Consider the following 72,089-nt stretch of genomic DNA (forward strand, 5'->3'; position numbering starts at 1 on the left):
TTAAAATTTGTACATTTTTCATCATTGTATTGTTATTTTTATTGTTTTTTTTCTCCTGAATGTTTTCAATTTGAGGTTGGCTTAATCTGCAGGTGCAGAATCTGTGGATATAGAGGGCCCACTGTACGTACTCTTTTTGAGGAGCAAGGATGGTATCCAGTGAAAACTGGAAACCCTGTTAGATAAATTCTAAAAGAACTGTCACACTCAACTCTATATTCTACAACGGCAGTAACTAAACAGTATGGCACTGCCTCAGAACAGACAGACACATCTACGGAACAACATAAAGAATCCAGAAATAAACTGAAACACATCTGGGAATGTAATACATTATATAGATGCCATCCCAAATGCGTAAAGAGAAAGTGGATTATTTGATCAGTGGTGTTGGATCAACACAGAAAAAGCCATCTTGAAAAAACAAAGTTGGATCCATGCCTCACACCTTACACCTGGATAAATTCCAAATGTAAGAAATCAAAACCCCAAAGCAGTAGAAGAAAGCATGAGAGGATATGTAATAAGTTGAGATGGGAACAACTTATCCAACATAAGATTCAGATGTTATAAAAGAAAAGGTTAATAAAATTATATCATGAAAACATACAATGAAAATTCTCTATGGAATAAACATTACAAGCAAAGTAAAAAAGACAAATGACAAATCAGGAAAAAATCTACTTCCTCCATCACAGACAAAGACCTAATTTCCCCACCATGCATGTTATCATGCAAATTAGTTTTTTAAGATGGTCAATCCATTTAAAAATGAGTAAAGGATATAAACAGCTCACAGAAAAGTAAATATAATAAAGCTCTTTAAAACATGAAAAATGTTCACAGCACTCATAAAAAAATACAAGTTAAAACTACCCTGAAATACTATTTTTTGCTGCTAAAATTGGCAAAGATCCAAAACTCCAATAGCATACTCAGTTGGTGAGGCTTAGAGTAAAGGGAATTCATTTATCACTGGAGGGGAAATAAATTGGATGGCCACAAAGGTCAATATGGCAATATCTATTAAAATTACAAATGTGCCTGCCCTTTGACCCGGTAATTCATTTCACAGCTGTTATCCTACAGTTGTACCCACACATATGCAAAATGATGTATGTACAAGATTATTTGTTGCAACAACGTAAGAGGGAAAAATTGGAAACTACCTAAATGTCCATTAAAAAGGGACCTGGACAAGGAAATATTATTAAGGTGTAAAAAAGAACAAAAGATCTCCAATATATGCTGCTAGCTGAAAAAACAAACAAAAAACAAGATATGAAACAATGAGTGAAAAGGAGAGAAAAGAATATGTATCTTTTTCAAGTGCATAAAAATCTCTGGATGGATACTCAAAAAACTGGGTCCTAAGAGCAAGCCATATTCAGGGGGAGAGAAATTAGACTCTATCTTTGATGGGAAGAGTGTCAAAGAATTTGCAGACATATGTAAAACCAGTTTTTATACTCCTAAAATTCTGAACCTCATGAATATACCACCTGTTCAATATTTAATCCATCAATTTTTTAAATACAAGGGAATGAGTACCACTGGGTTTCCAAGTTGTGGCAGTTTACTTCTATTCAAAGAAAAGAAAACACTCAACTTTCATCAGAATTTTTTGCAAGTTAGACTTGATTTCAGCATTCCAGGAGGTCCCAGGAGAGATTCCTCCTGGTTTCTTGTGGGGATTCAAACCACAAAGAGAGGGATAGAGGCAGAGAGGGAGGAAAGAAGAGAGAGAGAGATATGTTATATGTTACACCAGTGGTAGTTAGCAATGTGGTAATTGTTATAACCCCCTTTATATTTTTGTGTGATTTCTAACATGTTTTCATTGAGCAAAATTATTTTTGTAACCAAAAAAACTGTTATTTAAAAATTTATATGTTATTTAAACTTCACTTATTCTTAACATTCACATGTTATTTCAGATTCACCTTGCCTTCCAACGAAGACGCATCCCTAGAGAAATGTTGCTTCTGCTAATGGAGTGCTAAGCTGAAGGATGCTGGTGGAAAAATTCAAAAGAAAACTGTATTTTTAAAAAGAAAAACTAGGGTGGACGAAGAGAAATGCAAGAGAAGGGAAAGGCTGGACAGCACTGCTGATGAGGTTGCAGGGTACAGGTCACTGGAGCATAAAGGAGCCGTGCAGAGACCATCAGATGAATGCTGGGGACCTTAGACAGTAAACACTAGATAAATTCCATTAATTAGATATCTTCAAAGGGGGTTTTATGCTTGGCCATATTGTGTGTGTGTACAATTCTTCCTCATTTCTTTATGAAAGCATCAGTAACTTTGTATATATGTACATAGTTTTCCAAAACACCCTCCCTCCAAAGAAATTTAGCTGAACAGGAACCTGTGAAAACTTCCACCTGGAGAAGGATATCCCCAGCAGAGTCTTGGGACAGGAAATAGGATGGTCTGCACTGGAAGTGTGAGAAGGTCCGTTGCCTGGAGCCATAAAGCATCAGGCAGGGAGGGACAGGAGATGGGACCTGATGGACAATCAGCAGGAGACAGGTCTTGGAGGTCCCTATGTCTTGTAGGACTTGTGGACTTTATCTCATAGATTACTTGGAACTACCGAAGAACCTTAAATGGGAGGGTCTTTGATTTGTAACTTAAACTGAGCATGTGGCTGCAGCTGGAAGACAGATTGGAGTGGTCAAGATTGGAGACAGGGAGACAAATTAGGGTTTTATTTTGCAACAAACCTCATCCAGGTGATGGATGAGGATGGTGGAATAAGAATCGTGGGGTAGTGGGGAGAAAGAAATACACAGGTATGATAACTCTCCAAAGGACAGAATGGGCAAAATGGAGTGATTGATTGGACTGAGGTTAGGTGAGGGAAGGCGTTCTGTAATGTTTCTTAGGTTTCTTGGAACGGATACTGTTGACAAAAAAAAAACAACACTAAACATATGTAGAGAAGACCCATTGTGTCAGCCTTTTTAAATTGCTGCTTTCTATTTCTTTTGTTGTCCATAAGGAAGCTATGAGTTCAGTTTCAAACATGCTGCATTTACATTATTTCTGGGACAACCAAGTAGAGATGTTCCACTGGTGGCTGGATACTTGAGTCTAAGGTTTGGGAAGCATTCTGGACTAGAGGCATAGAAATCATTAGGATATAGGCAAATAAATGATACAGAGGGATGGGTTCACCCCAGAATATCCGCACAGTAAGAAGGGTCATGCATCAAGCACAGAGCTTTGGAAAGTGATGTCTAGAGTTAGAGATAGGACTCTAGGGTTTAGGACTCCAGTGACTGAGTAGATGTTGACCTGATTATTTCAGGCAGGCACCTTTAGTTGCAGGAACTAGGACTCACTCAATTTATCTCAAGAGAAGAGAGGATTTGTGGAAGGGTCTGGACCAGACCTGGAGACCTCAGCAAATGAGGCAGGTCTAGGGGTGTCCACCTCTCTCCAACCCTATTTATTTCTGTATATCCTCTTCATTTTCACAGTATTGGCTTTATTATCTCTTCTCTAGGGCCAATTTCTCCAAAATTTGGAAGGTCTATAAACATCTTAAAACTTTAAGCAAATTATTCATTTATGCATTTCTCTGCAAGGGGAGTCTGTAGCTTTTGTAGGATTCTCAGGGTAATCTAAGACATAAAAGAAGCCTAAAACCTCCTTGTCCCTCTCTCTCTCCAGAAATAAGGAATCCTTGGCTTGCCTCAGCCCCACCTCAACCCCACAATATCCATTCACTTCCTGATCAATTGCAAATTACAAAATTCTTTTTATTTTCCTAGTTCAGATTTTAAAATTAGAGGATATGATTGATCCAGTTTTTTTTACATTAGGCCAAAGGTAATAGGATTATTGCTGCGGAGTCAGGATGAGCTAGCAAGGGAGCATGATGACAGAATGTAAAGCCAGGCTGCCTGAGAAGGAGATTAGGTAAAGAAGCTTCCCTTGGAAGGGATGTGGTGCAGACAGGATGGAAGGTAAAGGCTTGGCCTCCACAGCATGCCCATTACCATTAAAGAGGAGTAGATTGTACATCCCACATACTGCGTTAGATGATCAATAGCTGGTTGGCTGCAATTACCCAAAGAGACTGGATTATAAGATTGATATTAAACTGGAAGATATCTAATGGACTGCTACAGATTTTGTAGAAGATCCCAACCTTATCTTTTCAACATTTATGTCAATTGAAGTTTATCAAACATGAATATCAAATTTGAGTTATTAGAAAGCTGGGGGTGACATAATATATTGGAAGACAGACCTGAGTCTCAAAAAGATCTTGGCAAGTTGGAACAAGAGGCCAAAACAAACAAGATTAAATTGAGCGGGACTGAATATAAAATATTGTATTTAGAATTATTAAACTCAAACACACAACTAGCACATCAGGAAGAAGTGGCCAATTATATGCTCATATATAGCTTTAAATAATCTCTAACCACTTTGAGCCCTAAGGATAAGGCAATTGCTGAAGAAGAAGAAGAAACAAAAGAAAGAAGACAGAGAGAAGAAGCAGAAGCAGGAGGAAAAGGAGCAGGAAGAGGAAAAAAGGAAGAGGAAGAAGAAGGAATGAGGAGGAGGAAGAAGGAGGAGGAGGAGAAGGAGGGGGAGGGGGAGGGGAGGGGGAGGGGAGGGGGAGGGGAAGGGGGTATGTCCTGCATTAATAAATGTTTAAACACCCAGATCCAAGTGTGGCGCTCCATTCTTCATTGCTCAGAGGGCATCTGCATCCAGTGTCTACCTGCTGGGGCCCTATCTGGAAAGACCCAGTAAACACAATGTACTCTGCTCCTTAAGAGAGCCTGCCTGGCCTGGGCACGGTGGCTCATGCCTGTAATCCCAGCACTTTGGGAGGCCGAAGTGGGTACATCACCTGAGGTCAGCAGTTCAAGACCAGCCTGACCAACAGGGAGAAACCCCATCTCTACTAAAAATACAAAATTAGCCAGGCATGGTGGCGATGCCTATAATCCCAACTACTGGGAAGGCTGAGGCAGGAGAATCGCTTGCACCTGGGAGGTGAAGGTTGCGTTGAACCAAGATCATGCCGTTGCACTCCAGCCTGGGCAACCAGAGCAAAACTCCGTTTCACAAAGGAAAGAAAGAAAGAAAAGGAAGGAAGGAAGGAAGGAAGGAAGGAAGGAAGGAAGGAAGGAAGGAAGGAAGGAAGGAAGGAAGGAAGGAAGGAAGGAAGGAAGGAAGGAAGGAAAAAGAAAGAGAAAGAAAGAAAAAGATAGCCTGCCTGGCTTCGACTTGGATTTCCTCCTAGGTTATTTTCTCTCAAATTACTTGCTCATGTTCTATTCATTCCAGTCCACAGGCACATGACGCCCTTCTGTGCCTCCTAAAGTCCTAGCATCTCACCTCCAGGGATGTCAGTGAGCTCAGACACCCCTGGACTCAAACTCTCATCATCAGGATCTTGCAATTATTTCCACTCCACGCCTTGAAACAGACTCCTAGAATCGCCAGTGAGCAAACGTGAGGATGAGTTGTTCAGTCTTCATGGTGGCAACAACAGAAGAAACTGAGGTACAGAGTCATATCTCAAAATAAGTGACCAGCACAGTTAGGATTCAGACTCCACATATTTGACCCCAAAGGCACATCCACCCCTCATCCACTTTTTTCAGTTCCCCTTTGAGCTATGGCAACACAAAATCCAAGAAATCGATTTTTGAATAGTCTGTTTTGACTCTTTGGAATTCTCCCTTCTCCTTTCTTATCCCTCAGGCTGTCAGTCCCCATCTGCTCTGCCTCCAAGACCCTAGCATCTCCCCCTACTTCCCCCCTTCCCTCATACAGAGTCAACATTGTGACTGACATTTTTGTTTGCATGAACCCTCACTTGAGTCGATAACCTCTGCTCAAAGAACACCTCGAGATGCAGATAAGTTTTGGTCACAGTTTGGAAAGAGCAGGGGGTTGTGCCCCCAGTGGTTTGACTTACCAAGCAAACTTGCTACATAAATCTGAGTAACCCACACATCATCAGTGATATCAACATGCTCCCAAACCTAGCTATGGAGGTGCAAAGATCGGCACATTTCTTTCCACTTGGGATGAAATTGAGCCATGTCGGAAATCAGGTTAACTGCATGCATGAGAGCTGTGCAACAAATCAGATACAATCCTCAGGGTCCCAGGCTTGTGAAGAAGGGACTCAGACAGAAGAAGAAACCACAGCTGTGTCCATGTTCAATGTCCTGGTGTTGACTGTGTAGGGCTAGTAAGAATCAGAAGGGAGGTCAAGGTCATGGGCAATGGGGCAGTCAGGTGGAGCTGGCACAGCCATGGGGGGAGCATGAACTGAATAGACCAAGTGTACCATCCAACAGAACATAATGCTCATGCTGGGCAAATAAGATACCACCAGGGAGGATCAGCCCTTCCCCTGACAGCAAAACAATGGGGCAGGAACACCTGGTCCCAAGCAGAGATTCGGCCAGGCCTGGGATCTACGGGACCCATGGGCCAGGAGGCTGGCCTTGTTGGGCAGAGCGTGCAAACCCTGCATAGTCCTGTTTCCTTTCCTGCAACCTACCAGCCAGGCCAAGTGTACATTTTCAGGCTAATGATCTATGAGGTTGCCAAACTAAACTTCATTTTCTGTTTGAAAGATTTTTCTAGTTTGGGGCCAAGCACAAAGCTTGGCAATTTTACCCAGAGTTCTTCTTACACGTGCAGTAATAACAATTAACCAAAAGCAACCGTGTGCCTTAGGGTATCCAAGCCCCTAGAACGTGCAAACGAGTCCCAAGGCAGACGGGGAGTCAGGCGGGAGCACATCTGCTCATTTTCCTTTCCAAAATCATTGCAGTGCTAAGATCCCTCCCACGCTTGCCAGGAAAGCGCTGCCCAGTAACTGGTTGCTGCCAGCAGTGGCCGCACATGGCTCCCTAAGTAGCAATTCAGGGTGATGTCCCATTTGCCAAAGAACAGTTACATACATTGACTAGTAGTACAGTTCAGACTTCTGTGGTTTGTGTGTACTTAAATAAAAATTACAGCCCACTCTCGGAAAGCATAATGAAAACTTGGTCTTTTTTAAGGGTTCTAAGCTATTTAATTGGTCCAAATAACATCTGTCCCTGAACCTTATACCATTACCCACCGAGTCACGGAGGAGATGCAGGTAATGCGGTTACTGCCTCCACCAGAGGGTGACATCACTCACGCCTTGCTAAGTGGGTCCTTCTGTTCTTCTCCAGTGTCAATCCCTAGTTGCTTCCTTTCACAAAGCTTCTTATCCAACATACTATCGTTGTCATTAGTCAACTAATTAAAATGCCTATTAACATGGAGAATCGTAAAAAAGATTAATACGTACAACCAACATTTGACTTTAACCTAAAAACAAATGTACATTAATTTGCCAGGTTTTCCTTGTGCCAACAATCCCCAATCCTTCTCTGACCAAAGTCAACTAGAAAAGAAAGAGAAACTTAAAACACTTCCCCAAACCTAAGTTCCTTGACTGATCATAAAATAATCCTGGGCTTAAAAGTCACCTGAGAGATTAGCTCATTCCACTCCTTTAACAGAACTGAAAATAATGTAAAATTGTTATCATTTTACAGAAGAAAAAAATGAAGTCAGACCAAATATGTTAGCAAACCTGAGAGCTGTGAGTGCTTGCAACAGAGGGGTTTCCAATGCTAAATAAGCTCATCTGCTCTCTGGAACCCCAGACAGATTCAGGAATTAGAGGCCCCGCTGGAGAGTCATAGAAGGTGGGAGGCAGGGATTGAATCAATCGGGAAGATTGATTAGATGTCATAAAAGAGGCTGTCAGACTTCCCAACTTGTCCAGCGGGGTAAGTGGTCCCCATGCCCACTCCCACCAGGATATGCAGGGGTCTTATTTGGCGGATGACATGGACAAGAATGGCTCCAGGCTCGAGGCTACCAGGGAGGTCAGAGGGCAGGGGCTGGTGCCCCGCTGACATCAAGGCAAGGAGTAAAAAGCCCAGATGCTGGACCCAAAGACCCCACCACCACGCTTGGGCAGAGCTCAGGCAGGAGACTGGAGCGAGACCGGAGGTATAATGTGTGCAAAGCCGCAGAGGCTGAGACCGACCAAACTGCAAACAATCAGGCAGGGAGAGCATGAGCCCTGAGCAGGGAGGTGGGCAGAGTCCCAGTGGCGGTGGGAGACCAGAAGGCTCCAAAAAAGTTAAATGGCATGGCCATACCAGCACTTGGAACAGGGTCGCTCTGGCAGCAGAGGAGCTCTCAATAATGAAGGAGGTAACACTGGGAATGAATGGTTGGGTCCAGGTGAGGACCACAGCTCCTGAAGAAAGGCATATGGGGGAGGGAGAATAGGTTTGAGATGGAGAGGATACACAGGAAAAGTTAAAACGAACAGAGTCAGGCCGTCTCTCACTGACCTCTTGGTTCAAAAGGTAGGAGCCCAAGTTCCCAATGTTACCCCTTTAACCTTGCCAGTTAATAGACCCAGAAAGACCTGGCTAAGTGAATGGAAAGAAATATTGCAAGCTGAGCCATGTGGTTGCTGTGAGATTTTAAACCAGTTGCCCATTTCTTGCCAGGAAATGTAATCTCATTTTGGGTTAGATGGATCTGCCAGGAAATACTCCAGTGTGCAGTGAAGCTGTGGAGTAGAGGTCAATTTTACATTTATGAAATAGCTAGCTTTTCCAGAAACACCAGCAGTCACCCGTCTACATCCTCAAAGGGCAGCTATGAATATCACACCTGTGCAGCCCGTCGCTGGGGGACACACTGGGGATGATAATTCACGAATGTTGGGAATGTGGGGGTACGTTGGGTGCACAGCCAAGTGTGTGCTGTGAACTGGACAAGATGGGAGACGAGGTTGAGGCTCCTCTACAAACCTCATCAGCTAGGGCTGGGCATCAAAATTACACTTGTGCCTCTACCACAGCCCTCATTGAATCTTCTCATGGCCTGGGCAGTTCTTGGACCATCATGGTCTACAAAATTGGCACTCTCCCCAAGAGAACTAAGCCTCCTTTACTTCTTCTACTTGGCACTGATGATGACTTTAGCTGTGACAGAGCAAATGCCAAAATATGAATGCCATCTGGGCTTTAACAGTTACTAACTAGAGCAATAGTTCAACAACGCCTTTTGACTAGGGGGAAATAATGGAGCTAGTGTCTTTAGCCAGTCTCAAATCAGTCCTACCCCTGACTCAGGCAAGGCTTAAAGGGGGCTGGGACTAGGAAGAGGCAATTCACCGGGGATGCAAACCATCAGGGGATCCCAGAAAACTCAGTGATCAAGATATAGAATATTTCCAATATTTCTAAATATTTAGAATATTTTCAATATTGCAAAAATTAAAATGAACATAGAAAAATCCATGATGAATAAAATATCAAAATTTTATACAAAACGGTGCCCTGCCAAGCCGTACTGGAGCCTGAAGCAAAAGAAAAAAATCAGTAATGCTGGTTGTTTACTTATTTAAAATTTGCAGATTTTGCTCATCATTGCATTCATTTGGATTTTTAAAAGATATAACATTAAAACATTTTAATCTTGAGTACTGACTCTTTGGACACCTTCTTAAATCTCGTGCCAGAGACAAACAACCCACTCTTGGCCCAGCTTCGTGGGAAGGAATTTGAATAGTTTTACACGTGTTCACTTACAGCTTCGGACACCCCACCTCACGCCAACACACACACACATACGTGCGCACACACACATGTATGGACATATACACGAAAGGGCTCGGAGAAATTAAAAGCCAGTCTTTGGAAATTTAAGCAGACATCCCGTCCATGGAAACAACTTTTCTCATTTTTTTTCAAGAGTGTTGCCGTTCACCTTTAAATACACACCTGAGATCAGCATTCGTAACAGAGCTATGCACTCGGGTTGTGCTCACACACAGAAAGGAGGAAAATCAATTTCAATCCCCGAAGGACAGAATTACTGGTGCAGAAGGTCACTAAATGCTAGCACTTGCTCAGTGGGCTTGGAACAAGATCCTTGTTCTCATTGCTTCGCTGCACTTCTAGCAGAGTGTGGGAGGGAGGCCTGGAGACTGGCTCTCACCAGGGAAGAGAGCGATGTCGCTTGTACAAGCCACAGGATAAACACTTAAAACAGCAAAGGGGACACGGCAAACACATGCACGAGCAATGTGGAGTCCCAGACTGACGTTCGCACCTAACACTCTGGAGAAATTGGCCAAGATTGGCCCAACCAACTGAAAATATTATTGCTGTAATTCTTTCAAGGTCACTTGTCAGACTGGGTTGTCTACTCCCGAAGGGCTTGCTGCACAAATCGGCCTTCCCACAGAGACAGAACTCAGGGCTGTGTCTCGGGGGAACCTCTCAGGCCCGGTTGCCATTTTGCTCATGCTCTTCCCTGCCAAGAGCATCTGATTCAGGCCATGTGAGGTCTGCAGTGGACATGGGCCGAGCCTGGATCCTGTGCCAGTGGTCACGTAGCCTGAGTCCTTCCAGATGTCGGCACACTGGTGCCATCTCTGCCACCTCAGAGATGACTGCAAATATTTGGTTGGAAAGCACAACAACGGTAACATGATCAGAGGCACGGAGGGGCAGTAGTCAGGAGAAGGTGGCCAGAACATGTGGCCTTCTGCACACATGCTCCCAGGAGCACGCGCATTCTTCACCCAGTACGAGGAGGAGGGTTCAGCGGTAAAAGCCAGAGCATGGAAATCAAATAGATCTGCAGATGTGAGTCTGGATCCTGGCTCCACACATTAGCCATGGGCCTTGGGACATTATCTGACCTCTCTGAGGTTCAGTTACCTAATCCATAAAGTGGGGAAAAGCTAATGGATGCAAAGTGCCTGGTGCGAAGCCCACGCTCCCCACGTGTGTACTGCGCCCTTTCCCCAGCCAAGACCTGCCACATAGGACCTCTTCTCCCCTTCTCTGCACCAATCCCTTTTCTGTGCCCAGAACCGCCAGGCTGCTCTTCCTGTTCATTATGGTTGAGGCTCAACCTAGCCTTCTCTTTACTAAGCGTCTGGCATTGGCGACAACGGGATTTTTTATGAGAATAAAGGAGCCAGGTAAGAGCATCCCATTCCCAGCTTGCATGATTTAGGCAAGGAGGCAGGGAGAAGAAGAGGAAACTAAGGCACATCTCTTCCTCTCCGCTCTCCTCTCTCCTCTGCTCCTACCCAGTCCTGAGGACCAGAGCAACCATGAGAGCGGGCCTACCGGGCTGCATCCCAGTCGACCTGCTGCTGTTCTGAACTAGCTCTGGGGAGGGCCATGAAGGACACGCAGAGACTGAAGCTGAAGGAAGTGGCTGGACACTTTCTCCCACATCCTTGTGGGGAAGGGAGGTTATAGGAGCCCGAGGCAATGAAAACACTGCCCCAAGTGACAGGCTCATCAGGAACCCTAGTGCACATGAGCAGAACATCGGCTGACCTTGTTATCTGAACAAAAAGATTCATGCAGTGGGAAAGGAAATTTGAAATTACAGATGCCCCCCGCCACCCCAAATCTAAGCTATATGGCCACCAACCTCCACAGGCTTCCTAGGGAAGATGACCGGGAGACTGAACCCGAGGGGTCAGGCCCATCCCGGGATTAAGAGTCACAAAGACGACAGAGAAAGGCTGTACAACCTGCGAAGTCCCATATGGGCAGGGCATCTTCCTGTAGTGACAACAGTTGTGTCTGGCCCCTGCTGTGGTTTTTGGCTAACGTTGGGGGCAAGATGTTTTTGAATAGGGCACTGGGGTGGTGGAAAATGCCCCAATTCCAAGAACTGAAAGCAACAACAAGAAGTTATTATGTAGGGAGGTTTTATTGGCAAGAGAGGCCTTTACGACTCCCAGGGGCCCAGCGGCTGCAGCCTTGGGAGCAGCAAGTCAGCTTCTTGAGGCCTGAGCAGGAGGGATGGGGGAAGCAGTTGCTTAGCCAGTCCACCAGATGGCAGCACAGAGAGCAGCAGTGGCCGGACCAAGAAGACAACATTGACGGCGGCCAAGGGCCAAGGAGAGCCTCGGAGGTCCATAGGAACGGGGCCCGTGCGCGGGATACCAGCCCTACTTGGTGGGGAAATGCAGCGTCAAGGATAATTTTATTTTTAACAGCATTGTTACTCATTCCTTGGTCATGAAGAGCCTGGAGAAATAAAATTATACTCTAAACTTGTTAGGATTTGTTTTAAAAAATGAAAACATAATGAGTTATTTGGCAAAGATCATTTCTGTCTGGGTAAATTCGCGTTAAAAAATATAATGGGGGTTCAGAGGACACTTTTTTTTTGAGACAGGGGTCTCACTCTGCCACCCAGGCTGGAGTGCAGTGGTATGATCATAGTTCATTATGACTGTTACTTATAGCTCACTGCAGCCCCAACCTCCCAGGCTCAACGATCCTCCTGCCTCAGCCTCTCAAGTAGCTGGGACAACAGGCACACGCCACCATGCCTGGCTAATTTATTATTATTATTATTATTTGTAGAGACAGGATTTTGCCATGTTGCCCAGACTGGTCTTGAACTCCCAGTCCCAAGTGATCCTCCCACCTCAACCTCCCAAAGTGCTGGGATTACAGGCATGAGCCACCGTGCCCAGCCCAGAAATCACTTTCAAAGAAAGTAAGGTTGCTGATTTCACCTCCTTTGGGTTCAGCTGAGGCTGATGTTTGGCCTTGTCTGAGAGGAGTGACTTCTTGCTTTCTTTATATTGCTTTGCTCTCAGCCTGTGAAGAGGATCCATCCACAGCTCGAGCTGCCTCCCTGTTGCTCCCCATTTCTGGTTCCCCAGGAGATGAACCCTACCTTGGAGAGAAGAGGCAAAGAAGGAAGAAGCCCCACTGCATACGGTTGGCCCACTGTGGCCAGGCGGCTGCGGCTGCTGCCAGGAGCTCTCGGGGGTGACCCTAGACAAGGAGAATCTTCCCAGGGAAATCCTGGGAGGGGCTAACTAAAGCCATGTAGAGTAGGAAGCAATTTCTCTCCAAGCCACAGTCCAATGGCAGGCTCAATTATGCAGCCTCCTTCAATGGAGCCATCTCCCCCAGCCTCGCCTTCTGCCCCCACTCCAGCTTGCCGGGCCTATATCATCGCTTCCATGCTCCAAAAGAAGAAAACTACTTATTGAGCAGAAGTAAATGCTACTGATAATTTAACACATACCGCACACCACACCTCTACACAAATATCAATGCGTTTAGTTCTCACAACAAATCTATGAGAATATCATACCCATTTACCAGATGAGTAAATTGAGTCACCTGGATTCTAATTCACATTGACTGACTCCAAACACTACTTTTTTCACACCAGTGTGTAAGCCATCATCTTTCTATCGTTTTATGTGTTACCCCCTCTGGGGACCGTTTGCATTTTTTTTTTAAAGGAGCCTGAAAGGGGTAAGACTAAAGAGGAATACCACATATAATCTCCTGCCACGAATGTCTGCAACCTCACCCATGCCAGATGAATGGTATTTCCAGACTTTGGGTCTTAATGTCTATAGATTTTTTTTCCTTTTGCTACACTTGATCTAGCACCATTGGCTTCTGGGTGCATTCTTTGATTTTCTGATTTATTGTAGGGATCAAGAAATGGAATGTGTTAAATACATTTGCACAAGTGCAATTCAACATGTTAAGACAGGACTGACCTGCCAAAACATCTAAGTGTCTGAGAACCATCAACACCTGCAATGCCAGAGTACCGCTGTGATGTCCCTGTCACCGCCATTGCACTCTGACCTCATCTCCAGCTGGAGCACACCACAGCCACAGCCCAATCCCTCCAGGAAATCTTCCTTCAGTTATCAAGATGGTAGGATGTGTTTTTAAATGAATGATCATTTTAACAATCCTGCATTTGAAAGCTTTCCAATATTCAGACCATTATATTAGTTTCTAGGGCTGCCATGACAAAGTACCTGAAACTGGATGGCTTAGAACAACAGGAATATATTCTCCCTTAGTGCTAAGGCCAGAAGTCTGAAATCAAGGAGTCAGCAAAGGCCATGCTCCCTCTGAATCTGTTCCAGGCCCCTCTCTTAGCTTCTAGTGGTTGCCAGCAGTCCTCGACATTTCTTGGCTTGCAGATGTATCATTCCAATCTCTGCCTCTGTCTTCACAAGGCCTCCTCTTCTCTGTGTGTCTGTCTCCACATTTCACTCTTGTTATAAAGACACCCATCCCAATCCAGAATGATCTCATCCTAACTTGACTACATTTGCAAAGACGCTGTTTCCAAATAAGGTCACATTCACAGGTACCAGGGATTAGGACTTCCTCACATCTTTTCTTGAGACACAATTTAATCTACAACAACTACCTTTTCCAGACATCAATAATCAATCATGGCCTATTCTGGTGGGCACACTAGACACAGCGATCCTCCAGGCAGCCGGCCTGGCTCTACCTACCAGCAATCAGAGCTGACGCCTGCGGTGAAGCCGATTTGCCATCACAATTCTCACTAAAGGAATGAGTCTGAAACGACAGGAATCTAACATGTGACGAGCCTGTTGGGGAGATCGTGCCAGCATCCTTCAAGCCTGGGTGCGGGTGGCCAGTCCCCTGTATGCATAAGGTGGGTCCTGCTGGGGAGGGAGTCATCACAGCGTCTCTTTGGTCTGGCAGGGGCTATGTACGCCTGACCACAGCCCTGGGTTCACAAGGGAGACCTTCCCGCTGCCTTTTCTGAGTTCGCAATCCACATGCATTGTAGTATGGCCTGGTTCCAACTTCACTCCATGCATACATTTCTCCTTCCTATACCCCCTGCAAATTGGAAATAGTGATACACAGCCATCTCACAGGGCTGTTGGGCAATTTAATTAATGTTTATAAAGCACTCTGAGGTCTTCAGATAAAAACTGCTGTGTAAGTGCAAAATTGTTATTAGTTCTCAGCCTCCTGTCCCTTGACTTCTGACATGGGCTTTTGTTGTTCCTGAATGGAAGCTGTTTATGGGCTGTCCAGCTGGCTCTTTTGGGTACATAGGCAAGTACATACACATTTGCAGATTTTTTCCCCCTTTGAAAAAAGCATTCCAACTCTGTGGGACGTCTCAAAGCTTTTCAATGTCTGAATTTCTCTCTACTTGTCTCTACTAAGTACCGTAATCTACAAGAGTAGATTGTAAACAGGCTACTTTTGCAAAGAGTGGGGGGGGGGAATGGTCAATTTGAAGAAATAGCTCCTCTTATAATGAAGAATAAAACAATATCTCCTTCTCATGCAGAATCTAAATGAACCACTAAGTGGGGTCTCTCTCTCTCGCCCAGAGGGATACTGTACGTGTTTATGCATTGAAAAGAAGAAAAGAATCGAAGATGTGCTTCCAGTGCCCACGTTTTGCCTCCTTCCTTCACCCTAACTTCTCAGGAACCATGGAAACAAATATACCCCACCTAGATGATGTTTTCCTGATAGTCCTTTGTTACCTCACTGTGCGCTGCCTGGGATCCCATGGGGAGAATGAAATAAAAAAGTGGAAAAGAAGAAAGATATGCCTGCAAGTGAAATGTCTTGTCTCTAAAGGACAGAGTGGGGCTCGTGTGTGATTTATCAAGCTCCAGGGGCAATAAACAATGTTATATTCCTTTTCCTTTTCCCTAAGACACATTCATACCCAAACCACGTCACTCAGGCACAAACCGTCACGTTCCCTTGAAGGTATCTTTTGGTTGATCATTATGCTGTTAGCAGTGTTTGTCAGCCAATTGCTGGAAGATTTTATTTTATTTTACTTTATTTTATTTATTTATTTATTTGAGATGGAGTCTTGCACTGTTGCCCAGGCTGGAGCGCAGTGGCGATCTCACTGCAAGCTCTGCCTCCCGGGTTCACGCCATTCTGCTGCCTCAGCCTCCCAAGTAGCTGGGACTACAGGCACCCGCCACCACGCCCGGCTAATTTTTTTGTATTTTTAGTAGAGACGGGGTTTCACCAGTTAGCCAGGATGGTCTCGATCTCCTGACCTCGTGATCCGCCCGCCTCGGCCTCCCAAAGTGCTGGGATTACAGTCATGAGCCACCGCGCCCGGCTGCATTCTGTTATTTTTTAAAAGGAAAAGATGGCTGAGTTTTAAAAAATAATAACAAAAACATATAAGCAGCAGCTAGGATCATAAGAAAACCCAAGGCTGGCAATTGAAAAGACAGATGCAGGAGTCAGCTGGGGCCCAGCCCTCCTCTTCTCTTCCACTGATGCGGTGCTCCTTCAGGCTTCCCCTCAGTCTCCTATGTGGTCCTCCCACCTCCCATCTCTTCCAGCTCTTTCATCCTTTACTTTGTTTTCCTGGTTATTATCCTAAAATTGGATCTGACAATATGGCTCCCAAACTCAGAATCCTTTGACACTACCAGTGTACAAACTCTACAATATCCATCTTCCATTACTGCCTTCTCCCTCCTCCACCTGAGCGGAAGCCACTCCATGCCCACCTAAACTCCCATATGACCCTCTGTTCAGCCTGCTCTCTCCTTTCTTGCCTTAGAGACTATGCCCTCACCTTTCTCACTGCTCTTTCCATTGCTACCATTCAAAATGAAGTCCAAGCTCACACGGAATCAGCTCTGCAGGGCCTCCTAAGATGCTCCCAAAAGAATCCGGACATTGCCACAGTTCTTCTTCTGTGTTCCCAGTAATCTTCATATTTCATATATCACTCTCATATTTAGTAAAACAAGTAACCGTGCATATGGCTCTGAGCTCACTTCTCCTTCCAGTTGATTGTAAGCTCCTTGAAAGAACGTGTCTCACTAGGTTAAGTATTGCATGGTGTCTACAACAGTATTGTATCAGCCAACATAACTTATGTTTAATTTCACCCATTCAACACACACACACCACAGAATGGCAGGTCGTAGAATCTTAATTTCGTAAGTACTTTAAATGTACTTTAAAGGTGAACATTAAAAACTGCACACATCTAGTCTTGAGAAGACAATAAATAACAATAGTAGACCACGACCAAATAACTGACAGCATTTAACCAACCAATTGATCCCATCTGCCTCTGCAGACAATCAGTTACAAAATTATGGGGGACAAGAGCTGGTGAATTTAGCACATAGCTCGTATCCTAAGATTTTTAGGCCTTCGGCTATTTTTACATAGGAAAGATGAGGTATTAAACAATGATCCAGGTAATGCCACCAAATAAAGTTGCCAGTGAGGAAAGAGCTGGGAACCAGATAGAATTATTCCAGACTTTCGACTGTCACTGTGCTGGGAGGTTGAATATATGGCCCTTGCTTTGCTGTCTCTACGTCCAGAAGTCGCTGTTATATCTCTTCCCTTGCAACCCCAGCAAATAATCGGGCTCTGCTGCATTCCATGAGTGTGGCTCAGTATTTTCTACGAGGAAATCTCCTAAGTATTATTATAAATATGAAAAAAACACAGGCTTTCTTTTGGAAGAATGTGGAGCTGATAGTCACATCTGTATTTGTGTCCTGGGACATCCCAAGGCAAAATCACTGTAACTGTAGAACTCATTTCATAGACAAGGGACAACCTTGAATACAAAGCTTCCCCTGGCAGTGGAGATGAAGAATAAATAGGGTCCATGATTATCTGCCTTCCTCCAAAACATCTTCATAGGCCTCCATCGAGGCAGTTGAGACCAGTTCACTCTCCTTAACAAATTCTGCCCTCCATTCTCTTCTATACCCCCTTCTTTCTCCATGTCTCTCTCTCTCTCTCACACACACACACACACACATTTTTTTTTTGAGATGAAGTCTCTGTTACCCAGGCTGGAGTGCAGTGGCACAATCTCGGCTCGCTGCCACCTCCACCTCCCAAGTTCAAGCGATTCTTCTGCCTCAGTCTCCTGAATAGCTGGGACTACAGGCACGCACCACGACGCCCGGCCAATTTTTGTATTTTTAGTAGAGACAGGTTTCATTATACTGGCCACGCCAGCTTCGAACTCCTGACCTCATGATCCACCTGCCTTGGCCTCCCAAAGTGCTGGGATTACAGATGTGAGCCACCGCACCCGGCCACACACAAACTTTTTCTTATACCAAAGACTAGGTCTGAAACGTTGAGACTACCTGCTCTCAAATTTCCATCATGTTTCCAGCTTAATTCAGTCCAAATTGACAAAGGGCAACCCTCCTTCCCGGTGTGTCCTGTACTGTAATTCTAATGGCCATGAAGAATTTAGTACACTGAGTATTAATCCTCTGAAAGCAACATGACTCCTTCACCAAGCCAATTCATTCCTTTTAACAAAACCACTTTGTCAAAGATTTACAGTTACTGATACTTTCTCTGCTACCCTTTTCTCCTTTCTTGTTCTAATATCAATCAAAGGCTTACCTTTTGCTAGATACTAGGCTTAGTGCTTCTATATATTATCTTATTTAATCCTCACAATAAACCTATTAGGCAGATACTATTCTTATTTTAAAGATCGGCCAGCTAAGGCTTAGAGGGCTAAGTCCTCTGCCCAAGGAAATATACCTTCCAAATCTTGAAGCTGGGCTACAAACTCAGGTGACTAGGAGCTCTGTGAACTCTCAATTACCATGCCCTGGCACTTTGGGTAAAGCATTTGAGAACAGACTTGATTCCATTGAAAGTGAATCCACAGCTTTTAGAGACATTTTATGTGTATTCATCTTTGTAAAGAGCCATCCACCTATGATGCTTTTCTAACTATTACAACTACATTGTAATAGTTACATTACATTAACTACATTAGACCACATTGTTCTTAACATTTTGAGGGGAAGGGACCTATCTGAGAATCTCGAGTGAAACCCATGAATCCCAGGCACAAAGCCCCCGATGTTACACATCTTTCTGAAGCAGAAACCCTCCCACCATCCCTCCCACCTATGACCATGCATGTTAGTATGAGCTGCTCATGTACTGGGTAGCAACGTGGCCCCAGGATGGAAGCAGAAGCATCTCTGGGAAGGAGGGTGCTGCTTACAAAGCTCTGTGTGCCAGCACGCCCTCCCTCCGAGAGAGACTCAGCCAATCTTTCAGCTCTCATTTTGGATTCTGAATCTCAGATTGGTTTACAGACATCCTAGCACTCATCCCAAAGTCGGGATTTTTTTATTTGTATTTGTATTCTTTTTTTATTTTTAACTTTTATTTTAAGTTGATGGGAACAAGTGCAGGTTTGCTACATAGGTAAACTTATGGGGGTTCGTTGCACAGATTATGTCATCACCCAGGTATTAAGCCTAGTGGCCATTACTCATTTTTCCTATCCCAGAGTCTTATGAGTTGAATATAAAACAGAGAAACACCCTTTCTTCACATGCGTACGTTTAATAACATGAAAGCCACGACAGAGGCAAAAACACTAAATCAACTTGGTATCCATTTTACTCCCTAATATTAGGGGGACAGTGAACATATAACCCAAGCAATAAAATGCCTTCGGAAACCAAGAAGGGAAGGGCCCAAGTTTGATAAGAGAAACCCAACAATGGTTAAAACATCCATGCAACATTTCGTGGAGTCCCTTCTGCCAGTGGCTCCCGTGTGTCCGTATCTTGGAGTGTGTTAGGCTTCTGTTTCAAGAACAGACCATGGACCTGGCTTCCTCACTTCCCCAAAAGAATTCCTACAGAAGGCTACAGGAAAGGCTTCTTGGTAACCTTCTTTGTTTCACACAATGGAAAACATGAGAAATGGACAGCACCCTCTCATCCCCAAAACACCACCATCATAGCAAGGATAATGGCTCAGTGGAGTTTCGAATTTGTATAGTGCTTTATACGTTTTCAAAGAATTTTCACGTATATGATCTTCATCAGCCCATGCAACAGCCTTGTGGTTTACCACGGAGAAAGCAGACACCAGAAGGAACTTGTTCAAGATCACGCAGCCAGATAGTGGAACCATGGGGCGAGCACCCAGACTGCACCGTCAGCCCAGCATTTCCAGCCGGCCACTAAATAGCTCTCTATCCTGTCACCCTCTCCGACTTCTTCTCCCTCTCTATGTCCAGGCTGCCTGTCAGTTCACAATGCTATCTCACTACACATACAGATTTCAAAAGCAGAAAAGCACAAACCCTTCTCTGACAAGTACATATAGATATAAAAATAAATGTGGCACTCTTCTTTATTGCTTCTTTATGGATGTCTTTCCCAGATGAAAAGACCCTGCTGGGGAATAGTTCATCGACCTGTTATTTCTTTGTACACAGATTACTCCTTAGTAATAGCAGGACCTTCACACCAGGAAATTATTTGCTAAATATTTCCCACTGTCTCACAGCTGGATCTGTCCATTTCTCCCAGACGTAAAACATCTGGGCGGGTACAGCAAAACACAGCAAGTTCAAAGAGACGTCCCCAAGATGCAGAAGTGGAGAGCTGTCCTCAGCAGTCTGTCACGGACCAGCTGGGGGCATTTGTATTTCCCAAGACCCTTTTCCGGCTGCATCTCACCATAGCTTTTATATGACTGAAAAAGTGTCCAGGAGGTTGACCAGATAGCTGCATACATCGCTGAAAAGGTGGCCATGGAGAAGCAGCAGTGGCCCCATGCTATGTGGTCATGTGATGGTTTTCGAGGTCTGCTCACAGCAAATGGGGTGGGATCCACTTCCGGATGTTCTCAGTGAGGTGAAGGACTTCACAGGAGGATGCCATCTTCAGCGTAGGCTCATTCTTCTTTCCTCCAGTGTGACAGACAGGCACACCCCTGAGCCTCAGCTTCGGGAAGAAGAACCCGCAGAAATCCTGCTCATACCAGTTCTGTCTTGTGAAGAGTCACTGGCCCCAAATGCTTATTTGGGGAGGTGACTGGGAGAAAAGCTCGTTCCATGCCAGCTTTAGAGAAATCCGGGAAGATACTCTGGAGTCGTGCAAACTTCTAAAAAGAAATGAAATAAAAGTGAAGTGAATAATTGGAAAAATTCAGCAGTTGCCACCTCCTTTTAAACTCTGTTCACTAAGAGCTGGCTAGACAACCCATTCTGGAAGCTCCCATACTCACTGCCTCACTCGCTCCACAAGGGATCTGTACCAACCATGTCACTGGCGTCTCCAAACTTGGACCAGGAGATTCACTAATTGTGGTCATTTCAACCTCCTACTGTTAGGTCTCTGTATGGAAAGTCAATGCCCACAGAAGAAGGCATTTGCAAACAAGAAGCTAAAGTCATTCATGTTTAAAATATACTGCCTGGTAACTCTAATTATCTTCTTATATGCAAATAACCCTAACATCCTAACTGTAAGCTCCTTGAGGGCAGGAACAATGTCTTACACCTTTTTATGCCCTGTACAGTGCCTAGCATAATGCCTTGAGCATAGTAGGTGCTCACTGGAGTCTTTGATTGACTGGTATCTCAAACAGAAAGCAGAGAGATGAGTGCACAGCCAGAGAGGCAAGTTAGTGAATACAGAGACACAGTGAGCGGCAAGAACCTGTCCTGGGGTAGCCCCTGGGTGAGGTCTGTCCTGGCCCCTAAGTAGCCAGCCCTGCCTGGTAGATGGAGACAAAGGGGGCAGATCACTTTCTAGAGGGGTCAGACACACATGTGGCCCTACTCTCCCACAACCGTGGTCAACGCAGGTGAGCAGCCACGCAGAAAGAATCTCTGAGGGCTTTTAGCTGGAGCCTGCAACCAACAGCTCATGGGCATGTCTAGGTGCCCAAGTACCAGCCAGCCATCCTCCACCCCGGAAGCCTCCTGCTATGCCCCACTGCTCTGGCTTCTTGGGCTTAATTCTTAAGGCATGGGCAGAAATACCAAAAATAAAAGGGGAGAACCCCCATGAGAAAATAGCTTGAAGGCAGCCAAAGGAGGCTGATCTATCCCCTGGCATCCCTGGGGCAGTGGGGCCCCCTCCCTCACCCACAGGAAGAGCGGGGCCTCTGCTCTGGGATGGGGGGCCCTCAGCGCTGCAACTTCTAGCACTGTGCCTACAGGGCCTCTGCTCTTTCATAGAACCCCTTGTCATTTCCCAAATGTCCTTCCTATATCTTACTTTGTTTTTTTCTTTTTTCCACAACGCTCTACATGTAGCCACTAGACAAACGCTGGAAATATTTCAGGTAGCTTCCTGTAATGATTCTCCCAGTCTAGGGGCCTCAAAAAGTCCAGGGTTCAAAGAATAATCTCTCTCACCATTATTAAATGATTCACACTGTCTGCAAAAGATATTTGGATTGGTGCCCTGGGTAATCTTTTAATAACAGAAGATGTTTTAAAAAGATACTTACGCAAGTGAAAATGATGAGTGTTAAGTAGAAAATAACCAGAGCCAGCAGCAGGACAATCTCCGCTCTGTATTTCTTAAAAGTTTCTTCTTTACGCTGTGCAGGGCATCCTTTAAAAAAGTAAGTGACATGTGAAGCCATTTTAACAGGATTTTTCTACCATGAAAAAAAGCTAAGAATGCTTTGTTCCTCAGTCCTGGAGTCCTGCTTGTCTCCTCTTCCCACCACCAGGATGAACGACAGTAACAGTGGCAGGGATGGTGATAGCAGCAGCAGCAGCAGCAGCAGCCAGTGTGCACTGTTGCTCTGTGTCCGGCTGCATGCACCAGGACTTGCACACAGCATCTCCCCGAATCTTCAGAGCAGGCCTGGGTGTCCCATTTTACAGATGAAAGAGCTGAGGCTCAGAGAGGGTCAAGGACCAAGGACCAAGGACCAAGGCGGCTGAGCCAGGCATCTGGTCCAGGCTTATCCTGCGGCCTGTCTGCCTCCACTTTGGATGTCAAGCCTTTCCTGGCTTACTTTGTCCTCGTACCAGATGAACCACCACTTGTTAATCCATAAATTATCTTAACCTCATTAGCGTTGGGTAGACTGTGGTGTGTCCTCACCTCATGAGGATTCAGGGACTATGAAAGGAAGAAGGTGAGCTGCCCTGCTATTGCCAAAAACGTCAACAGATTTTTGTAGAATCGTTCAAGCTCTTTCGGGGAGGCTACCAGCATGGGTGGTTGGAAGAATAGCTCCCTCAGGGTTGTTAAAGGGTGTGGTGCGGCACCAAGGGAGGGTAAGAGCAGCGAGGCCTTTAGCCCAGGAACAGATATGAAGGGAGGCGCCTCTCCCCACTCAGGTGCAACACCCAGTGTGCTGTTTGGGGAAGCAAGTTGAGCTCTGGCTATAGTGTGCTTGCAAGCAGAATCTGCTCGATGCCCCAGGCAGGAATAGGTGGAGTGCAAGTGAGTGGAGGGGGTTCTGCCATTGGAGCCTATGGCTGGATCTCCAGAGAGCTGTCGACCCCTGAAAATGGATTCAACATTTTGTGCAGTCTAAGGATGGATTCTCACAGCCGTGGGTAATGAGAGCCATTGTCCTCATGGTCCCTAACACGTATTGATCATGCAGTTTATCCCGGGCACCACATTCAGCATTTTAATGCAACTTCTCATTTAACCTTCACAACAAGCCTATGTTATAGATATTGCTTCCATTTTAGAGATTAGAGAACTGAGGCTTAGAGTCAACCAGCGATTTGCTCAAGGTCACACGCTAACAAAAGGCAAAGTTAATATTTGAGCCAGATCTAAGTGACTGCAGACTCTGACCCCTTAAGTTGTAGGCAATATTGCCTTGGAAGAGGAAAAGGAGAGAAAATCAGCTATTCTCTTCATTTTCTATCCACTCCCCACAAAACATGCCTCCCCTCTCCACTCTCCTCTGTAAGGTTCCTCTCATTCATGTGAATATTCATTGAGGGCCTACTATGTGCCCAGATACATCAGAGAAGAAAATAAAGAGGTTCTTGTTCTCTTGCGGAGACAGACAGTAAATCAATCCATAACATGCCAGTTGTACTAAGTATGAGGAAACAAAGAAACCAGGATGAAGGGCTGGAGATCCAGGAGGGCCTAAGAGAGGTGTGTGCATACAACACTAAGCAAAAAGCACACACTGCCCCCTTAAACAGGAATTGTACTCTTGCAGGGTAGTAATATTACCCTAAGTCCGATTTCTTTCAGATCCTGGACAGAAGGAGAAATCAACTGTTGTACGGAATCAGGGGCTCTGTGACCACATTTTTATCACTTCCAGCCTCAGCCCCTAACAAGTGTTGGGCAAAAGTCAAACAAAAGGCATCATTTAAGCCACAGAAAGAGAAAATGGAGACATGCTTGCAGCGGATTTTCACTTTCAGCCACAGATGTGATCCAAAGCTCTAGAGCTACGCTCCGAAAGAGAGGATCGATTTTAGGACCTAAAGGAAGTACACATGCATTGTGCAAGAAGAAAACAAGTGCAGCAGGTCACCTCACCTGTCACTCTCAAGATCACCTTGCCGCTTAGGTTTCTCTGCCCATCCGGGTCCTGCAGAGTGCACCTGTATGCCCCCGAGTTGCAGCTGGTAGTGTTTCGGATCTTCAGGGAATAGGGCCTTTCACTGGGGGCGTCCAAAGAACCATTTTGCCCCTTCTGATGATAGTGCTGACCCCTGAGGTGGTCTTCCTGGGGTGTCTCCATCCTCTCCTCACCGCCCTCCAGTAGCTGTGAAGAAGGAATCATAGCGCATCACGGTCCACTGCAAGAACTCCAACTCGACACCAGTGTTTCCATTTTGTTTTCAGAAGATCCAGCCTCAACTTATGTTTGTAAAACAAGACACGATGCTCTTGTGTGTGTGTGACCTCTGGGGGAGGAGAGATCTATGAAAATTCCTAAGGCTACATCTTCGGAATATATCAGTATTGCATCTCATGATTCTATCATAAGTATTCCAATTTCTACCCTATGTAAGAGAGAGGGAGTCACTGTTGATGATAGTGATATGCTGTGTGTGAATCTTGCTGGATTATATTTTGTGTCTATGTATACATGTATAGATAGGATTGTTCTGTATTAAATGTTCTCTTGTTTTCTTCAGATACCAACTCAGCCACTGAATGATTCCTATTTCTGTATCCCAGCCTTTTATTTGGAAAAATTCCTGAATCTGTTATGATCCTTGCCAGACAATTCAACTAAAATCAGATAGGCAGACAGACAGATGAGCAACACCTCCTGCAAAGAGTCACCTTGTTCCTCAAGGGCTGTGTCTCTGTGTGGTCACGCTTGACGTTGCCAAATGTGCCACACCTTTTCTCTGTACTAGGGCAGCGAGACAGCTGAGAAGCATGCTTTATAGTGAGCGTATGTGTCAGATCATTTGTTGGTCATATCAAACTCCACGTCGAAGGGCAGTAACAGCTGACTTCACTGTACTCAGGACAGACCAGCCAGACTTGGGTAGATGCCCAATTTAGCCAGACGTTTCATCTGGCTGGTTTTCTGTCTTTTTTTTCTTTTTTGAGACAGGGTCTCGCTCTATCAACCAGGCTGGAGTGCAGTGGCTTGATCAGGGCTCACTGAACCCTTGGCCTCCTGAGTCAACCTTCTGGTACTCCCACCTCAGCCTCTCCAGTAGCTAGGACTATAGGCATGTGCCACCATACCTGGCTAGTTTTTATTTTTTTTGGTTTTTTTTTAGAGGCAGTGTCTTGCTCTGTTGCCCAAGCTGGTCTTGAACTCCCAGACTCAAGCGATCTGCCCACCTCGGCCTCCCAAAGTTCTGGGATTACAGGCGTGAGCCGCTGCGCCCAGCTTGCTTTCTGTGAATTCTCTGTGATCAAACTGGTGGAGTGTCTTCAGCATCTCCCACTGCAGAGATTAGGTTCATACCACATTCACCATGGATTCTCTCTTTCCTAGACATATTTTCAATCTGCCTAATTAACTTGCTAAGTTGCTCCTCCATTGAAATACTTTAAAGCCTCTAAAATGAATTTACACAGGCAGCAAAGCAAATCCTTGTTTTCAGCCTGCCTGGGCAGCCCTTCAACATTGACATCCCCTAGCAGTACCTGAGTTTCCCTTTGCTGGTTGGCTGGGGACCAGCAGGGAGCCCAGGATTAAGTGACATTCCTTACCTGTCCCTGGCGTGATAACTGCACCCAAGAGCCACTTTAGGGAAGGAGACAGAGATTATCGGGCCCCACTGCCACTGTCTTTGCTTGCACCTATTAGTGCTGAATCTACTGTTCTGGGAGTACCCTACAACTCTTCCCTGACTTTTAGGAAGGGACTCAGTGCAGGGAAAGAGATAGCCAAGGAGTTAGGGAAATACTCTGAGAAGCAACTCAGGAAAGACAATACATACACATGGGCACGTGTGCACTCGTACACACACACACACACACCACACACACACACACACAGTCATTTCTGCGTCTTTTATTAATTCAGGGCATATACCACAAGGGCACCAGAAAGCTCGGGCTCCAGCCCTGGTGTCTGTTATAACGCATTCCTGTAGAGTGGGCTACAGAGACACCTGGTGGCAGATCGATCGCTCCTGCAAGAAAACCTGCTCAGCTCCCTCCTAGCCCTGAGCTGAGACGAATGGCTCTTTTCAGGCCGAGTCTGTGGACATAAATCCCATTTCTCGGTGGTCCTTTTTGTGTGGAAAGATTCCTTTCTAAATAATCAAGAATCTATGGGAGGAAGTTAAAAGACTGGGGCCCTTGGGTACGCAAAAAGAAAGCACAAAAAGGAGGTGGGGCCAAGGAAATTAACGGTGTCCAACTGATTCCTGAACACATCTAATTTAGCACCATTTTTCCCTTTTCAAGCCTAAGTAAACCTTATATAAACTGCAGCCTCATTATGGGCTCACACCACTCCCCTCTCCCTTTCGCTGCCCTGGCAGAACTGCTTCTTCCTACCAGGCAGGGCTTTCACAGACCAGAGGCCGAGGCCCATCCAGGGCCAATCTGTGCCTAGCATGGCCTGAAAGGTCAGTTTGAAATTATTAGTTCAGCCCAGTCCCTGCAGTCCCCATTCCAATGTCCAATCTTGCTTTTCTTTTTTTAAATTAACCTCCAAATGTGAGCATAGCTGCAACAACCATTCTGAGATTATTCACCCATGGTTTTCTCCTGGGGAGCTCCTCTCCCATCCAGCAACCCCTCCCTCAGCTCAGAGAGGCCCATCTGGAAGTCAAGACCAAAACTGTGAACCCCTCTGGACCTGGGAGAAATAGAAACTATTGTGTCTATTTACATAAAGATGGCCCCATTATTGTGTTAGCTGCTGGGAACTGTTGAAGCAAAAAGGTGCTGGTGATCAAAACCGGCTGGCAGTGACTTCTGCCTATTTGCAGAGAATTCATTTTAAACATCAGCAGCAACACCAATAAAATGTAGTTTATTTGATGGTTAGATTTCCACGGGCCTCTGGCAAAACCGTCAGTGGGCTGCTAGTTATTTTTCAATGACAAAACAAAGGCAGGGTGAGCCATAAGAACAGAAAGAAGAACCAAGGCACAAGGCAAGACAAAGAACCCCCAAAGCAACCTGCAGAATTCTGAAGAGCTGAAACATCACTGCCATCAGTGGGATCGTGGCAAAATATCTCAACTCTCACAGGGTCATCTTCCAAACACCCCGTTTCCTAAATGACCCAGAGAACTATCAGCAAAACCTCGGAACTCTTGCCAAACTAATGAACAGGACCGTTTGCCTAATAACCAACTACAGCAAAAAGAATTCCCTGTAAATTCACACACTGCAGCTGGAAATCTTTCAGAACCCTCCCTCTAACCTCCTTTTTTAGGGATATACATTTTCAGCTAAACTTTCTCTTGTGACCCCCAGCTGTAGAATGTGGCGTTTGTGCACAGCTGCAAAAGTCGTAGTAGTTTTCTTGTTAATGTTGCATACTCAGAATGGGGGTGGAGCCCTAGCAGGACCAAGGGACCATATGCAGAAGCTCAAATCATTATCATCAGATACATGGCCAGGCAGCTATCACCCTGCTTTATCGGATGAGCTAACTGTGGCAGAGGCATCACCAAAAACTGAAGGAGAAATTTCAGTGGGAGGAAAATGGAGTAACAGCAAATGGGCCATCCTCACTTTGCTTTGTTTTATGAGTTCTCATAAACATTGGAGCTGGCTCAGAATCAACCACTGGCAAGAACAGCTCTTTAAACATTCCAAATCTAAAAGTGTTCCATCGCTTCTCTGCAAAAGCATTTTAGGAAATAGTAATTTATAACAAAAGGAACCCTCAGATTCATTCACAGCCAACCATAATTGACAGGAACTATTTAATGCACCCTTCACAACGCTAATATTGTAGTACAGTGCGCTAAAGCACAACACAATTTCAGCAAATTAATTACTCAAAACACTCATCCCAATCATGTTTTAAAAATCCACATGTTGTGCATTAACTTTTATGCTGACAACTCTATCATTTTTGGTTGAGCTGGAAAAGTGCAAACGTGAGACATCTCATTTTCAGAAAGCCTGGGGACTGTGACTTGTCTCAAGGCCTCCAATTTGACTAAATCATTTAAATACCATATTCTTTCTCTCAAATGGAGATTTGACCTTAAGGAAACCACAAGCCCTAAATTAAAATAAACTCTCTTTCATCTGCAGAATGCTAAATCAAGCAAACACAAGTACTAATTTTATGGGCACGTGAATGGAGTCATTTTTGTTTTTTTTTTTTTTAATGATGAACGAATTTGAACTAAAACAAAAGACATAAAATAAATCATCAATTATGGCTGAAACTTAACCAATATTAAAACATCCAATTGTGGAAAGCGTTTTTTTTTTAAAGTTTACATAATTTTATCCAAATATATGCCAACCTCCCACATTACCATATTTGAATCTAAGAGGGTGATAGTTTCATTTTATAGCAAAAAAAGAGTTTTGATCACAAAATTGAAATCTAAATTTATCATACATCAGATTTGTTAAGAACGCAGGGCCAGGCACGGTGGCTCACGCCTATAATCCCAGCACTTTGGGAGGCCAAGGCAGGTGGATCATACGAGGTCAGGAGTTCAAGACCAGCCTGGCCAACATGGTGAAACCCCGTCCCCACCACAAATACAAAATATTAGCTGGGCATGGTAGTGGGCATCTGTTAATTCCAGCTACTTGGAAGGTTGAGATAGGAGAACCCAGGAGATGGAGGTTGCAGTGAGCCGAGATCGTGCCATTGTACTCCAGCCTGGGTGACAGAGCAAGACTCTGTCTCAAAAAAAAAAAAAAAAAAGGCCGGGCGCGGTGGCTCAAGCCTGTAATCCCAGCACTTTGGGAGGCCGAGGCGGGCGGATCACAAGGTCAGGAGATCGAGACCACAGTGAAACCCCGTCTCTACTAAAAATACAAAAAATTAGCCGGGTGCGGTGGCGGGCGCCTGTAGTCCCAGCTACTCAGGAGGCTGAGGCAGGAGAATGGCGGGAACCCGGGAGGCGGAGCTTGCAGTGAGCCGAGATCGCGCCACTGCACTCCAGCCTGGGCAACAGCGTGAGACTCCGTCTCAAAAAAAAAAAAAAAAAAAAGCGGGGGTGGGTGGGGGGAAATGCAATAGCTGCCTACCTAAAAGAAAAAAAAAAGTATAAAAGTTTCATCTAATGATTTGATAAAACATATTTAAGGGTATAGATTGTAAGGATTTAAAGTTGGTATTGAATTAATCTGATGTATTCCAACCACATTGAGCAGCTTTTTTTTATTGCATTTCTGGTGCACTAACATTCATGTACCTTGGTTTCTAACTCAATTAAAGTGCCAATATAATTCCCATTCATCATAAAAACAGCTCTTTATAATGTGCAAAATAGTTTGGCTCAGAGGTTGATGTCATAATGAGGGTAGAATGTATGAGCATTAATATCTTTTTTTCTATGCCTAGTTTTATTAGAAAAATGATTTTCCACTTTGAAATTTACTGGGTCTAACAGACAGAGCTGGATTTATGGCTGTTAACAGAGTTATGAGTATAGCAGAGGCAACATAATTAAGAGCACAGGCATTGGCATTGGGCTGAGCTGGAACCAAACCCCAGCCCTCCCACGGCTACCTCTGCTCTTGGCCAACTGACTGAACCACTCTCAGGCTTGGATAGCTCCACTGGAGTCTGGGGGTGATCACATCTCACTGAGCTGGCATGAAGATACTTATGATGATGTATACAGACCCTAAGCACCGTATCGATCACACAGAAAGCCCTAAAGATGTTACTACTCTCTCTCTCTCTCTCTTTTTTTTAGAGCCAAGGTTTCACTCTGCATACTAAATAGTTCCCTGAATATAAGAAGTATTGAAAAAGTATTTACTGAATGAATGCATGAATTTTAGAAAACAATGAGAAAGTTACAAGAGCACTAGCTTTGGAATCAAAGGACTAAAGTCAATCCCAGCTTCTCCATGCGTTAGCTGGGTCATCTTACATACGTCACTTCACCTCTGAGCCATTTCGTCATCTGGAGCTCCCTTACTTGCTCATGGGGTTATTATAAGAATCAAGTGAGAAAACACAGAAAAGTGCTATATAATTGGTAATGCTGGCAATAGAAATTATTCTTATATGTGATAGCTTTCCACACCATCCACCCATTCTGTCACTTCCCTCACCAATGACACTTCCCGTCTCCTCTGGGAAAGTTGTCCTAGAAGTCCCAATCTCTGCTCTAGGGAGAAACTGTTTTTTCCACATACAGTGTCTTCAAAATATCCACAACATTCTGAATTTTTTTAAGCACCATCATAATAATATAGCAAAGCCCCTTTGGAATTGAGATTTGAAGGCAATGTTGGACCCTTCATTGTTCATGCCAATCATCTCTCTTTCATTAGCGTCCTGTGGGGCCTGCTGGACCTGGAAGAGGTACCATTACAAGCTCTGAGTTCATGTCCTCTGAAGAACTCCACACCTAGGTTCTAGAGGAGGCAACTTAACTCAGGCCTGGTATCCCATGATCATGGAGACTGGCTCTGATAGGCACGTGACCCAGTTAAAGTCCCTTGAGAATACTCAGACATACGGTGAGATATTTCAAGAGAAACACAACCTTCTCCTTTGCACTTGCTTCTGGAAGGATATACAGGTTGAGCATCCCTAATCCAAAAATCTGAAACACTTCTGCTCCCAAGCATTTCAGGTAAGGGATGTGCAACCTGTCCAACTCTGTACTTATTGGCTATGATCTGGCTGCTATGTGGAGGCTGGACACAGAACCAATGTAAAGGAAGGCAGAGTTGAGAGATGGAGAGTCACCAAGTCCTGGGGACATTCATGAACCTCTACACCTAGCTATGTGCATTTGCCAGGGCTGCAGAGCACCACAAACTGGGTGGCTGAAACAACAGAAATGTATTCTCTCACAGTTCATAGGAAGCCGGAAGTCCAAAATCAAGGTGTTGCCAGGGCCAAGCTCTCTGAAGGCCTTAGGGGAGAATCTGTTCTGTGCCTTTCTCTTAGCTTCTAGTGGTTGCCAGCAGTCCTCGGCACTGTTTGGCTTGTAGACACATCACTCCAATCCCTGTGTCTGTCTTCACGTAGCGTTCTCCCTGTTGTCTGTGTCAGTGTGTGTTTTCTCTTATTAGGACATCATTCATACTGAAGTAGGGCCCACCCTAGTCAGGTCGGACCTCATCTCAATTTGATTACATTTGCAAAGACTCTATTTTGAAATAAAGTCACAATCACAAGCATCAGAAATTGGAACTTCTGATCTTTTGGGGGGGCATAATTCAAGCCACAATGCCACCTGTATCTGAAAAGTGAACTGTATTTTGATTTTTCAATTTTTTCCCATTCCAATTATATATAAGCCAATATATTTCCTTTTCCTTAGGCTAGTTTTGATTGGATTTACAATCCCTCACAACTGAAAGACTCCTAATGATAAGGCACCCTGCACCACCATGTAAATAAGGGTGGTACGTAGGGGGCTATCGGCACATGGCTCCAGATTCGAGGTCAGTCCTGCTTTGTCCCTTGGGCTCACATGCCTCCCACTCCTTGGGGAATGAGACCTCAAGGGCTGATTTGAATCAGAACCTCTGTTCTCCAGAACTGCTAGTCCAAGGCGATTATGAACTGTTTATTGAAACCAGCATCCTTCTTTTCCTAAAGGTTTTCCCTATGTGGACCCATAATCCTAGGCAGCTACCACCTCTTCTAGAATCAGTAACCTCGATTCTATCAGTAATACCGATCCTAATCCGTAACCCTGAGGACTGCTGGCAAGCACTAGAAGCTAAGAACTGGAACAACTCTCCAAACTGTACCGATTTGGGACATGCAGTAGACCAGTCCTCCAAGAAAGCATCAAGTGATATTAACAAGCCTTGGGCTCCCAAGTCTTTACAGTTCCACATGAAACACAGGGAAATTTTACCCAAATATACCTCAGTGCAAAATAAAACAAAATGAAAAACAAAAACATCCTTATGAGTAATAAAGGAATCTTAGGGAAGTATTTTCCGTCCAGCTCTATTTTGAGCTAATGATTGTTGATACAAAATTTAGGGTTCTTCCAGGAGCAGCCAGGAAGGGACTATGGAAACAGCTTTAGATGGAAGAAATTTTTTTTAGGTAATCAATCTGCTTTTAGTCTTGCCCTACATAAAACTTTCCCTTATGTCACTGAGACCTTCTCCAAACTTCCTCTTCTTTGTGTAGTGACATTGCCAAGTACTTAGCTAAGACAATTCAGTCCTCATGTGACTCAGGTTCCCCCTTTTATTAATGGAAAACAAGTTGGGTTTTTTCTTTAGTTTAGTTTGTTGTTTTTTTTTTCCCAATTGAACTTTCAGCTGCTTTCTTCCTCCTTCCCCACTGTCAAGCTAAAAGATTTTGGCAACTTGTGCTTTGTTCCACTACAGTCCAAAACTCTCAGTGATCCACCATTCTCATCTAGATGGACTTCTTCTATAGCCCCTCGGTGGCAGCCTCATTCTTCCTTGCCCACTCTTCCTCAGAACCACATGGACAGGACTGGTGACCAAGAGAAAAGAAGGAAAAGAATGAAGTCTCCCTCTGATACTCATCTTCTAAGAAGAATCATATTCTATCCATCACCAGGAGAAATATGTTTTGCTTTAGGCATATTTTGCATTATGCCATTCTCTGTGCTTAAAATCCTTCAATGGGGTCAGGTGCGGTGGCTTACGCCTGTAATCCCAGCACTTTGGGAGGCTTAGGCAGATGGATCACCTGAGGTCAGGAGTTCGAGACCAGCCTCGCCAACATGGTGAAATCCCATCTCTACTAAAAATACAAAAAATTAGCCGGGCATGGTGACAGGCGCCTGTAATCCCAGCTACTCGGGAGGCTAAGGCAGGGGAATCACTTGAACCTGGGAAGTGGAAGTTGCAGTGAGCTGAGATCACACCATTATACTCCAGCCTGGGCGACAAGAGAAAAACTCCATCTCAAAAAAAGAAAAAAAAAAAAAAATTCCTTCAGTAGCTCCTTCCTACCAAAAGGATAAAGTTCAAGTCATTATTGTTGGGCATTGGAGGCCCCTCACAATCTGTCTCTAGCCTACTTACTAATGTTATTTCTCAGCCATCTGCTGTTTAAGTCTCCCTTCTACATTACTGGTTACCTCAATGGTTCCCAGAAGGTCTTAGTGGATTCCCATGCCTTTGCTCAAGATGGTCCTCTGGCAAAAGTTGTACATTGATCCTGAGATGGCCAATGCCAGGCCCAGGACGGGGCACGCATTTGGGACTTAGAAATATTTACTAAACAATGAAAGTGTAAATATGAGAGACATCTGAAAAGCAACTTTACATCTTTCATGGTTTGACCTAGGGAGGAACCCATAAAAGTGATTCAACCAGGTCAAGTACTAGAGGTGCCAATGGGGAGAGTAAGATTTTTTTTTTAATTCTAACATACATTGTTTTCATAATTCAGTGGTTCTACATTTAATGTAGAAATGTTTCCTTTTTGTCCTATAACATGTTCTTAAATCCATCTTACAACAGAATTATTGTAGAATCAAGGAAGCACAGTCAGTGTTCAGCACTGGCTCCTCCATGGGCCATGAGGGTCTGTGGCTGTATAAATTACATCTGCCCCAACTGCGTATCAACTCTAGGCCTTCCTAAGGCACTCTGCTCTCCTCAGTATCCCTGGTTCTGTAGCTCATTATCACACAAGATGGTAGAGAGAGAAAACATAACTCCACCAAAAAGAAGTTTAGCAACATACGTGGAAGACAGCCTTGAACTTTTGAAGTGGTCTCATGCAAGCCATTAACCTGCTCTCCAACAGTTTCCTCAGTGTTAATGTCAGAGACAGAACACTCCATGGATGGCCCATGATCTGCCCCAGCTGGGGCTCTTCTCGATATTATAAAATCTATTTATAGTAGACTATTATCTGAAATCACACTCTTACTTCCCTTTTCTCCCTTCCTTTGGAAATCATCTGAAAGGGGCACTTGTCTTGTGATGCTTCACTGTCCTCACCCCCGCAGCATCACCCAGAGATGACACCGTATATCCTCTTTCGTTTTGCATCACCCGTAGGCTGTCAGGGCTCCTAGCATGATACAAGAAGGCATTGCATCTCTGGGATAAATGACCACTCGTTATTAACCTTAGTGAATATCAACCAAGCCCAAAGTACTCCATCCAAAGTTGTCCTCTCTCTCCAAACCTACATTAATGAGTGTAGACACAGCGATGCTTTTCATGAAGTACAGATGCAGCCCTTTAATGCACGGCTTTACTCCTCACAGACATGATACTGTGCTATGCCCTCTTATACCAGAATTTAACCACAGGTCATGGCCAGTGGAAGAAAAGTCATGGATCAAAATCTATTTGCATTATTTTCTCAAAATAGCTCCTCAAAGAACCACATCTATTACAACTTTCCTTTCTTTCTTTTCTTTACTTTTTTTTTTTTTTTTTTTGTAGAGACGGGTCTCACTACATTGCCCAGGCTGGCCTCAAACTCCTGGGTTCAAGCAATCCTCCCATCTTGGCCTCCTAAAATGCTGGGATTACAGGCATGAGCCTGAGCCATCACACCCAGCTTGTTACAACTTTAAAAGATAAATCGATTGGCTCATGCCTGTAATCCTAGCACTTTGGGAGGCCGAAGTGGGAGGATGGCTTGAGCTTGGGAGTTGGAGAACAGCCTGGGCAATGTATTGAGATCTTGTCTCTACAAAAAATTAAAGACATAAAAATTAGCCAGGTGTGGTGGTACGCCCTTGTAGTCTCAGCTACGCTACTTGGGAGGCTGAGGTGGGAGGATTACTTGAGCCCAGGAAGTCGAGGCTGCAGTGAGCCGACTTCATGTCACTGTACTCCAGCTTGGGAAACAGAGTGAGACTCTGTCTCAAAAAATAAAAATAAAGCTAAATTGAGCTACTATCCTAATGAATATAATTTATTAACTTTTCTATTTCTTCTCAATCACCCATTCTGCCTTAAAAAGTGTAAGGGAGGAAGGGATGAGAGGAGGACCTTTTGTTGGATCCCAGTTAAGAGGACATGGTCCATAGAAGAGACGAGCTGGGCCAACAGGAATTGGGATATCTCTGTCCACTTTTGGCTTCACCTTTACCCTCCTGCGCATGTCTCCATTAAGTCCCCTCTGGCCCATCTCACTGCATCTTTGAAACAGAGAGAATAAAATGAACACTCTTCCTTACCAACCCTAATGTTGCAAACAGATTGGATGCTGTCTGTTTTGAGTTTTCTGGTCAAAGGCATATGATAAAAAACACATGGTTTACATGGGCCTTTTGTTAATTACAAGTAATCAGTGCCAAATGGACAAAGGCAAGATGCTACATGGTGCCGGAGGATTGAGTGGTGAATGGAATTTTAAATTATGAGTCATTATAACCATACTTATGATACGCAGACAGCCTGCAGAATGTACTTCAATCTGGTGGATGGTGAAAACCCACTGCAAGGGACTCTGCTTTCCTTGCCCAGCACGAAGCCCCTTCCTGTGCTGGCAAAACAGGTTTTACAAAGCCAGGGTAGTGATGATGAAGTGAGGCGAGATGGGATAAGCTGGCTCTGGTCACCAAAATGAAATTCCTCCCTTTACGGCTACCCCTCCACTTTGATGAAACATTTTACAAGAAACTTGTAGAAAAATGACCAGACGCTTAATCTTCTGTAAAATGAAATATTTCGGCATTTCAACACTGGCCTTATCTCCAGAACATGCTATCCATTTTTGTTGTATAAACGCAATCAATGCAAAAGTATAATTATTGGGCTGGAAGATAATAAATATGTACAGAATATGCTGAGACCTGTTTAAAAAAAAAATGCTTAAAGGCACATTACATGTCACTTTCGAGGCACCTGATTCATTTATTGGTATAGCATAACTCTCCTATCCACGAATCTCAATCACCATTTACTTCTCAAAAAGTAACTACAGTATGACTTTTCATTGGCACTATTCCATGAATCAGCAGGAAAAAAAGAATGCCTAGAGACTGCCGTCCCTTTTTTTCTTGACAGAGTTTTGAAAGACCATCAGGGTCAATCTTGCAAGAACCGTGTCCAATAAACAAGCTCATGCGTTACAGAGTTACATCACCACCTGACATCCAAGTTGAAGTCCAAGGTTAATTGCTATGGTTTAGTGGACCATTCCAAATGACCCTGTGCAAGAAGCTTTCACCCCAGAACTGTTTGAACTTTACAGTCGGAAATTTCATCTACTTGTTTCATGAGTACTTTTTAATTACTCCCTGGGGGTATTAATAATGTTTTCTTTCTTTATTAAATAATTACTCTCTGGAAGGGATAGTGATTTCATGTTTTCCCCCTTCTTTGAGATAACTAAGTCCCTGCCTGGTTAGCCCAGGGGCACTTTGATTTTCTTTACCTTAAGTTATTCAGGTAGAAAACAGAGATATTAAGATAGACCTCAAACAACTCAGGATTTGGAATCAGACTGTTTGGTTCAAATCCCAACTCCACCATTTAGCCAGTGCAACAGTGGACAGGTTATTTCCCTCCCTAAGGCTCAGTTTCCTCACCTGTAAAGTAGGAACAGTAACAGTACTGATCCCTAAGTCCATTCTTCCAATGGATGGAAATGGATAGTGGATGTAAATATTTACCTTGGAGCTTGGCATGTGGTGAGCATTCAAAAATTGTTTTTACAATATTTTTTAAAATAGTGTTGTTTTGACTATGCGAACAACTTTGGAATTGTTGTGTTTGCTGATCCTACAGTAAGGTACAAATGAAGTAAGAATATTTAACACCTAACTTTCATATACAATACAATGCTCTGAGGCAGCAGCACCATCGCCGTTATGCATAACTCATGAGGTGCTGGGCTGAATTCACAGAGCACCTTTGCAATTTATAGGGCAAAAATTAGGTGCCGTGAAGAATACACAAAAGTATTGATACAGCCACTGCCCCCCAGGGAACTGACAATCCAGTTAGGAGACACACACACAAAGAGATCACCGCAATGATGCCTTGTACTGTTAACTGGCCAGAGACACGTACAGGTTCTTATAGTATCTTTTATGGTGGGCAGAACAAAGCCCTGCATTTTGGGGAAAGCTACAAGTGCACAGATTTGCCCCCACCGTAAGACAGCAAATCAGTGAGAGCTACAGAGTGAGGCTGGAATATTATATTCATTTGGGTTAAAATGGAGGCGCAGTGGTAGCAGTGGCCTGACTTAAAGAAGGACCAGTGATATCGAACAGTAGCTGCTTGACTTTAGAATGACACCATCATTGCCATCTTAGAATCTGAGAATGTTTCAGTCAAGAGGAAACCTTGAAAAAGCCTCCTTGCCACTCAGTCCTCTTACAGTAGGAGCAGCAAGGCCTGTTGTTACACATGCAGGCTCCAGTTCATGCATCCACCTGATGCCCTCATGGCTGCCTCTCTCACGGCTGCCAGAGGAAGGAGGAGGAGGGCTAGGGGAGGAAGCCAAGGGTATCCCACAAAGGGGATGACCACTGATAACTACCACGGATGAAATGGCCTAAGTCACTTCTGTGTCTTAGCCCTTCATTTCAAATTGCCCCCTCCCCCTCCCATGTATCATGGGCATCACAGTCATAAAACACAAGAAATCAGAAGTCTGGAGACATTCCCCCTGTCCAATGCCCAAATCTAGGTCCCTGTTGCTTTCTTCCTGACCTGTAGGCCCACAACTACAGGTGGCCTCCAGAATTAATCCAAACGAGAGAGTCTCTGCCCTTCCAAAACGTCTTAAGTGGATCATTCATCTCAGGCCACCTTCAGGGGCAGGAAGGGGATTGAGGTCTGCGGAGAGCAAAACCTAAGTCGGCCCTGTACCTGGATGCGGATAGGGCGGGGGAGGCGCGACGGGAGACTGGGTACTCCAAGATCAGCTGCGGGAGACGCCCCCCGCCCCCACCCGGCAGCCACAGAGGGTCGCCAGCCTCCGGGAGATGGTTCCCACTGCCTTCAAATGAGTCCACCAAACCCCAGCCCGCGGGCATCGCAGCACCCACCTTGACCCAGGAGACCGTGTAGGGAACCTGCGGATCCCAGGGGGCGGTGCAGGGCAAGTCCACATCTTCAGAGCAAGCCACCTTCACCTCCGGCGTCGCGGGGGCCAGGCTGTAGGCTACAAGAAAGAGAGAGTGCGTCGTGAGCAAGCGACCGACGGGAGTGGGTGTCGTGGAGGGGCGGGGGGCGACAGGCGCTCGCGGGCCCTACCGCAGCTCAGGAGTAGAAGCTGGAGGCCGCGCGACATGGCTGGAGCGCTGCGCCGCTGCCACGAGCTGCAGGGCTGTGGCGCGCTGGCGCCGGCTGCCCTTTTATGCCCGTGCGTTGGGGAACTTCCCTACGCGCCAGCCCCGGGGATTCCCCGGCGGGTAGCGGAAGCGGGTGGCGCGCCCCCCTAGTACCGCTTAGGCCGGGGCGCCCCCGTCCCCGCCCCCTTCGCCCCCGTCCCCGCCCCCCCGTCTTCCCCGCCGCCCTTGCCGCGTGCGCGTCTCCGCCCCCGCGCGCCCGGGTCGGGCGCCCCAAGTTCGCGTCGCTGCTGCGGCTGGCAGCGGCGACAGCAATCCCCGCGTGACGCCCAGCGCTGGGGGCTTCGCAGACCGCGCTGGCGCGCGTGACGCTGCCGTTGACCCGCAAAAGGAAGCCGGGAACCTGGCCATCGGAGCGGGATCTGCCCATTTTACGGAGGCCAAACCAGATTCCGAGAGGGTGGGCAACTTCCTCAAAAGCCCAGCCTGTCCTTGGGAACGTCACTGGTGAACCCAAGTCCTCACTCTTCTCCAGAATCTGTGATAATCAAAGGGGCCTTAGATTTCCATAGGAACATACAAGTCTGTAGTACTTGGCTCCCTGCCTTCCCTGGGAAGTTGTCGGTCAGTACCGTCCTACCTGTTTAAATTATATCACCAAAAGAGAGTGTCTCCTATTAAAGTAATAATTACACACACACATACACAACATTTTTGGAAAAGAAAATTCTAGAAGACAATGAAATTATCCGTAATCCATCCAGGAAGTAACTTCAGTTAACATGTTTTTTTATGTTATAAAATGTTTGTAACATAACATAACATAAAAATATTTATAACATTTAAGTCAGTGCACAGATTGGTATTTTTAATGGTTTATTCTTCCTGCTATCTTGTAAACTACTTTCTTTTAGCTTAATAATTTGCAAGGAGTTCCACATCATTAAAAACTTCCAACAGCATCATTTTGGTCCATCTTTCAGTTGCACCATAAATTAGAATCGATTAGTGTTAGACATACAGGTTGTTTCTTTTTGTATTACTAATATTAGAAACAATGCTGTGATTGCTATGGGAAACTTCAGTGTAGATAAATCTTTGCTCTAAAATTGCTTATTTTCTTAGAATAAATACCTCAAGGAAATTGTGCTAGGTGAAGGGGAGTTTCCAATTTTGTTAAATATTGCCAAAAAATTACCTGCAAGGAGGTGTCTTCAATCTATATTCCCATCTGCAACGACAGTGCCTATTTCCCAACACTCTTGCCAACACACACTGTTGTCCAACGTTTCTATCTTCGTCCATCCAAGAGGTTAAAAAGAGTGGCATCACTATACCACCAGGTTTTTTTTGGTTTTTTTTTTTTTGGTTTTTTTTTTTTTTTTGAGACGGAGTCTGGCTCTGTCGCCCAGGCTGGAGTGCAGTGGCCGGATCTCAGCTCACTGCAAGCTCCGCCTCCCGGGTTTACGCCATTCTCCTGCCTCAGCCTCCCAAGTAGCTGGGACTACGGGCGCCCACCACCTCGCCCGGCTAGTTTTTTGTATTTTTAGTAGAGACGGGGTTTCACCGTGTTAGCCAGAATGGTCTTGATCTCCTGACCTCGTGATCCGCCCGTCTCGGCCTCCCAAAGTGCTGGGATTATAGGCTTGAGCCACCGCGCCCGGCTATACCACCAGTTTTAATCTGCTCTTGGAAGTGGCTATACAAATTTACAGTTCTACCAGCTTGTGTATCTTTTCCCCAGCAGCCTCACCAAACTACTTTTTTAATTACGAAAATGTTAAGCATACAAAATAAGTGTAGAAAATATAGAATTGAACACGTCTGTATACAATTTATAGTTGAGAAATAAAACAGTACTAACATTTTCGAGACCCTCTTTTTTTTTTTTATTTGAGACAGAGTCTTGCTTTGTTGCCCAGGCTGGAGTGCAGTGGCGCGATCTCAGCTCACTTCAAGTTCCACCTCCCGGGTTCATGCCATTCTCCTGCCTCAGTCTCCCGAGTAGCTGGGACTACAGGTGCCCACCACCGTGCCCGGCTAATTTTTTGTATGTGTATTTTTAGTAGAGATGGGATTTCACCGTGTTAGCCAAGATGGTCTTTTGAGACCCTCTATGTGTCCTCTGCCAGATCTCATACCTAGGCATTTATGCTTCTTTCCAGCTTTTCTTGATCATAAACAATGTTGCAGGGGAGCTGAAAGTCTTCCAACACTCTAGCTCAGTAATTACACTGCACTGTTAAATATTGCCGTCTTATTATCCAAAATGCACATGCCCATTTACACTGTCCTCAGCAGGTCTTATCATGATCAGATTTTTTTTTTTGAAGGTCTCACTATGTTGCCCAGGTTGGTCTCAAATTCCTGGGCTCAAGCAATCCTCCCACCTTGGCCACCCAAGGTACTGGGATAATAGGTGTGAGCCAACATGTCCAGCCAGATTTTTTTAAATTTCTGCCTATCTAATGAGTGTGAAATATTAGATCCTTTTTGCTTAATTTACGTTACATTGATAACATATGTTTCAAGAACATTGGATAACCTTTTCTGAGGATTGTCATTCATATCCTTTGGCCTTTTCCATGAGCACTGTTTATAAAATCTGGGCCAAATCCTTTCTTGGTTATATCCATGCCAAATCTCTTCTCCAAGTTTAAGATTTGTATTTTCCATTTTGTTTATGATATCTTTAATCTACCAAAGAGTTTTTAAAAAATATTTTAATGTGGTTAAATTTATTGATCTTTTTGTTTATGATTTGTGCTTCTGGTATTGTGTTTAAGAAATCTTTTCCTGACCTGAGATCATAAAAATATTATCCTTCATTTTCTTCCAAAACTTTTAAAGTCATGCTTTTTCATATGTTGGTCTATAATCCATTTAAATATGGTTAAATGTAGTGATCTAACTTATTTTTTCCATATGGATAACCATTTTTTCCAATGTTGCTTGCTAAAAGTCCTTCTTTCCCTACTGATTTAAAATGACATCTGTGCTTTATACAAATTTCTGTGTATGAGTGGGCCTGTTTCTAGACTCTATTCTGCCTCTCTTTGTGCTAATATCACACTTTCTTATTACTACAATTTAAGTCTTGCTGTGGTGGGAGTGAGTGAGTCCTCACATGTTGAACTTCGTCTTCAAAATTGTTCTGGTGGCCAGGTGCAGTGGCTCACGCCTGTAATCTCAGCACTTTGGTATGCCCAGGTGGGTGGATCACTTGAGATTAGGAGTTCAAGACTGGCCTGGGCAACATGGTGAAACCCAGTCTTTACTAAAAATACAAAAAAATAACAAATACAAAAAATAGCCAGGCATGGTGGCTTGTGCCTGCTGAGGCAGGAGGATCGCTTGAGCCCAGGAGGTCCACGCTGCAGTGAGCCGAGATTGTGCCGCTGCATTCCAGACTGGGTGACAGAGCAAGACCGTGTATCAAAAAAATAAAATAAAATATTGTTCTGGCATTCTTGGTTCTTTGTTCTACCTTATATAAATTATATCAATTTATGAATCTCAAAAAAACTCATTTGAATTGTAGTAGGATTATATTCAGTTTATAAATCGCCTAAAATCAACATCTTTAGAAGTCAGTTCTACAAATTCATCTCATATTGTATATCTTTCCATTTATTTAGGGCTTCAAGAATTTTTAAAATTTTATATATAGAGAGAGAGAGGTTTTTCATATCTTTTGATAGATTTCTTCCTGGATACCTTCACATTTTGTGTTGCTACTTTCATATATATATCTTTTTGAACTATATTTTTCTAGGGGTCCACGGCCAGTGAGTAGAAAGTTCATTTCTTATTAATGTTAACAATGTGTTCTTAGACTTTCCATTAAGTCACTTGTTGAATTATGAATTACTTAGAGGGTTTTTAAAAAAAAATTTCCTGATATATGGTTTGGATTTTATTTTGCTACTGGTGTCTAACAGTTGACGTTGCTCAAGAACAGTCTGTATGATTCTTTGTTGCATATAAAGGATTGCTTTGTAGCCTCATGTGTGATCTTTTGGTAAGAGTGGCAGGTACTTGGAAAGAAAGGTCTTTTTGATCAAGTTTGTTCATGGTGTGGCTCAGATCTTCTATATCCTTTCTGTAATCATAAACTACCAATTACTGAGAGAGATGTGTTAAATTCTCTCCCGTGACTACAGAATTGTCCGTTTATCTCTGAAATTTTACCAATTTTTTGGCTTGGTATAATTTGATGCTATGTTTTAGTGTCTGCAAGTTATGTTTTTCCAATGAATTGTTCCTTTTTCTCTTCATTCATTTAATTTTTTTTTCTAATATTCCTTTTGCTTGAAATACAACTTTGTCTACTTTTTTTTTTTTTTTTTTTCAGACGGAGTCTTGCTCTATCACCCAAGCAGGAGTGCAGTGGCACAATCTCGGCTTACTGCAACCTCCGCCTCTCAGGTTCAAGTAATTCTCTGCCTCAGCCTCCCAAGTAACTGGGATTACAGGCACCCATCACTATGCCTGGCTAATTTTTGTATTTTTAGTAGAGATTCACCATGTTGGTCAGGCTGGTCTCAAACTCCTGACCTTGTGATCCGCCCACCTCAGCCTCCCAAAGTGCTGGGATTACAGGCATGAACCACCACGCCCGGCCCATTTACTCTTAATATTACCATCCTCTGCCTCTTCCTTTCTCTGGATTAATTTTTTGCCGGCATTTTCCCTACTTTTACATTCAACATTTCTTTGTCTTTACATTCTAGTGTGTCCTTTTTAAAGTATATTGTTAGATTTTCTTCTATCCAGTATGACTGACAATCTATCTTGCTAATTGAGGGTTTAATTTTACTTACTTTGTGAATTCTGCTATATTAGGATTTATTTTGGTCATTTTGCTTTACACTTTATGCTTAACCTGATTTTTCTCTGCCTCTTCCTTTCTTGCATCTTTTTATTGACCATTAAAAAAAATATTTTATGGCGGGGCGCTGTGGCTCACGCCTGTAATCTCAGCACTTTGGGAGGCTGAGGCAGGCAGATCACAAGGTCAGGAGATTGAGACCATCCTGGCTAACTCGGTGAAACCCCGTCTCTACTAAAAATACAAAAAATTAGCTGGGCATGGTGGCGGGCCCCTGTAGTCCCAGCTACTCGGGAGGCTGAGACAGGAGAATGGCGTGAACCCAGGAGGCGGAGCTTGCAGTGAGCCAAGATCGTGCCACTGCTCCAGCCTGGGCGACAGAGTGAGACTCCATCTAAAAAAAATAAAAAAATAAAAATAAAATAAAAATATTTTAGCCCAGGCATGTTGGCTCATGCCTGTAATCCCAGCACTTGGGGAGGCTGAGGCAGGCGGATCACATGAGGTCAGGAGTTTGAGACCAGCCTGAACAACATAGTAAAACATCATCTCTACTATAAATAAATAAATAAATGAATAAATAAATAAATAAATAAAATTAGCCGGGCGTGGTGGCACGTGGCTGTAATCCCAGCTACTCAGGAGGCTGAGGCACAAGAATCAGTTGAACCCAGGAGGCGGAGGTTGCAGTGAGCCAAGACTGTGCCACTGCACTCCAGCCTGGGCGACAGAGCCAGACTCGGTCTCAAAAAATAAAATAAAAATAAAAATATGTTCTCTCTACTGGTTTGGAAGTCATGCATACGATTTCTCTTCTTATGTGATTACCTTTTTATAATTTTTAAGAAGCATACTCGATTTAATAAATGCTAGAGTTAATTAACATTGCCACCCTTTTCCCTAAAATGCCCAAATGCCCAAACTCTGCCCATCTCATCTACTATTATGACCAGTACCCTCATTCCACTTTGTTTTCATACTCCCCAAGCAGTCTTTTTTTTACATATTAGATATTTGTTGAAATTTATCTCATATTGTACATCTCACTGCTTCTTTCTTGGGTCAATTCCTTCGGAAGTGTATTCTTCATTCTTTTAGCTAAGGTCTTCAAGTGGAAAATGCTCTCTGTTTTTGTCTGAAAATGTTTATTTTGCCATATCCTTGAATCATAGTGTAGTTGTAAGTTGACAGTTATTTCTTCTCAGCACTCAAATATATTATTCCATTGGTCTTCTGGCTTCTATTGTTGCTATGGCAAAGTTCCAGACAACCTGATAACTCATTCCTTTGTAGGCAATGCTTTTGTCTTTGAGAGCTTCTAAGATCTTGGCCTTTCTACTTGGTCTGTTTTTTTTTTTTTTTTTTTTTTTTTTTGAGATGGAGTCTCGCTCTGTTGCCCAGGCTGGAGTGCAGTGGTGTGATCTCGGCTCACTACAACCTCCACCTTCCAGGTTCAAGCGATCCTATGCCTCAGCCTCCTGGGTAGCTGGGACTACAAGCACGTGCCACCACGCCTGGCTAATTTTTGTGTGTGTTTTTAGTAGAGATGGGGTTTTGCCATGTTGGCCAGGCTGTTCTCGAATTCCTGACCTCAGGTGATCCACCCACCTTGGCCTCCCAAAGTGCTAGGATTACAGGGGTGAGCCACCACACCCGGCTGGTCTTCTTTTAGTTATACTGTGTTGTGTCCAGTAGAGGATTTCATGTTTTTAACTTGCTGTGGTTCATAACTTTCATTAGTCCTCATTTATCATGTCTTGAACATCTAATAGGTGTGGTTGGTCCTTCACAGTCCACACTCCTTGTCAGTAAGCCCCTCCTCTGCATGTTCTGTCTCTTCATCTCTCTGCACTGGCTTCTGAAGATTCCTCAGCTCTTTCTTTCCATTCATTAGTTATTTATTTGGTAATATATAATCTTTGATTTAACATAGTAAGCTTTAAATGATTTTTAAATTTCTGAGTTATATTTGATTTCTTATTTAGCTCAGTCTAATCTTTTTGATGATGTCTTATTCTGTTATGTTCTTTATTATTATTATGCTTCTTTTATGACTTCTCATTTTAAACATGCTTATTTTTAATCTACCTGATAATCATATTTTATCTGAAGTTGTTGGCAGTTTCATAATTGCTTTTTGTTTTGTTCACTAACTATTGGTTTTGGGGGATTTTTTTTCATGTGTATGGTAGTTGGGGTTTTTTTGTTTTTTGGGATTTTTTTGTTTTTGGTTTTGTCTCAAAGACTGGAGTGTAGCAGCATGATCTCGGCTCACTGCAACCTCTGCCTCCCGGATTCAAGTGATTCTCCTGTCTCAGCCTCCCAAGTAGCTGGGAGCCACCATGCCCGGCTAAGTTTTGTATTCTTAATAGAGATGGGATTTCACCATGTTGGCCAGGCTGGTCTCGAACTCCTGACCTCAGGTGATTCACCCACCTCACTCTCCCAAAGTGCTGGGATTACAGATATGAACCACCATGCCAGGACTGTATGGTTGTTTTTAATTATAAGTTGATCTGTAATTGGGACTTCATGTGAGGATATGCTAGGAGGCCTAGGATGGGTGTATGGCCTCCCAGAAAGGTTTTATTTTTGTTTCAACCAGGTTCCCAAGGATATTATCAGCATGTGGCAGCACTTCATATTAATTTCTTGGTGGGACATGTCTTAGACCACTCTAGTAATATAAATTTTAATATCATATCCATGTGAGGGCACATTAATTATTATAAATTAATTTTAAGGGGAGCTTTTTTTCTTTTTCTCAAGCAAGCTTCCCTGTCATCTCCCTGTGTAAGCAGGCAATGGTTTTCAGTTCATCCTTACACGAGGGTCTCAGTTCCAACTCCCTACTCTTCTGGGACCCAAGCCCCTTCTTGTGTGCCTGCTGGTCATGAAAGCCTAAGCTCCTTGATTTAATATGTTCTGAAGTGAATTCATATTCCCAAATCAGATTCCCAGCCTGGCCAACTGTCCTCCCCAACCTTATCCCCAGCAGCCCCAGGGGCAGCTCAGGCTGGTCATAGTTCTTCCTCCATTTTTGACCCTTCAGTGTTCCCTTACTTTCTTACAGGTGCAGCTAGGCATTTATTAGACTGGATTCAACATTTCTAGAAATTTGCAACAGCTGTTTTTCATATTACATGGAAACCTATGTTGTTGAAAAATAGAAGTATCCAATCTGCTGCTCAATAACCTAAAACCTTGCCGTCACAGGAACCCCTTCTTAACCCACAGAGCTGAAACGCCAAGGTATATTTTCACACATAGCATATTCTTCGACACGTCCTCATACTGAGTATGAAGAGATTTCTGATGAAGGCCATTCCTGAGGAAGCATTTTCAGGCTAACTACAGGCTCCCTTACCATAAAAAAAAAAAAAACCAGACAGTATTTCGCAGCATGTGTCTGGCGTGGGAGTGGGAGTGGAAATTCAGTGGCTCCGAGTCCTGACTTGGGTTCTTCCTTGAAGGTATGAAAGGAGCTTACCCGTATGTTGATCTTCACTTTCAGTGAAAAGGGAAAAGCAAGGTGAATGCAGAGGAAGAACTTCTTGCCTTTCTGAAACCACTAGTTGTCACCTTCATGTTTTCTCTGCTGACACTATAAAAAGAGAAAAACCCAAAATCATTAGAAAACATTGTGGTTACGCATTCTCACTGCCAAGGCAAGCATTTGGTAACCTTGCGCAAAGACAAAGCTAGCCAGGGCCCTCTGCCTCTCTTCTGACCCTCAAACCTTCCTGTCTGATTGCAATTTGCATCACGGCCAGGGCTTCGTCGTTTAATTTCTCTCAGAGAGCGTCCCAACGGAGCATGGCAGAACATTGTGAACCTAGACATTTGAGAAGCTGGTCAGAGTTTGGGGGCCAGGGGAGAAAGCTCTAGAATGTTTTATTAGTTCTCTCACCTGCCCATCCCAAGGCAGGGACTCATGGGGAACAGGTGTGGAGAGAGGGAAGTTTTAATTCACTATTAAACATTTACTAAGCAGCTGGTAGGTGGTGCATAAAAAAAGACCATTCTCAAGAAGTTTACACAGTAGAATACGGTTTCCTTTTTTTTCTGGAGTTGCGGGGGGAGCATCTCACTATGTTGCCCAGGCTGGTTTCTAACTCCTGAGTTCAACTGATCCTCCCATCTCAGCCTCCCAAAGTGCTGGGATTTCAGGCATGAGCCGCAGTGCCTGGCCACTGAATACCATTTCTCACAGTGGGCCTTGCTTGCCTCTCTGGAGTTCTACACAGTTTCTCTCTGAGGGTCTGTGGGGAGTGGGATGCGGGGGCAGAAGGTGGTTCTATGAGGAGAGAGAGAATTAGTGATGGGAGAATTCGGGGAAGGAGAGAGGAATAGTAGAAAAAGGAAATGAGAGTAAGGCATGCCCTTTAAGAAAAAGTCCCGAGGGAGGGGGGCCAGTAAACACGTTTCTGCTGTCTGCCTTGGACAACTGTCAGATGCTGAATGGATCATAAATAGGCAGAAAGAAGTTTGTGATGGGCTGAAAATAGCTCACCTGATGACTGCTGCCAGCGATGGGGACAAAACCCATGGTACTCCCCAGGCACCCAGCTCTCCACCCAGCCTCTGACTTCCTGGCTGGACTGATCTGCAGGATGAGGAAGTTCTGTAAAAGGGGAAGGTGGGGGTTCCCCTCTGCCCCAAGTGTGCCTTCTGAGCCTTCTTTCCAGAGAAGGGCTGAGTGAAAAGAATGCATTTAACCTCGGCCTGCCCACGGACTACCGCAGCAGCTGCCCCTTGTTGAGCTCTGGCCAAGAGTCAAGCCTTCTGTGGTCAGTCCCTTCTGATTCTCCTCTCCCCAGCAACCCCAGTGGGGAGCTCTTATATGCTGGCCTCCAGGTCTCGGGTCCCCATTCCCACAACCCTTCCCTCAAGCCGGTAGAACCTTCGCGAACACCCTCCACTGCTCGCGGCGCTCCCCAGCGTTAAGACCTGAACACCCATGGGCCATTGAGAACCACAGAAGGACTGGAAGGAAAGCCCAAAGTGTGGCTATGTAAATTGTGTTTTTAGATAAAATTTCCCATCAGGTTTTTCCCTAAGGGCTACTTCTTAGTCACCCTGTACTTTCCAGTTATGGTCTTGTTTGTTCACTGAATGAACCAAATAAATAGAAATAACTCTTATTTCAAATACTTTGTCTTTGCTTTCTTTTTTTCTCTTAGAAACTAAAAGCCTGTGAGAGAGTGCCCATCCTCTGCCAAGGAGGAAAGAGGGAGGTGAAACAATTCCTTTGCTGAACATGAGGAAGAAACTGCATAATCCAGCAAGTGGCACAAAAACAAAACACAGAGATACTGGTCTCAGGCTTGATTTGAGGCACTTTAGTGGAAAGTCTTTCCACAGGCACAACACAGTCCTTCAAGGACCATGTAAAGAAAGCCTTTACTTTTTTTTTTTTTTTCTGAGATGAAGTCTTACTGTGTTGCCCAGGCTGGAGTGCAATGGTGTGATCTTGGCTCACTGCAACCTCCACCTCCCAGGTTCAAGCAATTCTCCTGCCTCAGCCTTCCAAGTAGCTGGGATTACAGACACCCACCATCATGCCCGGCTAATTTTTGTAGAGACAGGGTTTCACCATGTTGACCAGGCTGATCTTGAACTCCTGACCTCAGGTGATCCACCCACCTTGGCCTCCCAGAGTGCTGGGATTACAGGCCTGAGCCACCACACCAGGCTGCCTTTTTTTTTTTTTTTTTTTTTTTTAGTGGCAGGAATTTCTATGTTGAAATCTCCTACTTGTATGCTTCTTGCTGTACCTTTGAGCTTGCTTGTCCCTCTCTCTAGAAACTTCTTGCCCAGAATCACAGTCCAACTTCCTCATTCATTTCACCCAAGTGTGTTCAAATGTCACTCTTCCAGAAGAGTCTCTCTTGACCATCTATCTAAAAGATCTAAGCCCTGCACACTCCCTGTACCTTGCCTTAATTTTCTCCCACAGCACTTTTCTCAATCTGACATTATCACACATATTTTTATGCCTATTTATATTTTTTCTCCTCCACTAGAAGGGGGAGGCCATGTATTATTCACTTCCTTTAGTCTCAGGTCCAAGAATAGCACTGGGCATGTAGTAGGTGCTCAATAAATGTTTGCTGAATGGATGTATCAATGAAGACAGATGTACTTGAGATAAATATTGTGGCAATTTGCATTATCAACTTTCATTTTCATGCCTCCTTGTTTTCATGCTGTGAAAGTTGAGGCCAAATGTTAAGTCAGGGGACCCTCACTTGCAACATCAATTCAAGTTTGAGGGGTTCCCAAAACCACCCTTGAGTGTGATGATACACTGAAGGGACTCACGAAGTGGCTGAAAGCTGTTATACTCATGGTTGCCATTTTTACAGCGAAAGAATACAAATTAAAACCACCTGAGGAAGAGAAGCCTAGGGCAGAGTCCAAGAGAGGTCCAGTGTGGAGGTTCCAGGCATCCTCTTTTCATGGAGTCATGGACAGTAGTACCTCCTCCCAGCCATAATGTGTGACAATATGCATGGAATACTGCCAAGCAGGGATGCTCACCTGAGTCTCAGTGGTCAGAGTTTTTATTGCAGCTCAATCACTACTGCCCACATGGCTGACCTGATTCTCTAGTTCCTCCAAAGGCAAAGCAAACATCACTACCTCCACCAAATGCCTCCATTGCATATCATATTTTTAGACTGTCAAGTGGCCAATGCCCCTAGACAAAGACATTTCTATCAGTCTTGATATTCCAGGAGCCTAGGGGTTACCTCCCAGTAGTGAAGGGCAAAGGTCAGACCTCTCTTTGGGTAAAGTTAATTCTTTACACATGCCTTATAAATTTGCTGTGCCCTGAGCTGTGGGTGGGAATAACTCCCCCAGCTCTTGACCTTGGGTTTGTCTCATGAGCAGTACAAGATCAGAGGTAACCAGGTCCATGCACATTTGTGTCTTTTCATAATGTCAGACTTTTATTGATGCTATTTCAATCACAAAAGTCACTAGCTACATCAAATCCCCAAGGAGGCAATTCTCATTAGTACTTCCTCTTCACTGGGCAGGCAGAGTCACGGGCACACAGGCTGAAGCCACTCCACAAGTCAGTCTATATTGCAAATTATACATAATAGTACACCTAATCAATATATAAATGTTATGGGTTAAACATCTACAACAAACAAAATAACATTTACCATCAAGAGAAAATAAATGGGAAAAAAGGATTATGAACCAGTCCATGAAGAGCAACAGAGACAAAAAGAATCTCCTGGTCTGGGCCAGGCAGTCCAGTGGTCTTATGAGGAACACCTTTGATGTGGGTAGAGCCTTTCATGGCAGATGCCAGAGCCTTTCATGGCAGATGCCAAGGAGCTTACCTCGAGTGACAGCAAGACAGTGTTGATTAAGACAGCTGTTTCAGCTGGGTGTGGTGGCTCACGCCTGTAATCCCAGCACTTTGGGAGGCTGAGGTGGGTGGATCACTGGAAGTCAGGAGTTCGGGACCAGCCTGGCCAACATGGTGAAATCCCATCTCTACTAAAAATACAAAAATTAGCTGGACGTGGTGGCACGTGCTTGTAATCCCAGCTACTCAGGAGGCTGAGGCAGGAGAATTGCTTGAACCCGGGAGGCAGAAGTTGCAGTGAGCCGAGCCTGAGCCACTATACTGCAGCCTGGGCAACAAGAGTGAAACTCCGTCTCAAAACAAAACAAGACAAACAAACAAAAAACCACTGTTTCAAGCGCTGAAGTCCTGCTCTTGCCCTTTTTATGGCTGCAGTGTCCTGTAGTAAAGAATGATAGTGGAAGATTGTGCTTATTTATGTCCTTATCTGTTTGGATGCAGTCTTTATTTATTAATTTATTTATTATGCAAAATATCTTGTCCCTGTTGGCAAGTGCCCTATGAAATGTAAGATGGAGTTTTTTTCTAAGATTGAGTCACTTATGTCAAGGGTGCTTTATACAGTTTGTAGTGTGACTTCTTGCTCATGGAATGAAGCACAAATCAAGGTGTATTAATTCCACTTTCTCTCCTTCATCTCTACCATCATCATAAGAAGAACAGGTCCAGCCCAGCCCATTAGTGCCAGGAAGAAGATGAGAAACATGTGGTGCAAAGCCACCCCACCCCCAGTCTGAACCTAGCCTAGAGTCAGCCTTCATCTCATTTGCCAACTATCTGAACTCCACAAATGCCTTCTGCTATATGTTGCTGAGATTTTCTGATTGGTTTTTAAGCAGCATTATCATGGGTATAATTAACTAATAAAGGCATCAAACCCTTAACGACCACTTACATTTTTCTATAAGTTTGCTGATCCTATTAGAACTCCTTTGGCTTTCATAGAAACAGGGTAGCTTGAGAAAATGGGCACAAGTTGACGAAGTTTGGATGAAAGCAGGTGATGAGGGAGGAAGCTTGCAAGGTCTAAAGCAGTGATTGCAAACACAGTTACCTACAGGGCCAGGAGGGTTATGTGAGGGAACAAAGAAAGCCAGTTACCTGACAATAAATGTGATCCATGTGAGAAGAAAAGCAATAGAGTAGTGAGGACTACGGCAAACTGAACAGTAATCGCCCATCTAAGAGAAGCCACCACTTAGCTCCCACCAATTGTTGCTAATGGGAAAATGTTAACCAATGTCAAATCTTTCAAGCTTTTTTTTTTCAGAGAAGTGGATATAGATATTACATGAAATCTCTTAAATGCTGCAAATGGTTGATTTTTGTTCAAAACACTGTTGCAAAACAAACCAAGCACACCTATGGCTGTCTGTATGCAACGTCTCATTTGTGTCATGATGTACAACATCTGCTGGTAGCAGGCTTGTCTGGGACCTTAAGGAGAGGACCCTTGATGGCCAGGGTCAGCATGAGGTGACCAGTTGCCTTGTGTGCAGCTGGGTGATGGCTTTTAGTTCAGAGAGGAAAAATCATGCAAAGAGGAGAGCAGGCATAACAAGTGGATACCAAAGACAAATTTCTCCACCATTATTTGGCCCGTGGCTGTTCCTATCACATCTTGATGGAGCCACTTGAGGGTTCTGAAATTATTTGTTAACAGTTTTCGATGGTGGGGGTGTAACATCCATAATAATCAGGCAAGAAGCAAAGTAATTTACATGCATAACTCTCCGTAGGGTGCTGCGGAATGTTTCAGGAATTCAAGCGACATCAGCGACAGCACAACATGAGTAGCCTCTGCCTGGGGCTCAGGGGCAAGGTGGAAGGTGCTAACATAGCCCCTCCATATGCTCGCCCCTCACTAGGTATTGCCCCAAACACTGACCCTCTGCCGTGTTTGCAGAATTTTGCTCTTCGAAACAGAAAAGCAAGAGGTGGGCTTCTTTTCCGTTTGTGACTAAAAGCTATGGACATCAGCAGCTACTCTTTTTTCTAAGGTGGAATTCAGCTGTGGACACAGTAGAGCTGTAAGTCCTACAACTGCCTTTCGAGGTGTTTATTCTCCAGTCACTGGTCCTGATGTGAGCTTCTGTCTACTCTACAGGTGCAAGAACTATTCCTGAGACAAGTCATTTGTAACCTGATATTTGTTTAGCACCAGGTTGTTGCTTGCTCTTCCTCATTTCCTTACTGTCTTGTAGCCCCGGGAACGCTGCAGACATGATGGTTCTGAGGAAGGCCAGGGAAGGTCTCCCCTACATGCGCAGACCTGAAAGCAGCTGCCGGCAGGAACAGCAGAAATGACAGAACATTTATCTCTTCCTGCAATGGGAACAAGGCCACTTCATACGCAAAAGCACCTAAGCTTGCCTAAGGGTTTTATTTTTAAGAATGTATATCAACAACGCCACTGAAAGCACATTCTACTGGTACCAGTAAGACAAAAGAAACAAACATCCACTGAGTGATACTCACCAGACATACACATCACACCATTTAATCCTGATGATGATTCTGATGGGTGATATTAAAATGTCCACTAGTGGCCGGGCGCGGTGGCTCAAGCCTGTAATCCCAGCACTTTGGGAGGCCGAGACGGGCGGATCACGAGGTCAGGAGATCGAGAGCATCCTGGCTAACACAGTGAAACCCCGTCTCTACAAAAATACAAAAAACTAGCCGGGCGAGGTGGCGGCGCCTGTAGTCCCAGCTACTTGGGAGGCTGAGGCAGGAGAATGGCGTAAACCCGGGAGGCGGAGCTTGCAGTGAGCTGAGATCGCACCACTGCACTCCAGCCTGGGTGACAGAGCCAGACTCCGTCTCAAAAAAAAAAAAAAAAAAAAAAAAAAAAAATGTCCACTAGTACACATGAGGAAATTGATGCCCAGATATGCCTGACCCAAGAGACCACTGTTAGATATGGTAGGCATATGTCTTGAACGTTCCAGATTTTGAGTACTGTGTTCCACAATTACACCCTCTCCCCTCATGGGATGTCACTATGTCATGAGGACAGTGAGGAGCCCCCTATCCTCATGCTCTTTTAATATCCTACAGAATTTTTATAAGGTATTCTATAAATGCCCTCTAGGTACCACAGGTGAGCATCAAGCCAAAAGGGAAGAGTTGAGTTCAACTTTGTCTCTGGTCACTTCCATGAGAGGGAAGCAAACAATTGAAAGCTCCTTGACAACGGTACCTTCAGTAGCTTACATGAGAAGATTATGATGTCGCAAAGGTAAAGGCAGCCTTTCCCATGTCTTGTGGCTAGCCGAATAGACCTTCCCTGAAGATTCAAACATGATATCACAGTCAACTCTCTACCATTCCAAAGATAGGTTTGTGTGGGGACACAAGTCCAGAAAGTAGATCTGTACAAGGAGGCCAGCCTGCCAGGAAAGAGAGAGGTCAGATGTCTGGTAGCAGAAGCCAAGATCTCATCAGGCTCTGAGTGTGGTCATTTGGTCCAAGAAGGAATGGGGCAGGCAGTGAGGGTGTGAGGAGGGCCCAGGAAGGCAGGAGACCAGCATCAGGGATGTGAGAGTGGGTGCCAGGGGCTAAGACTGGGGACAGGAAAGTCAGGCTGGGGAGCGAGGTCAGACCCCTGACCCTAAGGACTCGGGGCAACTAGGCCAGAGTCAGGCAGGACCAAGACCACCCAGCTGGGCCAGAGGACTTCCAACGGGGTTCCTGCCTGGGTCAGACTCAGTCCCCAAGACCCCAAGCTGATTTTGATAGCCTTTATTTAACAAAGGACTGGCATTTAAATAAAATACTTTATTTATCCATTGACTGGTATTTTTTTTAAAACGGTGTTTGGGTTCAAAACATGTTCTCTAAGTGATGAGACTCCTTTATCCCACCCACGACCTCAGGTTACTGAGCAATAGGAGGGTCCTGGGCTGCTGCCTGTGTCTGGATGAGAAGAGCTGCAACTCCAGGTTTGTGCATTTGAGGACATGCCTATATGAGGGTGGGTATATGTGTGGTTGTGGACATACGTGTGTGTGTTTCTCTGTGCATGTTTGTGTATGCATGTTTCCTCAAGATCTGAGGCATCTCTTGCAGATGGGGATTCAGGACTGGTAATCCCCAAGCATCACTTCTCTCTCCGTAGCAGAGGAACTTGGAGGAATGGGTGAATGTCTCCAACCTCACCTGTCACCACTACCCTCTTCTCCATTGTCCAGACCATGTCCATCAACCTTGGAACCCAGGCCTGAGAGTAAGAGCTGGTGGTGGGACCTTGCCTCTCCTTCACACAAAGACCTCCTGAGACATGGCATGTAAACAGAGGTGGCTTTTCTCCCCTGTTCTCCTCTCCTGCCTGTGTGAGCATGGGTCAGGGGATCCCAAGTTCAGGACACACTTTTTTTCTACCCCAAAAAGATGGATGTCAATTTCCAAATTATTATTATACAGCTATGACTGAAAAAATGAATCTAGCCAAGTGCAGTGGCTCATGTCTGTGATCCCAGCACTTTGGGAGGCCAAGGCAGGAGGATCATCTGAGGTCAGGAGTTCAAGACCAGCCTAGTCAACATGGCGAAACCCCGTGTCCACTAAAAATACAAAAAAAAAAAAAAAAAAAGAAAGAAAATTAGCCAGGCGTGGTGGCACATGACTGTAATCCCAGCTACTTGGGAGGCTGAGGCAGGAGAATCGCTTGAGCCCAGTAGGCGGAGGTTGCGGTGAGCCAAGATTGTGCCACTGCACTTCAGACTGGGCAACAAGAGCAAAACTGTCTGAAAAAAAAAAAAATCTGAACTTTATTTCTAACATCTTAACTGGTCATAGACCATCATCTTTAATTCTTAGTAAATACCCGGCTCTTACATCCCATACACACCATTTGTCACCTCATACATGGACCCCATCCTAAGTCCATTAATTATTTCTGCTCCCTGAAAGACTGATTTCCTTGACACTATCTATTTTCCCTTCAGAACAACCGGGGACCCTTCCTTCCTAGGGACTCCAGGTAAGATCACCCTCAGCGGCACAGCCAAAGCAACACTGGAGTCACCGATTAAATAGGGCTCATTAGGAATGTGTTATCTTCCGAAGGTGCCCAGGTTAAGTTCACCTGGCAGGGACACCTACAGTCTTCAGAATCTGGCTTCAAATGTTTTGGGATTCTCAGGAAGTCTGGATGGAAAAGGAAGCTCAAAGTAGGAAGGTGTTTTTCAACCCTTGCTCGCTTTTGGAGAAAGAGCTGAGGCTTTGATTTGGGACCTAGGGCAGGTTGCTCAGGTAGGCAGGGATCCCTGTGGTTTGATCCAGGTTTTTGCCTATTTGACTCCTTCAGGGTCTAGGCTCTGAGTTCCATTATGACACTGAATATACTCTTCATTCATCTGGTCTACACTGCAGAGGAAACCCAGGCTCTTTTCACAATGAAATCCATGCCAGTCTTTCATAAAGGGCTTTCTATGATTGCCCTCAAGGTTCTCTGCCTCTGGGTTTTAAGAAATGATAAGCTCTACAGACAAGCCTCTTAGACTCAGACTTCATAACTAAATCCAATCCTGAAAGGTTACCGGGGAAATAGACTGAAAAGGGGTGTGGGGAGATTTCTGGGAGTGTTAGGACTAGGACTTCCTGGTGCTGCAATTCTGCAGGTCCTTGAAGAAAGATTGATTCAGATGTCGCTGTCTACCTGCTCTCATCTACATGATGATGATGCTACCTCAGTCATCTCTAGCCTTCCAGCCACTGCCCCTATTTATCAGGAGTTCAGGATCTGGCTCATTGTCTCTCTGCCACCACCACTATCATCACAACTACAAAGACGACTCACGCTACATTCTGGCCCTTCTGTTTCTTATCTCCTTGTTGACATCTTTTCTTCATCCCACTTTAACCATCCACTCCCAAGATCATTTCCTAGATCAATATCCGGGGTCATTGCTTCCCCTTGCATAGACCCCAGCATTTCTTGGGATCTCTGATCCATTGGCACCATTATCTTTTTCACATCTGTCCCTCTTACCCAGCTTGGATCCAGGGCCCATCATTCTGCTCCCTTGCATCCATGTCCTTCCACACTTAACCCCTTGTCCCATCTGTCATACTTGTGAGGCTAACACCCCAAGTCTGCTTACACTTACCTCCTTGCCTACTCAGCTCCCAAACCTAAGCCGTATACAAGGCTGGTGGAAAACACATAACTAGGCCTACTTCTTCCTTTATATGTATGATCATAAAACTCAAGTGGGCCCCAGCACCATCTGGGTAGTTCCTAGTCAACTCACTCTGCAGTCCCCCTGCGCAAGATGACTATTTCTCATCTTCTTTCCTCTCCCCACTCAGCTGTTGACCTTGGTTTTTATTTCACCAGAAAACAAAATCAGAAGAGAATTCTCCTCATCAACAAATCTACCAAATTCCTGAATCTGGGTTCTCTGGCTCCTTTCCAAGACCTCTCCACTTGTGCCTACCAAAGGACTTCGCAACAGTCTCCTCTCTCTCCTGACCCAACTTGCTTATTCTCATCAGTCTATATATATTCTGCAGTAACTCCTTTCTTTAAAAAAATTCTATCTAGGTCAAATGCAGTGGCTCATGCCTGTAATCCCAGCACTTTGGGAGGCTGAGTGGGGCGGAACGCTTGAGCCCAGGAGTTCGAGACCAGCCTGGGCAACATAGTGAGACTCCATCTCTACAAAAAAATCAGCCAGGCGTGGTGGTGCATGCCTGTAGTCCCAGCTACTCTGGGGACTGAGGCGGGCAGATCACTTGAGCCCAGGAGGTTGAGGCTGCAGTGAGCTGAGATCCCACCATTGCATTCCAGCCTGGGTGACAGAGTGAAACCCTGTCTCAAAAAAAAAAAAAAAAACTTCTATCTGAACGAGGAGTGGTTCTACACTGTATTAGTATGCACTGTGAAGCCCCTATAATGAAAACAGTGTGGTACTAACTGATAAAAATACAGAAAGATCAATTAAATAAAATAAAAAGTCAAGAAATAGATCCAAATGCTTATAGAAATCCAGGTTATGTAAAGGTGCTATCTCCAAATATCCCCAAATCACTGACGCAAAGATAGTCTTCTTAATACAGGGCACTCAAACAACTGGATAGTCATTTTGAAAAAATAAAATAAGATAATATCTATTTCTCACACTATCACAAGAATAATTGCCAAATGAATCAGAGACCTAGATGCAAAATGAAACTATACAAGTACTGGAATAGACATGGGTGAACTCCTGTATAACCTGGATAGGAAAAGATTTTTTAATATGACCAAAATCCAGCGGCTACAAAGAAAAGACTGCAAAAAAAATAACTACAAAATATCACTACAAAACAAAAAACAAAAAACAAAACTTGTTTTAAAAAAGGCATAAACATAGTCAAAACATGATGACTGTGTTTTGACTGACAGAAAAATATTTTCAGATGCTGATCATAAGGTTTTAAAATTTTTAAACTTCTAGCCGGGCGCGGTGGCTCAAGCCTGTAATCCCAGCACTTTGGGAGGCCGAGACGGGCGGATCACGAGGTCAGGAGATCGAGACCATACTGGCTAACACGGTGAAACCCTGTCTCTACTAAAAAATACAAAAAACTAGCCGGGTGAGGTGGCGGGCGCCTGTAGTCCCAGCTACTCGGGAGGCTGAGGCAGGAGAATGGCGTAAACCCGGGAGGCGGAGCTTGCAGTGAGCTGAGATCCGGCCACTGCACTCCAGCCTGGGCAACAGAGCGAGACTCCGTCTCAAAAAAAAAAAAAAAAAAATTTAAACTTCTAAAAATTGAGAAAAAAGACCAAAAATCCTGAAGAAAAATAGACAAAATACCTGAACAGATAATTCATTAAAAGAGAAATAACACTGGTCCTTAAACATACAAAAATGTGTTCAAATTTACTTATAGTAGGACCGGGCACGGTGACTCACGCCTGTAATCCCAGCACTCTGGGAAACCGAGGGAGTCAGATCACCTGAGGTCAGCAGTTGAAGACCAGTTTGGTCAACGTGATGAAACTCCGTCTCTACTAAAAATACAAAAAGTAGCCAGGCGTGGTGGTGGCAGGCACCTCTAATCCTGGCTACTAGAGAGGCTGAGGCAGGAGAATCGCTTGAACCCAGGAGACGGAGGTTGGTTGCAGTGAGCCGAGATTGCACCACTGCACTCCAGCCTGGGTGACAGGGTGAGACTCTGCCTCAAAAAAAAAAAAAAAAAAACTTATAGTAAAATGTAAATTAAATGCACATTTTTAACTCATCAATTGGCCAAAAAAAAAAAAAAGTTCAAAAGCTTAACAACATGCACTGTTGGTTAGGCTAAGGAAAAAGACGCTCTGGTACATTGCAGGTGGGGCTGTGATATGGTACAACCCCTGTGGAGATGAACTCAGTTACATCTAACAAACCCATGTATGCATGTACACTTCCTCCCAGCAATTCCACTTCTATAAATTTGCCCCAAATATATCCCTTTCACTATGTAAAAATACAAATGCCCAAGGTTATTCATTGCAGCAATTTTTTATAATTGCAAAATATTGGAAGCTACCTAAATGCCTAAGTATAGAGTACTTGAATAAAATATTGTTCACACACGCAATGAGGTACTAAGCAGATATTAAAGTACGTGGAAGATCTCTGTGAAATGATATGGAATGATTTCCAGGAGACAGTATTGCATGAAGAGGAAAGGTACAAAAGAGTATGTAGAGTGTGATATCTTTTGTGATGAAAGAAGGGAAATAATAAGACTTGAGTGTTCTTTTTTTTTTGAGACGGAGTCTCGCTCTGTCGCCCAGGCTGGAGTGAAGTGGCGTGATCTCTGCTCACTGCAAGCTCCACCTCCCAGGTTCGCGCCATTCTCCTGCCTCAGCCTCCCGAGTAGCTAGGACTACAGGCGCCCGCCGCCACGCCCGGCTAATTTTTTGTTTTTGTATTTTTAGTAGAGACGGGATTTCACCGTGTTAGCCAAGATGGTCTAGATCTCCTCACCTCTCTGGTCTGCCCACCTTGCCTCTACAAAGACAAGCTTCTTGAGCTTCTCTCTACAAAAAGAAACACAGGAAGAAAAATCCAAAACATCTGTAGTTGTCTTCCTCTAAGGAGTGTGAGGGAATAGGATGGAAAAAACATGGGATGGACTGATGGTTCTCTAAGCATGCTTTTCTTTTCTCTTCTTTCTTTCTTTCTTTTTTTTTTTTTGAGTTGGAGTTTTGCTTTTATTGCCCAGGCTGGAATGCAATGGTGCGATCTTGGCTTGCTGCAACCACTGCCTCACAGGTTCAAGCAATTCTCCTGCCTCAGCCTCCCAAGTAGCTGGGATTACAGGCGCCCACGACCACCTGGCTAATTTTTGTACTTTTAGTAGAGACGAGGTTTCACCATGTTGGCCAGGCTGGTCTCGAACTCCTGACCTCAGGTGATCCGCCTACCTTGGCCTCCCAAAGTGCTGGGATTACAGGCATGAGCCACCGCACCCAGCCTGAGCATGCTTTTCTATATCGTTTTGACTTTCAAAAGCATCTTCACATTCTACCTGGCAAACAATAAAATTAAACCAATAATGAAGATTAACACCCAGTACTATTTGCCGTTCTTTGGGCAACCATGCCCTGCTTTTTTGGGGGGAAAGCACTCATCCACATCCTCTTCCCATGTGTGTTTCATGGGCCTCACCCATATGTGGGGTGGGGCATGTGACAGTCCTGGCCATTCGGAGTACCACATTTCTCTGCCCGTGGGGCCTGGCCTAGGGGTGGGCGCTTAACACAACTGAGTCACTGATTTGCCATAGTCTTTGGCTGCCACTGTTCAAAGAGAGGCCACCTTCCTCTTTTTCCCTGCACTAGCATCTGGGAGGTAGTAGACCTGGAGTAACCAGCAGCCCTCTTGGCATCATGTGGAGCCTTGAAATGAAGCCGAAATGGAAGGAAGAGAGCAGTGCTAAGAGGGGTACAGACCAGTTCCTGCAAATATTGTTCAAGCCCCTGCCCGTTTTAATGTGTTGCATAAACTAATCATTTCAAGTTCTTGCCTATGCCTGCTTGAGTTAGGTTTTCTGTAACATGCATTCAAACCATCTCAATGGATACGTTAGTTCAAACCTCTCCCGTTATTGGTGTGGAATCTGAGTCTCAGTAGAGTGAAAGCACAAGCCCAAAATCATGCTGAGGATAATAGCAAGGGCGGCGCTAAGACTCAGAGACTCTGGCTCCAAGTTCAGATTACACAGTCAGTGTGGCAGACGGCCTTCACCCAGGGGACAGCTTATGTCCCAGGTGGAAGAGAAAGAGAGAGAAATCAAGCTAGGCCCTCTCCCGTGGCCTAATACGTCCCAGACCTCCAGACTCAGGGTTTATGAGAGTTGGATGAAGCTTCTGTTATTACAGGTATCAGCCATCAAGATGTGCACTGAGGAAACTCAGCAACAGGGAAATCAGCCACATGGCAGCAAGATACATGGACTGGGAGTCAGAAGATGTGGGTCCAGACCCTGAGATCCACCCACTTGCGTGGATACGTGGGCTTCTGCATGTGAAGGGAGGCTAATAATAGTGGTCCCGGGAGTTGAAGGACTGACGCTTTGGAGAGGCCTCTGTAAGCCAGCGTCCTCCCCCAGCAGTGCTCAGGCCTGGAGACAATCCACAGGCTGTTTTAATTGGCCATCACAGAGGCTTTTTTCAACGCAGAATTCTGCCTTCTCTTGACAACAAACAAGCAAGCCTTGAGAACACCTGTAGAGAACTGTGACCCACATGCCTCTTTGTCCAGGCAGGAGAGGCTGACATGCCCTCAATTCTCCTTCACCCACTCCTACCCAGTGCAGCTAGAAACCTGGGGGTGTGTTCCAGTGGCCATTTAGGATCCCACACTGCCAGAGGCCGCATACAAGATAACTCTTGCTCTGCAGCCAGGTGTCTTCCAAAGCAGGGAAGCAAAGGATTCACCCAGAGGCCCGTGCTGTTCCTGCCCCAGCTTCCAAGCTGCTCACCCGCCTCTCTCGGCACAGGACCGCCTGGCCCCAGGGGGCCTCTGAATTCACAGGCATAACTGTAAATGCAAATTGGCACGTAAAGCTCATGGATGAAAGGAAGGAAGTGAGAATTAGGACTCAAGTTCTGTTGGGTGAAATATAAAACCTGGGGTATCTACTTAGATAAGATTAAAGCGAGTGATTGGCAGGTGGACCAATGGTGAGCTTCAGGAATCAACACAGGGAAGCAAGTTTAGAGGCCAAGAAGGCAGCCACTGGGTGCCAAGCAGGGGAACTAGTGATGCTGACCACCTGGGGCTGGGTGAGAGCTGAGGCCAAGCCTCCCAGTGCTAGGCACAGGTACAGCTGCTGACATTGACCACTAGGTACAGGAAACCAGGCAGACCTTTACAAAGGCTGGGTGACATCCTGGTGAGCTCCCATGTGGAACCCACAAGAAGCCACGTTTAGTCTCACAACATTTATGGGGAAGTTCCCCCGAATTGACGTTTAATCTTTAACAGAGGAAATCAACGTTCTCAGTAAATCTGGTAAAAGGTCTATGGAAACTTAGTTAAATTTCAGCCAGAGACACTCCCAGTGGGTGGTCCAGCCAGAGCTGTCCATTACGCAGTTCATTCCATACAAAGCCCTTGTTCTCAAACTTGGCTAAGGCCTCCTATGAGAGAACACCTTCTACACCAGAAGCTATAATTAGATGCTCTATGGTAGTTTTTAGCCCATGTTTTGAACATCAGTGCGGTCCCTGAGCTGAGGTGGATGGTGGATGTGCTTTGAGGAGATGGGCGGACATGGGGTGTGTTCATTTGGTTATTCAACAAGCATTCATTTACTGGGTATATAGAGATTCCAAGCCATTATGCGTAACACCGTGGAGCCCACAGCAATGGACAAAATGGAGCAAGTCCATTTTGCTCCCTGTGGAGCAAGTCAGAGGCCAGTTGGGGCCACGTGTGTGTCTGGGAGCAGGAGGCCAATGGGGATCGCGATGCCTGTGAGATTCCCTGCTGTTCTTTCTTAGTGGGGCCCGACCAGAGAATGTTGCCTATTGAAAAACATTTCTTTGTAAGGACTTTGTAAGCAGACGTCTCCAGCTGGGAGCAACTGAGGAATTTTTAAATCAGGGCCTTGATCTGCTCTTGCAGCACTGCCTGAGGCTAGCAGCGTCCCTATAACACCAAACTGAATTCTAAAAAGAAAAAAATAATCAACTGATTGCTTCCAAATACTGAGATGCTTATGGGTGTGGGTGTGGGTGGGGGTGTGTGTGTGTGTGTGTGTAAAGTTACCATTTATTACATACTTTGTGCTGGATACTGTACTGGAACTTATGTGTATTTTCTCATTTAATCCTCACAACAACCCTTTGAGGTAGCTGGTATTATCCTCATTGTACATTGAGGATACTGGGACACAGTGAGGTTCTATAACGCTTTAGCTCCACCTTGATTACTTCTGAGGGTCCTGTGATCTGTAGGAGAACATTGCAAGTAGAAGCTGGCCTTTGTTTGGAGTGTAGTTGACACAAATCAGAGGTCTGTTTTTTCGTTGTTGTGTTTGTTTGTTTTTGTTTGTTTCAGATGACGTCTTGCTCTGTTACTCAGGCTGTAGTGCAGTGGTGCATTCTCGGCTCACTGCAATCTCCACCTCCCAGGTTCAAGTGATTCTCCTGCTCAACCTCCCAAGTATCTGGGATTACAGGCATGTGCCACCATGCCTGGCAAACTTTTTTGTATTTTCAGTAGAGACAGGGTTTCGTCACATGGACCAGGCTGTTCTCGAACTCCTGACCTCAGGTGATCTGCCTGCGTCGGCCTCCCAAAGTGCTGGGATTACAGGCGTGAGCCACCGGGCTCAGCCAGGGCTCTGTTGTTATACCTACATCATGCCCCTCAAGTATGTCATGCTGCCGGGTGTCAGGAACCAGGCTCCAAGGGGTGCTGTCTTGGCATCAATTAGACAACCAGAGACAACAACCCCAAAACAGACCTCTGGCCTTTCTCTCCTTCTCCATCCGCCTCCTGCTGGAGAAACCAAAAGAAGAACTTACAAAGGCCGTCACGGGTCTTTTCACTTGTGGCACTGTGATGCCTGGCCACTGTGGGGTTTTGGAAAGGGAAGTAGCACTGACGTCATAGAAACCCAGAACTGAAAAAGACTTGAAATGTTCATCTTGTCCAGGCACCTCAGTGGGGCAAGACACAGCTCCCTCTCCTTGCAGCAGTCCCTGAAGATGCAGAAATAGTACTCTACCTCCTTCCGTTATTGCTGCCAGGGCTTTATCTCCCAAAGAGGGAAGATTTTTCTCCCAACTCGAGTTCTCATTTAACTCCGGTATACTGTTTTTTGTTTGTTTGTTTGTTTGTTTGTTTGTTCGTTTGTTTTCAGCCAGGATGTTCCACTAGTCAGTAATAGACCCCTCACAAACTTCCAAACTCAAAGGTAGTGGTGGAAGTGACTATTAGTCTTTTCATTTCAGGCCAGTTGAACACAGTTATCTCCACCTGCATTCTTCACTTGGTTCCTGTACTGTGCAGGTTTTTCTTTTTTGTTTTTGTTTTTGTTTTGTAAATCTATACTGTTTGCAACTTTTCACTATTTTTTTCAAAAATGTGACTGGGGTACATTGAATTTTTGTTTCCCATTCTTCACTCTCTCCCTGTTACAGAATTCTACACCTGTGACCTTTCCCACCTGACTTTGCAGTGGCTCTCACTAGAATGAGAGCAGTGTTTTTCCTCACCCCGTGGAAGCTTGGCTCAGCCATAGGCTTTGCCTTGAATAACAGATGCTAGTGGAAGTGATGTAAAAGAGGCTTTAAATGTGCTTGCATGATTTCACTTGGCCTGTTGTATTTCTGCCATCACCATAAGAAGACTATGCCCCAGGTGGTGCCAGTTCCAGAACAAAATATATAAAGTAGGCCCAAAGTAGACCTGAAGCCTGGAGCCATGCCCAGCGGAGTCCAGCCAAGATCAGCTGAGTCCCTGCCAATCCATAGACCTGTGAATAAAAAAATGAATGTTTGTGGTGTCAGCCAGTGAGACTTGGGGCATTGTTATATTATTGCGGTAGTTGATGACTAATAAAATTGCCAAAATCAGGTTTGATTTGGACTAGAGATCAATTACTACCCACTCCTCACATCACCTCTTTGGTGACATCTTCCTTGGTTCCTTTAGCCTCTCTACAACTTAACCACCCCAAATCCTTCTTTTTGTGTCCTATATTTGGGCCCCTGTTCATAGTCAATAGTCATAGTTTTCTAGAACTCAGCCTGATATATTACTTGATACTTGCATGTTTGAAACCTTATCGACAAGACTATAAAGTCATTGAGAACGGGGACCATGCAAGTACAGGATGGATAATAAAATACTATTATTAGGAACATTCTGTACTATGATCTCTCATCTTTGGCAGAATAAGGCTTCCAGATGTTAGCTGGAAACACATTACCATTGTATTCATGGAATTAGCATAAGCTATGCACACAGTAGACATAAGAGGCATTCAAATATTTATGGAGTGTCTGTTGGAAAAGCAAAAGTAACTGAGTTGTCAATCAGATAAATATTTCTGATCTATTAATACTCAATGTCATATGCCTTATCTTTTTTGATAAAGATAATATTGAAATTATCAATTCCACAAGATATTGAATATAAGCATTTCTCTTTCCCAGCCAAAATATATCAATAGAAATAAGTGAGAGATAGTGAAGCCACCTATTTAAAAGGCCTGTGAATCACTTCTTGGCCTTTTGGTGAAGATTAAGTTTAAAAGGCCTATGAAGTAAAACCTTATGTAAAGCAAATGTTTACTTCCCATTTGACAGTGCTCTATGTTTCATTTTTATTAATAAAATACACTTTTGTGTATGACAGCTGATCATATTTTATTTTCATATTCTATATTTAAGACCAGAGAATATTCTTCAGAACCACATTTTTTTTCCACAGTTTAGTTTCAAATGTAGTATAGTTCCTCTTTTTATAAAACAAATCAGGAAGGTTTGTTTTATATCAAAGCATTCAATGAAAGGGTGTTTTTTTTTAAAATACAAATCTACTTTTCATATACAGGAACTTTCCAGATGACTGGCCAGATTACTACATTCACATGGTACATTGATCTGGAGTCCAAAAAAATACCAAAGAACAATGAAATAAGCCTGCTTTCCCCCCAAGTATGGGCATGGCTATCAAAGTACCACAACTGATTTTGCAATATGCCAGAAATTATACATCAAAATGAATCTTGTTCCTTCAAATCAATCACCTTATTCGTTTATTCCAAAGAATTGCCAGTAGTCAAAACTGTGCTGAAAATATTTTTATGATTTCCTTCAAAGCCTACTATACATTTAAAAAAATATTGTTAAAGGCAGCAACTCTTTGTCCTTTGGGAATGAATGTGATTTTGGAAACAGAAAAAGTCATTTGGAAACAAATTTATTGAAAAGAGCAATCAAGCTGAGTGATATAAGGAAGAAATTCAGATTTGTCCATCATCTCACAGCCCAGAGATAACCACGATCAACGTTTTGGCATATTTTCTTCCAGTAAGTGTCTATGTACATATTTTAATGCAAACAGGGTGACGTCACGTGTGCAGATTTGCATCTTCCCTTTTTCTCCCCAGTCAATATTCCCATTATTCCTATTTTACAAGGATCAGACAAGCTAAGTAACAAGCAAACAGTCGTACTTCAGGAAGTGTTCTAACTTCCAACTTCTTTCAAAATGCATTGAGGCTGAAAAAAGGTGAACAATTATACCAAAAAAAAAAAAAAAAGCCTGATTTTCTATTCCCTATTCCTTGGTGATACTAGCAAGAATACTACTTGGTTATAACACCACAATGCATGAAAAATGAGAGAGAAATCAAGAGTGAGAGAAAAGAAAATTATGTGGTTCCAACAGAGAATAAAGAGAATGAGATGTCTTGCCCAAGTCAATCATGTGTGTAGACAACATGTGTGTGTGTGCATGTGTGTGTGTGTGTGTGTGTGAACATGCCTGTTATTACAAGTCACAAAAGTTTATTCCCCAATGCTCAGCTATGGAGTAACACCTCTTGAAATCGAAGAAGCACTACTTAAGACAGGACCAGAGATGATGGAATGGCTGTTTGACGTTTATCGGATCTTTTCAGAAACTGAGAGGAATCGTACTGTTTATACATGCTTTCTAGGCACACAGAAACCTAAGTCTGTTTCCCAAACTCCAAGACTGTACAATCAGTGAGTTCCGTATAGCCTCTCATCACTGTCTTGGACCTCTGTGGATCCAGTTTTGGGAGCAGAGGTTGGATTTTGCCTCAAACTCTCTCCATCTGGAATGTGTTCTGTAGACTTAAAAACAAGAGCTGAAAATGCTCAATCTCCACTTTGCACCCCAACATCCAACAGAAGATCCTGTTAGAAATTCTCTTTGATTTGGTCCCACACAAGTTATTGCAATCTTCCTACTAGACTTGAGATGCCAGAAGATTCCTGTTAGGGACTGCAAATTTGTGTCTCTCCCCTTGCCACCAAATTCATATATCAATATGTATTAGGAGGTGGGGCCTTTGGGAAGCGATTAGGTCATGAAGGGGGAGCCCTCATGAATGACATCAGTACCCTTATAAAAGAGGCCAGAGAGCACACTCTTGCTGCTTCTACCACACAAGGACATAGCGAGAGGATGCCATCTATGAACCTGGAAGAAGGTCCTCACCGGGTACTGAATTCGCCAGCACCTTGATCTTGGACTTCCCAGACTCCAGAACTGTGAGCAACAGATGTCATCTATAAGCCACCCAGTCTCTAGTATTTCTGTTATAGCAGCTCAAACAGACTAAAACTATCCCCATTTTGCCCTTTTCTGCTTAAAACTTGCTTTGTTTGTAGAACCAGTTTAGCCTAGAGGAGAAAGTCTCAGCTTTTGAATCCTACAAATCCTCCTTTTTCCACTTCTTCACTAAGTCAAGGTTGGAGAGTGACTTCATCTGCCTCAAAATGAACTTTTTCACTTGCGATACAGATGAAGGTATCAGGACATAAAATTATCTCACAAACCACACATTTGGGGACATTCCATAAAGCCATATCACCCCAATTGAACCCAGAAACAGTTCCACAGGTTGAGAGAAGAGACTGATAAGAATCAAGAAGGTTAATCATTGCAATATGGTTCCAGAATAGGCTCTGCCTCCTGCCCCTCTCGACCCCATCTTGGGCCAAGCCAACTGAGAGAAGGATGACTGATAGGAACCCCAACAGCTTTAAAGACCCAAGAACATGTGTGAAACCTTCGAAGACCATAAGACCTCAAAGTCCCTTGAGCCCAGCATGGTGGGAAGCAATAGAGCAGAAATCGCTGGGTGGCGTAGCAAGGCAGAAAGGGACTGTGCCAACACAGCCAGATATTGTCCCTGCTCCCCAGAAGGTCAAAGGAGTGACAAAGACAGCCAGGTCCGCAGGGCCTCATCAGGATGAGGTGGGGGCAGCGGCAGTACTACACACATGGATGACTGGAGGCCAGGCAGGAGCGAGGACGCACAGGACCACGCCGGCACTGACAGGTGATAACCACGCCACACCCCGCCCCACCACCTCCACCCTTGCAGGGAAAAAGATTAGATTTCTGAAACGCGTTGAAATGACAGCACTAAACAGAAACTGAAATAGAAATTAAGTTTAGTCATAGAAAGTTACATTTGTTGCAGACCAATATGGGTACTCATTACATGAATATCTATAAAGTGCCTGTGCACATGGCAGTTGCATAACAAATTCCAAGCATTATTATGCTGACTATTGGCCAGTTATATTTCTGTCCGCCTTCTCTTTCCTGAGAAGTTGAGACAACCTTGAGTGCTGAAATAAGGGCAGAGCATCCCTAGCATAATAAATGTTGGAGAGCTATTTTATGTTTCTTTATATGAGTGATTGGGGGATTGCTGTATTCCACCTTCTCCGGTCTATTGTAGATTACATTATTCTTCAGTCAGTCTTCTTGCTCCTGGTCCATACTCCTGAATGGATCACATCTCCCCATCCCTTGACTTTGGGCTGGGCCATAGGATGTGCGTTGACCAAAGAATGGAATGTGGCACAATGGTGGCATGCCAGCACAAAGAGAGACTCAGAAGCATTGTGTCTTTTCACTTCCTGTCTGGCACTCCTATTACTCTCCATAAGAAAAAATGCCGCAGGTGGCCACTGCTCCTTCAGCCTGGGTCTTAGAATGAAAAACACACAAAGCAGACTTGCACCTGACCTGAAGCTACAACCAAACCCCATCAAGTCTAGAGGAAGCCAAAAAGTTTAGGTGAGACACAGCTGAGGCACAGCTGACCTATAGTCCCAGGACTGAGAAATTATTCATTTTCATAAGTCATTAAAATTTGGGGTTGTTACTGCAACAAATTTGCCTAACATACCACCAGCTAAAAGTGCCTTCAGCGTATTGAAGTAAAGAAAGAGAAGAAATGGAAGATGGATAGGAAAAAAAAGGACAAGAAAACTTTGAGAGATGAAGGGAAAGTACCTTTTCAGGAAGTTTTGGTCCAGCAGTGGTCCTAAAGATGGAATAGCAGCATTGCTAATAAAGAAGAAAGTGGGAGAGGAAACAGAGAGTTCTAGAGATGCTTGTGAACCTTAGAGACCTTGAAGGTTAAGATGGGTTCAGGAAAACATGGTTTCTTCACTCGGATTCGCTACTCCTCCTTTAATTCTTAGCATTGTGTAGCACTCTCTCTGTTTTAAGGAGTTTAACCCCCTTCTGAGCATTAAACTTGGTAAATAAACTTTTATGATTTGCAATGAATTCTACATTGCTATCTCCCCTCGTTCTACTTAAAATGCAGCAGGAAATGTGTTTGATATTGATTTGGGTTTGCAATTTAAATTGTTCTTGTGTAGGTATTTGTCAAAGAACAGATGTTTTCTCCATGTGTCATTTGAGATGGGTTAAGTATGCTCAGGAGGGGACAGCTGATGTAGAGGTCTCTCCCTGAGCAGTCGGGTTAGTTATAAATTGCTCTGTGGTTTTTCCTAACCTTGTAATGGCTGAAGTAAAACTTAGCATCTGAATAGTTAGCCCATTTATTTAATTTGATTTTGATTTTTCATTAAGCTCTAGTGATTTATTTAAATAGATTCTGAAATAGCAAATTGAAATGTGAAGTATTTGGCATAAAAGAGGATTAAGAACCAAAATATCAATGGAATAAAATCCATTTTGCAAACCTCTAGACCTGTCCAATAAATCGCTTGGGAGACCTGTGCGGAATTACTTCTTAAGTGGCTGTGAGCATCAATATTACATTTGAGTTTCCTAAAACATAGGCTTCAAGTAACAGTTTCTTTTTTGGGACTGTGCTTCAAAACCTCACAATTAAAGTTCTGAAGCCCACTGGGCATGGTGGCTCACGCCTGTAATCCCAGCACTTTGGGAGGCTGAGGGGGGTGGATCACTTGAGGTCAGGAGTTTGAGACCAGCCTAACCGACATAGAGAAACTCCATCTCTACTAAAAATACAAAATTAGTCAGGAGTGGTGCCGTATGCCCATAATCCCAGCTACTCAGGAGGCTGAAGCAGGAGAATCGCTTGAACCCAGGCGGCGGAGGTCATGGTGAGCCAAGATCGTGCCACTGCACTCCAGCCTGGGCAACAAGAGGGAAACTGTCTCAAAAAAAAAGTTCTGAAATCCATTGAGATGTGAATCCCAAGATCTCCACTAGAAACTTCTGGAATCTGTACTCCTGTGACACCAAATCTACCTTACAGAGGATTTCCATCTCATCGTTACTCCAGAGGCAAGATGGTTCATTCAGTTATTCACAAACTTTAATTCGAAACTCATTAAGGTACAAATTTAATCATTCCATCAAAGCCTTAATTCCAAGGCTGGTATTTAATGCAGACAATAAGTGAGCAGCATTATTCATGACCAACTGAAGAGCAAACACAAAGATATCTGCATCCACTGGGCTTTTCCTGATCTGAAACTCCTTTCAAAAATCACTGAATAAAGGAATAGACCTGGATTTCTTTTTATCGATCCTGTGGTTTTTTGTACATTTCCATGGGCTTCAGTTCTATCACTGAAAAATGGGGGATTTGGATCTCTTAATCCTTAAGTTACTTTTAGCTCTAAGTTTTATAACTCAGTATTTCTGGTTCCTTTATTCCTTGCCATCACTAATAAAATAGTCATCAGCAAAGAAAGAATGAGTCATACACTTCAGGCAAGGAAAAGTGTCTGAAACCAAAAGGACTTAGAATCGGAATTTACCTGATAAATTGTCTTGAAAATAGCCAAACTCAAAATGGCAAAGCCAGAGCCCACGGCTATGGGATCATGTCTGAGGCAGTGGATAGGTCTAAAGTCCACACATTTAATGAAAGTAGTGACTTAAACTTACCCTTGAAAAATCATGTAGGCAGGCACCCTATTGGAGACCAATCTGTGATCTCTCCAAACTTGCCACCAGGCCCATTCTTCCAGCCAGCCTTGGGACAGATCACTCTTTTTTGGCTGAGAGCAGTTGGCTGGCATTTCATATGAAAAATGCATATCTCCAAACACTCAAATTGCCCTCAAAGAAGCAATGTGCTTACACTGAGAGGCTGGTGATCTGAAATCAGGTGAGAAAAGTGAAAACTCCTATCTCCCATTCAAACCCACTTGGGACATTATTTTCATATATGTATGTATATATGGGCCTTGGCAACAAGAGCGAAATTATATATATAGAGAGAGTTTCATTTTCTCTCTCTCTTTCTCTCTCTCTCTCCTTGGAACTAAAGCTGGCCCATAGTAAGCCTTCAATCACTGATAACAGTCAACGGTTTTCCTGTGAGCTGAATGACCCTCCTTTGGTTGACAGATTTACTGTGTGTTTCCCTTGTACCATGCACCGTGCCTGATGCTGGCAGTGTGGTGGTGAAAAGATACAGTTCCTGACTTTCAGGGTCTTATGGGCTCAGTAGGGAGAGGAGCAAATACTAACACACAGGAAATGGATGACAAGATTAAGCTCAAGGGTGAATTGGCGGTGCCCAATCCAAGCTCAGCCAGGGCCAAGGAAGCTTATGGGAGAAGTGAGGGCTCCCCTGAGACTCGGAGAGTGAGTGTGCATGGGGAAGAAAAGTAGCCCAGCAAAGGGACCAGAACATGAAAAGGCTCAGAGGTAGACAGTGACTATTTAGAAACTGGAACCAGCTTACTGTGGCCAGTGCAGGCAAAATGTGCAAGAGGATAGAGGGAGAGAGGTGAAGCAGGAAGGAAGAGGCCTTTCACACCAAAGGCAGTGAGTTTAGATTTGTCCTGAAGCAAATGGGCAATGGTATAGTCATATTTCTTTCTCTCAAAGCTCTCTAGCTATAGAGGGGAAACAGGATTGGAGATAAAACCAAAGGC

General features: G+C 44.3%; 1 protein-coding gene, 1 long non-coding RNA gene and 1 other non-coding gene across 4 annotated transcripts; all 3 read right to left on the reverse strand.

Moving 5' to 3' along the window:
- Positions 1–148: 148 nt before the first annotated feature.
- LOC123573209 (U7 small nuclear RNA) lies at positions 149–209 on the reverse strand. The gene has a single exon (XR_006697940.1). It is a non-coding gene; the product is annotated as a U7 small nuclear RNA (small nuclear RNA).
- Positions 210–19,247: 19,038 nt separating this feature from the next.
- On the reverse strand, positions 19,248–38,525 carry CD83 (CD83 molecule). Of its 2 annotated transcripts, none has more exons than XM_005553992.4 (5): positions 38,449–38,525; positions 38,241–38,356; positions 24,208–24,436; positions 22,181–22,287; positions 19,248–20,821 (listed from the first exon to the last, which is right to left on the reverse strand). In XM_005553992.4, the coding sequence occupies exons 1-5, from the start codon at positions 38,483–38,485 to the stop codon at positions 20,696–20,698; spliced, it is 615 nt and encodes a 204-aa protein (XP_005554049.1). In that variant the 5' UTR covers positions 38,486–38,525; the 3' UTR covers positions 19,248–20,695. The 2 variants fall into 2 exon arrangements, with proteins under 2 accessions (XP_005554049.1, XP_005554048.1); XM_005553991.4 differs by having other exon boundaries at positions 19,248–20,824.
- A 7,373-nt stretch (positions 38,526–45,898) lies between these two features.
- On the reverse strand, positions 45,899–47,917 carry LOC141410168 (uncharacterized). The gene is made up of 2 exons (XR_012434224.1): positions 47,828–47,917; positions 45,899–46,918 (listed from the first exon to the last, which is right to left on the reverse strand). It is a non-coding gene; the product is annotated as an uncharacterized lncRNA (long non-coding RNA).
- Positions 47,918–72,089: the final 24,172 nt, after the last annotated feature.

Source organism: Macaca fascicularis, chromosome 4, assembly GCF_037993035.2.
Source record: "Macaca fascicularis isolate 582-1 chromosome 4, T2T-MFA8v1.1".
Classification (NCBI taxonomy): domain Eukaryota; kingdom Metazoa; phylum Chordata; class Mammalia; order Primates; family Cercopithecidae; genus Macaca; species Macaca fascicularis.

Coding starts and splice junctions, on each gene's coding strand:
- CD83 (XM_005553991.4), bottom strand. CDS start 38,485: ATGTCGCGCGGCCTCCAGCTTCTACTCCTGAGCTGCG. Junction 38,357..38,448: donor GCTTCTACTCCTGAGCTGCG/GTAGGGCCCGCG, acceptor TCTTTCTTGTAG/CCTACAGCCTGGCCCCCGCG. Junction 22,288..24,207: donor GGTGATCTTGAGAGTGACAG/GTGAGGTGACCT, acceptor ACTTTTTTAAAG/GATGCCCTGCACAGCGTAAA.